General features: G+C 41.7%; 1 long non-coding RNA gene across 1 annotated transcript; it reads right to left on the bottom strand.

Annotated features, from left to right (window-relative positions):
- Positions 1–30,013: 30,013 nt before the first annotated feature.
- On the bottom strand, positions 30,014–43,434 carry LOC127536561 (uncharacterized). Its single transcript, XR_007945596.1, has 3 exons — positions 42,685–43,434; positions 30,994–31,031; positions 30,014–30,408 (listed from the first exon to the last, which is right to left on the bottom strand). It is a non-coding gene; the product is annotated as an uncharacterized LOC127536561 (long non-coding RNA).
- Positions 43,435–72,089: the final 28,655 nt, after the last annotated feature.

Genomic DNA, 72,089 nt, shown 5'->3' with positions numbered 1-72,089 from the left:
TGTTCTATCTGTGCATGTGCGTGAGTAATACACTCCTCCTAAGACACCATACACTCTCCCTCCTACTCTTCCACTTCCCCAGAGACAAAGTCCCAATTTCTCCATTGCCTGCAGTCAGTGAGAAAGATGTGTGTGTATTGAGGGGGGAGGAAAAGAGCGGGAGAGTAGCGAAAAGAAAACCCAGATGCTATCAGCCCACGGAGAGTCACCAGGGTCATTGTCATGTGTCAGTCAGTGTAACACAACTCTCCCTGATAAGCTGGCCGATTGCGGCGATTGGCCGCGATGGGTGACTGTGCGATACCGTTCTGTTCCGGCGCTCCTGACGAGACACGAAATTAACCCCCAGCGCTTTGCCGATAAACATCTAAAATGGTTTTGGGACCCCAGGGGCTAATGGGAAGCTATCAAAATATCAAATGTGCGTGACAAGCGGCACAAGGACCAGGTCTATCAAACACTCGCCTCTCCGAGTGTGATTTAACTGTGTCTTCCCACAAACCCTGGCAGCACAGCACTGAGAAATGAGCCACTCTCCTCCTTAGTCTCAACATGGTGAAGTGATATTTTAATAGACATTTATTTAACCAAACCATTGTGAGGTTCTAGGTTTTAATTAGGTAAACAGCTCGTTGGGAGGAATCAATGGCAATCTGTTAATGAGGGTCGACCCAGGCTAATAGCTCAGGTCATTTATGTCTCACACCGTTTAAATTCTCTTGAAAAGGAGTCAATGTAGTCATCGTTTCCTGTCTTGTACAGGCTCCGTAACAGATAGCTCTATCTTAGAGTAGAATATGTGCAGTGTGTACCTGTGTGTTTTTTGGGTCTGTATCCTTGGCGGGATATTTGAAGGACATGAGAGTCATAGCGGACAGAGAAGTCTGTGTATGTGTGTGTGTAGATGTGTCTCAGCTGGGTGACATGTGAAGGTGATGGGTGTCACTGGTGTCCCTGTCGTCCGAGGGCATGTCTCCGCCTGCTGGTGCTGACACCAGCCTGACTGACTTATGATCAGGATTTATCATCTTGATTTATGATGAGCCTGGTTTGTCCCCCTCACAGCCAGGAACATGGGGATGTCTGTGGTTGTGTGTGTGTTTCTATGTGTATGAAAGCCTATCTGGCTGCAGAAATGATCCCCTTAACTGCAAAAATGCACCTTTAACAAGTCACTGATATTACATTCACCAACAGTGAGTGTACAGTATACCACTGCTCTCCTTCAGCAACTAGGAGGCGCTGTTTTTTCTTCAGGTGTGAATATCTGTCATAATGAACGTGAAACAGGGTGTTGCAGGAAGTGAAAATGATGCTCTAGTGTTTCCCTAGATGAATAAAGGTTATCGAATGTATTTTAAGACCGAATGCTAATTGAAAAGACTTATTAAAATGTTTGAAAACTGTGAACACCAGGCCCAGACAGAGTGCACAATGAATGCTGTCTGTCACCACGGCAAGCTATGAGTCATTTTCCCTTCATATTTTGCTGTAACAGGCAAGCAGAGTCTTGACTACTAAATGCCAGGCACAGGGACATGGGGGCTATTTAGTAAACATCTTTCAATTCCATGCCAGCCGGCCGGCCAAGCAGCCAGCCAGCCTCTTAGCTTCTCCCTTCAATGTTGGGATGCAGGGAAACAGGCCGTCTACAGACCCAGGGGATGAAGGGATGAGAGGGAAAAGAAAAGGAGGAGGAGGAAGAGGAGGGGGGGAAAGAGACAGAGAAAGAGAGAAGGAGGGCACTGGAACACATCCACAGATTAACCCTCATGGAGGAGATGGAAAATAGAGCGGAACTGAGCATGTGTGTGTGCAGAAACAGAAAGAGAGAGAGAGACAGCGGAAGGATGAACAGCGACATTCAGATGTGTCTGGGCACCACAACACAGGGGTGTCCATTTTATGTCTCTGCCATGCAATGGACATCAACACAAAAAGAAACAAATACGCACCTTTAATTCTACAGCGAGACCCTCCACCCTTGCATCTCGCCCTCAATACACCCGTCGTCTCTTCCAGCAGCCGCCGCTAAGCCTCCCCCCAAATAAAAGCAGCAGAGAAGGGGAGGGCAGGGCAGGAAGGAGGGGTACAAAGTGGGGTTGATGTGTGTCAAACTTTCATCTATGGATATGGTGTAAAGTTCAGCATGTAGGGAAACAGTGATTGTCTGACAGGAAGACGTTTGTGTGTGAAGGGGTCACATTTAAAGTCAAGGCTTATGACCAGAGTAAGGTTAAGGTTTGGAACTAGTGACTATGATAAATGTAAATTGGTGTAATGTAAGTAAAAGAAGTCTGTATGTGTGTTTGTGTACCAAGATTCAGACGATAGACACATTCAAACAACTGTGCTGTGTTAAAAGGGAACTAAAAAGTGAGATTGACTTTTGCATTTAAAATTTCAGTTCACAAACCTAGATTATCTGTTTCGTTGTTGAATTTTAGTTGTGTTATTCCCCAACATGCATCCTTATTATCACTCACATGTATCAACACAGTGAACCACAACACAAACTCATTCAGCATAATTTGAAGCGTGTTTTGTAGACCATTGTTGATCTTTTAGCTTTACAATATTCTTAAATTTGACCTATTCTGTGCTATATCAAGGGAATTCTCATTATGAGTATTTGTATTAGTCACAGCAAGACCTCGCTATCATTTTGCAATAGAAGCAGATTTTTTTTTTATAGGAAAAAGAAACATGAAGAAGTCTGTCTGTGACCTTCAACATATTAATCTTCATGGGATAGCATGTGCTGATGTGCAATTTGGCAGGTTTTCGGACCATCGTTTTTTAGCTATGGATAAAATCTCTTGACAAATGAGTGTCATTATAACAAGGATAGTTTTAGAACCTTTACACCCAACAACAAACAAAACGCTGCTGCTGCTTTGCCTCGTTTAAGTGTGTAAGCTAAACATAACACTGAATGGAGCCTCAGGACGATACTAAGATCCATCTGTGATATGTGAAACGAGAATTGAGTATTTTTAAATATCATCTGGATTATTTGAAGCTGACTTGTTAAACTATTTGTGAAAAAAGTGACTAACTAGTGACTAGTGTGTTACATCCAGATTGCTAAAGTGCATGTTTTATCAGGATGTACACTGTGAACATATACGGTATGCTTTTTGTATCAAATGCTTAATGTAAATAGTTTTTAGGAATTCAGCTGAATTTCATATCATGTAAAAGGATGATAAAACAGTCCTTTATATGAGTGAACAATGTAATGAAACCAAATATTAATGTTTGAATAATAATTATGCCATTCTTTATAAAGCTTTTGATTGTCTCTATGCCATTAGAAGATCCTGCATCAGTTTTTACTTTGGCATTAATTTTAGTATCCCTTCACAGTATTACTACTTGTATTTTCACTTGGTATTAAATTAATGGGCAGTAATCAAATAGCGGATTAGGTCATTAAATTACATAAGGCCTTATTCATCTTCACACAGCCACTTTCTATGCATAATGAATGTTTACTTGCCTTTGATATAAAGCTTTTGCTCGTATTGCAGATAACATGTTCCCCCGCTGTGGTGAAAGCTGCCGTGTGTGTGTGTGTGTGTGTGTGTGTGTGTGTGTGTGTGTGTGTGTGTGTGTGTGTGTGTGTGTGTGTGTGTGTGTGTGTGTGTGTGTGTGTGTGTGTGTGTTGGTGTGTGTGTGCATGTTCGCTTGCTGTATCTGTAGTTGTGGAAACAGAGAGCACTGTACAGATCCAGATACGCAGTCAGATACACAGGGGAATAGCTGTGAGTGAGTACTGTTGGTTTGTTTGACAGGGACCTCTTACCCCTGTCTCTCACACCTCAGATAGAGAGAGACAAATACACCAGGATGGCAGATAGAGGCAGATAGCAGACGAGTGAAAGGGAGAGCAGAGAGAGAGAAAAAACATAAAGATAGACCACGAGGTGCTGAAGACGGGCCTGGGGAATAGGAGGCATAGCATAAAGGAGCAAGAGCAAAGCGCCAAAGGAGGGGCGACAATAAAAGGGTTGAGGAGAGAAGGAGAGAATTAAGGGAGGAGAGGGGTTAGGGAGAAAGGGAGGGGGAAAGCGAGAGATAAGGAGGGAGAGAAAGCTTGGCACTGCACCGGGTAGTGGAGGGTTTATTATTCTCTGTAGCACTCAATCAAACGCCGGCCCTCTGAACAGAGAGCAATGCTGGCGAATCATCCTGGGGGCTTTCTCTCTCTCTCTCTCTCTCTCTCTCTCTCTTTCTCTCCCTTCATCCCTCCCTCCTCGCACTCCCCCGCTCTCTCCCTGTCTTTTTTTTCCTGCGGTGTATGAGTGCTATCCATCTGTCAGCTGTCAGTGCCAGTGAGAGATATACAGAGCTGTCACTTCGCGTCAGCCCGGGTTTGGGAGGGCCCTTTTTTTGCAGCTGCCGCTCTACACATACTTTCCCTATGGCAGCACCGGAGCGCAGCTATTAAAGCACAAACACAGGCACACACATGCACACACAAACAGTGATGCTAGACCGATGTATTGTTGTACCGATACTGGTCTTTAATTAAAGACTTGATATGAAGCACGGCATTGTTATCAGTGCAGGATTGAGGATGATTAATATTATTATTACTGTGGTAATTTAAATATACTGTCTTCTTAATACTGGCTTAATCCCTCAATTATTAAGGATATTTTTTTTGTTTTTGCTTTTTATCTTTTTGCAGCAAATTGTTGAATCTAACATCAGTCGTGAATACAGATTTAAAAAGTCACTCTCCATGTTATAGAGAGCCAAAGTGAAATGGCGCTCTGTTTCAGAGGTATGAAAACCCCATTCAAAATCACACTGACCTTTAAGATAACTCAGATAATTAAAAATTCAGCCTTGAAATAGGTCCTTATTCTCAACAGTATGTCTCATGATTCTCTCCAATTCTGTTTCAACCACCTTCAAGAACACCATTTCCCATAAGTCCTGGGCCATCATGGTCTTTGGTAGAAAGGACAAGTCTACCGGCAGCTTTTATAGACAGCAGAGATTACAGCTGAAAAGTTGAAAAAAATCCAATAGACAAGAAGTTTGGTCAGCTTAGAATCAGATGAGTACCTGGTCTGTGATGTTAATAAAGTTTCATGTGCGCTGAGTAGCATTTTGTTTTGCTAAAAATGACTGGTATAGTAAGATTTTAGTTTCTAATCTCACTTGTTGTGAATATAGTGTATAATCTGCGTTATGCAAGCCCTTAAATGATGCTTTAACCCCTTGGATAACCCTAAAAATGACACATTGATCACTAAGCCATGACAAAAATACGTCTTTGTGCTTATTTCTGTGCTTTCATTACATGCTGGCACCTCATCAAAATCCTCAACAACAGCTGTTGGGTTTTGTGTATGTACACACGTGGACAAAATTGTTGGTACCCCTCAGTTAAAGAAGTAAAAACCCACAATTCTCACTGAAATCACTTGAAACTCACAAAAGTAACAATAAATAAAAATTTATTGAAAATTAAATAATCAAAAACAGCCATTACTTTTGAATTGTTGATGAACATAATTATTTAAAAAAACAAACTAATGAAACAGGCCTGGACAAAAATGATGGTACCTCTATAAAAGATTGAAAACTATTTGACCAGAGTGACATGATTAACTCAGGTGTGTCATTTAATTGACATCACAGGTGTTTCCAAACTCATAATCAGTCAGTCTGCCTATTTAAAGGGAGACAAGTAGTCACCCTGCTGTTTGGTGAAAAGGTGTGTACCACACTGAACATGGACAACAGAAAGCGAAGGAGAGAATTGTCCCAGGACATCCGAAAAAAAATGATAGACAAACATCTTAAAGGTAAAGGCTATAAGACCATCTCTAAACAGCTTGAAGTTCCTGTGACAACAGTGGCTCATATTATTCAGAAGTTCAAGACCCACGGGACAGTAGCCAACCTCCCTGGACGTGGCCGCAAGAGGAAAATTGATGACAAATTGAAGAGACGGATCGTTGGAATTGTATCCAAAGAGCCCAGAGCAACCTCCAAAGAAATTAAAGGTGAACTCCAAGGCCAAGGTACATCAGTGTCAGATCGCACCATTCGTCGTTGTTTGAGCCAAAGTGGACTTCATGGGAGACGACCAAGGAGGACACCACTGCTGAAAAAAACTCATAAAAAAGCCAGACTGGAATTTGCAAAAATGCATGTTGACAAGCCACAAAGCTTCTGGGAGAATGTCCTTTGGACAGATGAGACCAAACTGGAGCTTTTTGGTAAGGCACATCAACTCTATGTTCATAGACTCAAAAACCAAGCATACGAAGAAAAGAACACTGTCCCTACGGTGAAACATGGAGGAGGCTCAGTAATGTTTTGGGGCTGCTTTGCTGCATCTGGCACAGGGTGTCTTGAAAGTGTGCAAGGTACGATGAAATCTGAAGACTATCAAGGCATTCTGGAGAGAAATGTGCTGCCTAGTGTCAGAAAGCTTGCTCTCAGTCGCAGGTCATGGGTCTTCCAACAGGACAACAATCCAAAACACACAGCCAAAAACACCCAAGAATGGCTGAGAGAAAAGCGTTGGACTATTCTAAAGTGGCCTTCTATGAGCCCAGATCTGAATCCCATTGAACATATGTGGAAGGAGCTGAAACATGCCATTTGGAGAAGACACCCATCAAACCTGAGACAACTGGAGCTGTTTGCTCATGAGGAGTGGGTCAAAATACCTGTTGACAGCTGCAGAACGCTCATTGACAAATACAGAAATCGTTTAATTGCAGTGATTGCCTCAAAAGGTTGTGCAACAAAATATTAAGTTATGGGTACCATCATTTTTGTCCAGCCCTATTTCATTAGTTTGTTTTTTTAAATAATTATGTTAATCAACAATTCAAAAGTGATGGCTGATTTTGATTATTTAATTTTCAATAAATTTTTATTTATTGTTACTTTTGTGAGTTTCAAGTGATTTCAGTGAGAATTGTGGGTTTTTCCTTCTTTAACTGAGGGGTACCAACAATTTTGTCCACGTGTGTATGTGTCTGTAACTGGCATTAGTGGGGTTAAAACCAGAGGACTGCACTGCCAAACTCAAAGGAGGTTGAAAGGATGGGATGGAGTGGTAGGTGGGGTTGGGATGGATATGTGAGTGCATGTGTGCGTGCATGTGTGTGTGTATTTGTGCATATGGTGGGGAGCAATTACACAAATTAATTGCAGACCTCTGCTGACACGACTCAGGAAGAAGACATGAAGGCATGTGTATTCTGTGACAACAAGAGAAAAGGGGATGTGTGTAGCTTCCTTCCATGTCTTCCATTTGTATATGTTGACAAGATTGCTGGGTTTTTGTGCCTATTGTGCCACTCCTGCCATTCCAGCGCCAATTGTGTTGGGTTTTGGGGGCCTCGTTATTAGAGGGTGACAGTTTCTGGGCGGAAACAAACACGACTCCAACGATTAACACCGTGTCACCATGTCAGCTCATACTGTAATCCTGATATTCTGTCTATCGCACATGTGTGCAGCACAGGGGAGGGGGAGGTGAGAGGAAGGGACAGTGAGAATATCATAGGAATAGAGAGGGAGGAAGAAAGAGGCATAGCCGAGATCCCATGAGAGACAGATAAAGCCGTGTCGTTCATCGAGGACATTGTGTACGTGGCGCTGTACTGTAATGCAATGTTAACATTCCTCCCAATCCCAGGCTCTCCGCAGGGAAGAGCAAGGCCTGCTGGGGGATCTGTTTAGTTGATCAGACGTGCCAGTGCTCTCGCCAGGGTAGAGAACAGACTACAGTAGGATATAATAAGAGAGCAGGGCGTGACAAACCAGGATGAGATAAAGGGTACTGCTGAGTAGAATAGCATTGCAAGGCTAAGCATGAATAACACAACAGACAAAGGACAATACGGCAGAGTATAGTCTGATCCCTGGTATGGATTAGAGAGGAGATGTGCTGGAATAGGGTATCATGGGTTAACATAGCTGAGGCGAAGATGTCTAGTAGTCACTGCAGTGTAGTGGTGTCTTGGTAGGTGGGTATGAAACACCTCTAGCAAGACAATACAACACATGATCATGAGGCTAAAACTTTACACTTGTGTGATGCAGCAGTTTAGAGAGAAATATTACACCTTTTACTTATTTTGACAGCCTTATTTTACACATATTTTTAGATTTTACATCCAAAAATGTGATGAGTTGATAAAATTTGATGCACTCTATAGAGAATACTTTGCTTGAGACTGTGCGAAATTGTGAAAAATTGGTTCCATCACAACCGTACCGTTAATAAGCTGCCTAAGCATTACTTCACCAGTAGGTATAACTCAGGCCTGGATACTATACAGTGCAGCACCCACAGGGACAATTTTCTGAAATAGGAGATTCTTTAAAGACCCCAGGACATACCCAGATGTTTTTTTTTCATTTGTGTGTGTTTTTACATGTTAGAAGACATAAGCAAAATAGGCCCTCAATGCTATGGCTGAGCAAATCCATCTGAAAGCTGCAGCCAGATGATGACAAAAATGTGGATTCAGACAGCCGGGGTTCATATACAACTAAACTAACAACAACATGTGGTCAGTTTGGAGGATACAGTTTTTCTGTATCATTATTTTTCTTCAGAATTGGTTTTCAGTTCAAACATGTACAGTTAAATCCCTCTAATACAATATGTCATAGTATAGTAGGGGGGAGTGCCACATGGGCTGGTGTGCTCGGGCTGCAGCGAACAGCAAAGACATAATAGATGAGAGAGACGAGGACTTCATAGAACCACCCATTCTTGAAGAAGCCATTTGAAGGCATAAAGGGATTATTTTCATAGAAAAGGCTTGGGAAAATATGGGAAAAGGTGGGAAAATTAATAATTTTGATACACAAAGATGAGTTTTTAGGGATTTAATCAATGCCCAGGGAGAGAAGTGCATATTTGCTTTCATTTTCACTTGCAATTGAGCATTTTCATGCTGCAGTGAATCTGCAGTCAATCATCTGAATACTTCCCCACCACTTATCAACAGCCTCCCATGTCCACAGTTTTAATGTTGATATCTAATGTTACATTCAATATTTCGCCACCTTCAAGAGATTCTCCCTCGACTTCATTGTAATTAATGGTGAAAATGTTGGCAGGTGCTTTTCTTTTTTTATTGACAAAAATTGAACGTGCACTGATATGTTCATTTACACTCATGCATATATTTGTGTGAGCTATGAAGCTCCAGGTTATCGGATAAAATATGGTAGGATGTCACACAGGATAGGGAATATTAGGATGGAGTATAATCGATGGCGTATGGCAGGACAAGCTGGCTGCTTGATAGTCAGACTCTCTTTAATTGTTTCGTCCTTGGGCTTTGATTGGTGTGACAAAGACACAAGGACAGCAGAGTGCGATAGGATGGGGTTGGATTGGATGTAAAAGGTTATTATTGCATTGGACACAGTAGCTTTGCAAAGGAAGGTGAAGCTAGGCCAGTTTATCTACAGGCATTTTTCTATCAGATTGTAACTCAGCAGCACTCCAACTGCAACTCCAACGCCACTGCGGGCAGATTGGCTTCACCTTCACACTCTCAATCAGCTTTTCTATCATAGAGGTGTCACATTAACATACATGCATGCACACATGCCATACAAAATAGATGGCAACTTGCAGATGGGCATGTTTGTGTGCGAATAAACACACACACACACACACACACACACACACACACACACACACACACGCACACACACGCACACACACGCACACACACATGCACACACACGCACACACACGCTCTCTACCCCCTCCTCCAGCACCTCTCAAACCCATTATTGGCAGCAGTTCAGTGACGGCTGTGTGACTGCCAGTACTGCGGATCTGCTCCTGGAGCGAGCTCTCCCCATCAGCGCTGGCTTGATTACCCTGATGTATGCACACCCAGACACTTGACAATCTCTCAGCATTTACATATGCAGCCTCAGCACTCCACACTACTTCTGATGTGAGGTGTATGTGTGCGAAGGGTGTGTTTGTGAGATTTACTATGCATGTGTGTGGCGGAGTGCGAGCGTTCACGAGGCGAGTGGGAGAAGATGAGGAGAAAGGAGGAGAGAAATGGCAGCTCTCGCTCGCTAAACGTAAAACAAACAAACTTTAATCCGACGCCGAGCCCCTGCTCTTCAAAGCCGAGACGGAAGTAAGAAAGAGAGAGAGAGAGCCGCCTCACCTAAGGGCGTGCAACGTCGTAAACACACAAACAGAGCGTTTACCAGCCGGCCCGTTATTCACTCTCATGTCAAACACATAGCACTCAGAACTAACTAACACACACACTACCGGGGATAGAGCCGTGTTAAAGCCCTCACAAAAGCCTGCACTTGACTGATGTTTTTCTTTCTTTTCAAATGAAAAATCATCATACAAACAACCCTCCCTCACCCCCAAACCTGATTCAAAGGGCCCTGCCTCTTGTTCTTTCTTTATTTCCATCTCTGTCAATGTGAGGGAAGTGTCGATGAGAGGCAGAAACACAGACAGAGAGAGGAGGTCTGGGGAGTTGCACTGTGTCGATCCTTTTTGGCTGGCGCTTCACAGGGAAACCGGGCTCGGCTGATCATCATTAAAACGCACACAACTTGACATGTTTATTTAATGGCTGCTCCCGGCAAAGACGGCAAGCTGCTGCTATCTCTCACCGTCACATGTTGATCTACCACCGTGCCATGTGTGACTGCGAGTGTATGGGAGAGAGAGAGAGAGAAAGAGAGAGAAAGAGAGAGTTGGCATTATTCTTTATGTGCCTTTTACTGCCTGTATTCTGTTTCGCATTACTGTATGTACAACGGGACTCTGTTACTCGGCTCTGTGCAAATAGTCAGGTCAGGCCACCGTGGCTTTGGATTAAGTGGATTGGAGTGATTGTTCCTCATACCACTACAATATTTACACTAGATTTTACTGCGACTGAACATGCAATACAGATTTCCTGCCTTCCCAAAATCTCTAATCTAAACAGTCCGTGCTTTTAGTTAACATGCCAAAGCAGCACCACCCTGCTGCTCTCTTGATTTCTGTGGTTACTGACAGCTTCCATAAATACCTTTGATGGCTTCAGATCACATTGGCCAACAATCCAAGAGTGCCACACAATGCATGAGAGAAGCACACTGTGATCACAAAAGGAAAGATTTATTTATGTTCTGCAGTTAATGTAGTAGCAGGGTTAAAAGCTCACTGGATATGCCTCTGATTTTGTGCAGAAATCAATAGACTGCTGGATTTTATTAAAGACACACATTTGAACAACATGGAAATTATTTTATTTTTGTAATTTAAGCCAGTTGCTGTTTCTTGCAAGTCAAGTGTCTTGATAAAACTACACTGTAGACTACATGGAAATGGAGTTTAACAGCAACATCACCAACTGGCTTTTTTATTGTAGTTGATTCTATCAATGTGATGTCAATGAATGTACCACACATTCATTAAATTTTGAATTTGACTGTCGCTATCTTGCCTTTTTGAAACTGGACATAATGATGCAAGAGATAGATCTTGACCGAGAATTTGGGGAGTTGCTCAGGTAGCAACCTCTCAATCACAACATAGCCCTGCCCTAAAGAATACTTTGCTTTATTGTTGATTTTCTTCTTAATGGCACCATAATTCACTAAATCAACAACACGTTGTATTAAACTAAACTTGAAAGTAGCAGTTTAGACCATAAACTTGTTAGGAAGATGGTACTTGAGGTAGCAAATGAAATGAGAAGTTGGGTGATTTTCTCATAGATTTCTGTTCTTCTTACTACCAGAGGACTTACTGTCTGCTGGCTGTTTGAAAGAATGCATATGTAAGATTTGATGGCTACTTCCATCTTTTATATACAGCCTATGGGGGCATATATGTAGGAACACTAGGATTAATTTGAGCATTCCCATTGTTATTTCTGGCCTCCTGGTAAATTCAAGTCCAGTTTTTACTCGTCTCTTACCTCTTTTTCATGCTCCACCAGCTGCTAAATGTTCAACCATGTCCACCAAAAGACTAGTTTTGCATTCTGTAAGGGAATAGACAGTTCAATGAACAATGCAAAAATGTTTCATGGAAGTGAGAACTGCAGCATTAGTAATAATTTTTCACATTTCTGAACTATTTTTGTCAGAAAAATACTGAGTCAATTAAGGAAATTTTTACATACAAAATTAGAAAAAGAACACTGGCAAAATAATAAAGCAAAAGTCGCTGCTGATACAGTGAAGCCAAAACAAAATACAGAACATAGTCAGGCATGGACCTCCTGCCATGGAATTTAAAAATACACCAAATAACAGACTGTAACTAACTGTTAGTGATGTTATCCCCAAACATGGTTTAACCTATTTGTTACAGCATTCAGTGAAACAAAAGTAAGAGAACAAAATGTAATGTTGATCGAGGGCTTGTGGGTGAAGCAGTACAGAGAAAAGAGGAGCGAGTGAAGAGAGGATCAGAAGTATAGAACAGAGCATATGTGTGTGTGAGTGAGTGAGAGACTGCAGGGTGGATTAAGGCGACACACTTCCTTTTTTGTTTGTTTGTGTGTGTAAACGCAGTTTTGATGAAATATTAATGGTGCCTTCCAAAATGCCTTGTAAAGGATCCTCTGTCTTTGACTTCTCCATCTGTAGCACCTCAGGTAGGCATTTAGTATGCCTTTCTTTCTGTCATGAGGGAACCGGCAACCCTCCATGTGTCAGACTGTCAGCGCAAATCCGCCGCCACCCCGCCCCCTCCACTACCTCTGTGACACACCTTTAGTCCCACAGTCTGGGAGCCGGCAGCCCCACCCATCCACCTAATCGCCAGCCAACACTCCAGCAACCAAACTTTTTCACAAAGGAAACATTTGTTGTTGCACTTTTATGACAGGCACACATCAAATAAATGATACAATAGAGGACTCGTCTGAGTGACGGATACGTTTTGACATTTCGTTCACATTTCCTGATGGAAATCTTCTTTTCTTCTCGCCAAATAAACTAAGACGTGCTTTCTTCTGAGGTGGATCAGGTTGACGAGGAGCCTGATGATATTGATTGCACTTCAGAGAGTGGCTTGATTGGCAGCTGCCAAGGATCTAAGGCTCTTATCCCACCGGTGCACCCACCCAAGCATCGTCCCAGAGCCACTGCAGAGGAATCAGATACACCGACAGTCCCTCATCTCGCTGCACTTCAGCTAATGCTGCCTGACTGAGGAAGGGTAAATGATAGCACTTGTCGACAAACAAGAGCCTTGCTTGTGGTTTGGCCATGAGAATCTCATGTTGGGGGAAGGAATTGGATTTAGACGGCTAAAACCTCGAACATCCATTGGTGTTTAGTGTCTTGTGTTGATGGCAGACTCTGTGAGCCAGCTGTCAATCAGTCACCCGGTTGTAATTACAAAGGTGAGGCGTCCCACAGTGTCATCATGAGCGGTCAGTCAGACACCCAAAGGCTTCCTGTCACAGGGAATGGCTAATTATAGTTCTTACAATACATGTTGCTGTGGCACGCCGGGCTTCATAATAAGCCTCATTTATAACACAGACGAGCACGTTTCAATCTTGTGACTTGAGGCTGTGGGGCAGGAGCAAAGAAAGAGCACAACATGGAACAAGAACTCCCAAGTTTACAGATCTTTTTTTCTTTCTGTCTTCTTCCACATGTGAGCATGAACACTTGTTCTTGTAATTTATGTGTTTTCAAGAGAGATAGATGAAGTATTTCCCTGCCCCCAAGCCTTATTCAAAGATAGCATTAAAAGTATTTATATATACTTACAAAGAGAGAAAAAAGATGGTGACTGTTGCCCGAGGAGGTATGGTTGTCATAAAAAAAGCTGGGTTGGGATTTGTTGGTGTCACTCAATAAATCAGTGGGAGTTTAATTACCAGCCTGGTGTGGAGGAGCCGTGACAAGCAAAATGTGTGTGTGTGCAACTCTGTGTATGTGTGTTATTGCAGGTTGAGAGTGGAGAAGCTGTGACAGGCACTAGCTCTGTGAGTTAGCATTCCTCCTGGGCCAGACCCTACCAAAAGCCTGACAGGGCAGAGCTACAAACTCACACACCCATACAGGACTGTACCATTCTTCGCAAGAGGGGTGGGATAGGTCTCGGAGACTGAGGGGTCTGCTAACAGCTCAGACTAATCCCCCTCTGTGCCCCGCACACCATCTCCACCTCCTCCTCCTTTTATGAACCGAGCGGGGTAGGAACTTTGGAAGCTAATCTCTGCCCCATAGTCCAGTGCACACCAACTCTGACCCGCAGCCCTATAATCCTGTAACCAGAGAAAAGGGCGAGGGACGTGGGGAGAGGAGAGAGAAAACAAAACAGGGAGACATGAGGAGAGAGAGGGAGGCAGCAGGGGGTGACACATAAGAGAGGAGACATGAAGCGAACAGAGATGTAATGTTACATAAACACGGAACACAGACTCCAAATCATTGCTATACCTTCGCTGACATTTGAATCTTGCTCCTGTGTTGTTATAGATATTACTAACGCATGACTTCAAATTAAATTACCGAGCATTTCATTGAAATTTCTGTGTACAAACACGCTTGTCAGTTGAAGGAAAAGTGACATTTTTGCTTTGGCAATATTGTGAACGGATTCCAATAAAGCCTTGAATTGAACAAGAGGGTGCACCCATTCAGAAAAAGATAGAAAAAAAATAATCAGGAGAAAGTAGCAGGTGGAATAAAAGGGTGGCAGGGAGGCAAACCCAGGTTTGACAGAGGTAAGAGTGGTGACGATAAGCAATAGGTAATGTTTTTCTTCTCCAATTCCCTTTGAGGTAACATCCAACAATTTGAAGGTTCAATGGGCAAGATTACAGTTCTGCTGGAGATGAGTTAAAAATACAGGGTGACTTGTAACACTGTCTGCAGTGAGTGAATGACACACACACACACACACACACACACACACACACACACACACACACACACACACACACACACACACACAGACACCATCAGTGTGCTGCAGTGCTGTGCCTGCTGTTATTGGCTGTTTTCAACTGTAGCACGGATGAAAAGAGTCAGCATTACAGCTGTCAATTCAGATGGAGATCAGGTGGCGAGAATGAATGAGGAGACAGCAGATAGTGGGGCTCTGGTTTGTCTACACACACATGCACACACACAAACACACACAAGACATTAAAGTGTGCATGAATGAATGCATGCAAAGGCATTCGCAGATGCTAACCCTTAAAAATAAATCCTAATTTAAATCCTCTTTTTCAGCCAAAGCATTCTACTGTCACTCGCTGATATTTACTGATCACCATTTTTTGTTCTGATTTTTTTGGAGCGCAAAAACAATGGCAGCTGCAAGGAGAGATATTTGTCTCATCATTCAGCACTTAAAGAATTTTTTTTTGGCAAAGCGAATATCTGCCAATATTTCACACAAGCTTTTCATGTTTTGCAATTGATACAATTCAAAGTGTTCAACAGACACACAGACAGAGAAATTTCCCAAAGAGAGTAATTAATTTCCTGGCACCTCAGTTTGGGAGCTTGTAAGGCAAGTGAAACAATAAGCGTATGAAACAACACTCCACTGTGCTGTAGATTTCAATGCTAACAGACAGATGCCAATCTCTCTCCCTTCCTCTCCCTCTCTCTCCCCATGCTAGACATGTGTGCTAGTTGGCTGAGAGACATTAGCATTTGTTTTACCCCCCATCCCATGTGCTAGAGCCTCAGGCACAACAGTCAAAGAGACACCACCACCTCCCAATATCTCATCTCATCTCTCAGTATGCGCGAGTGTGAATGTGAGACAGAGAGTGTGCTCTACACTCGCACACATAAAAGGCACACACTGTGGATTTTTTTGTGTGCTGTGTGATTTGTACAACTCTGATTTTTCCAATTTGCACGACAATATTCATAAACACTGTGCATTTTACACGCTGCTTTGCTTTGGCAGCACTCTTCTGATAGATATCAGTGCCAGTTGAGACCTCACTTGTGTGTGTTTAAGCCGGTGCATGTCCACAATGTTGGGTGCATGTGTTAGTGCGCCCCCTAGCTCTCAGCTGAGGCCCAGCCCCCCTTTTTTTTCTTCCTCTCTTCCTCCTGCTGTTCCTCTCTTGCCCTACATATCAGTCCCGGAGAGAATAGACCCGTCTAACACCCGGCTTCACAGAGACGCTGTTTTGTCATGTTTTATATCATTCTACTAATGGCAAAAAAAAGCAGGTCCTCTGACTAAAGACTGCGGTATCCCTAAAGATCTCTGGTAACAAATGCTCTGCAAAAAAAAAAAAAAAAAAATGTGACGACTCGCCTTAACTGAGCTCTCTGTTCTAAGCAGCAAAAAGCTCTTGTTTTGTAAACAGTCTGAGAATGGCTGTGTTTTTTTGGTTGGTGTGCTTTTTTGATCCGCATTTGTAATAAAGCAGAAAAAACCGACAGACAAGAGAGAAGAGAGGGAGAAGAGATAGGAAGAAGAGGGAGAGAGAGAAAGAGAGATCCAACAGATGGTAGATTTGGCGAGGCCGCTGCCATGCAGTTTATGTAAAAGCCTGTCTGGAAAGAGCACAGACCCCGAAGCATCTCTCACATATTGAGGAGTCACAATCATGGCCAGGCTGCAAAGTGAGATGCCCCTAATGTTGGTCATTACCGAAATACTACTGTGTTTCTTTATTCCATCACCTGGGAGAGTTTAGCAAATGAGAATATTGTTTCATGGCGTTAAATTATTGGATAATATTAAATCACCATAAGACTCCAGAGTTCCAAAATGGAGTATAAGTGGGTTAAACAAGTTGTGTGTCTTGCATGTTCATTTAAAAAGCAAATTGTGCACACTAAAAAACCTAATATGACTCACACAAACTACAATTTGGGGATTTTTCTTCATTCGCACTATGCATAATAGCTTTCAAAACTAACTACAAGAAGTTATCATTTTCATCAGTTCATCTGCTGATTATTTTTCTGTGCAGCATTTTTAAAAGGCCGTTATCTTCAACCAGCGTTTGAGGGGTTGGATCGAGAGTATGTTTTTCAATCCTTTTGCTTCAAAACTGATTTAAATCAATTATTGTTTTATCAAAGCAGTTGGTAATAGTTTGGTTGGAATGCTCTTTTTTTCATTTGGTTTCAGGTTCAACAGAAACTCCAATAAACGTCCCCAAATGACCCATGTTATTGTTTTCAAATAATGATATAATTTGTTTGAATATTTGAGATGACAGTATTGTCGGCCAGTGACAAAATGTTTTGACACACATCCTCTCTCACACACCCACACCCACACACACACACACACACACACCCATAGCCCCAAAATGACCTATTTGTGAGCATGTGTGACCTGCGACTGTCGATCAGTGCAAATTTGTGAGGCAATGAAGCATGCAGGAAAGTCCCGTCAGAGCAGAGGCTAGACATCACCCTCATCTCCTCAGCCCACAGTAAGAGTGTGTGTGTGTGTGTGTGTGTGTGTGTGTGTGTGTGTGTGTGTGTGTGTGTGTGTGTGTGTGTGTGTGTGTGTGTGTGGGTGGGTGGGGGGGGGGTGTATGAGGGGGTGATGGGGCAGCGTGGAAAAAGGCACCATGAATGTAAAAAAGCAAAGGGGAAGTGAGGATGTAAGAAGGGCAAGTGAGGAAGAGGAGCGGTAGAACTCTGCCACAGCCAGTGAAGCTCATCAAACAGTGTGATTTAATGTCATCTGCCGGCTCGCTAAAACCCCCTCTATCCCTGAAACGCTGAAAAAAAAGGACTTCTATTCAAGCCGGCATATTTTTATTCCTCCTCTTCTCTCTCATTTCACATGGGCTGCAGATGCCTTAATTGTGCTCGCTCTTCAAGGCAGCCTTTTCACTTGCTCTTGATAAGTCTTTGATATTCTGTGCTTCACTAATTGTAGTCGCTGCAGTACATCTATCTTTTTTCAATTTCCTGATAATTAGCCTCTAACTCTTTCATCTGTCTTTTCAAGTGCACTAAATCTCCTTCTCTAATGAAAGTTACACTGAACCCAACAAGGTTGACGGCTGGTAAAGAAAGAAGAAAAAAAAAAAGAAAAAACACTGACATCTCTCTCCCTCTATCTCTCTCCCTCTCTCTCTCTCGCCGTGGGCAGGCCCTGTCCTTGGGTTTCTAACGTGAAAATATTCAACCAAAAGAACACAGGAGCCGTTTAATAAGAACATGCTTCAAAATGACTCCGGTTTAATGGATAGGAGATGTGAGGTGAGCGGAAGAGCTAACCTGGAGCGATCTGCTAAAAAGATCAAAAAACTCAGAAATCACTCAAAGCCACCGCTGCACTCCCAAAAGACTGCAGTCATATCGAGAGGCTCGGAGTAATGAGCTAGATTGAAATATTACTGAGAAGGAGAGGGGGGAGTGGAGGGGGGTATGTTATGTATATGATAACATATTAGCACAGCATCATCTGAGTGTGACAGCCGAGTTTGTACTCCAGAGCCCACCCTCAACTTCTAGCTTTGGCAAAAAAAAATTAAGACGTATTCTTCCTGCGTATTCAAAAGCAGAAATCAGAGCAGCAAGGATAAAAAAGCAAAGAGAGGTAGGCTGAGATAAAGGCTATTTGAAGTACAAGGAGTGTTGCTCTAATAGTTTTATGTCTTTTGATTCAGTGTTTCGATGGTGGAAATGTGTTATTGAGAGCTTTGCTAAGAGTAAAAGCAGACACGGACACGGCGCAAGAGGAGAGCAGAGAGGAGGAGAAGAAAAAACAGGCATCAAAATTGATTTTTCAATCATGCTTGCTGTTTCAAGAGGGCGTCACATGTTCTAATGACCTCATCCCTCTTGTAGTGATGTGAGTTATTTCACACCGGGCCATTTTAAACTAAGAGGAGTAAGGTGGGAGGGTGGGAGTTGTGTGGGTGGTGGTGGTGGTGGTGGGGTTAGTGCTGCCGCTAAGTAGGGCTCAAAGCGGTGAGGGGTAGTAAAGAGGAGAGGCGGGGTGGGCTAAGGGAATGGTTAACAGGGTCATTTAGATTGGATGGGAGATCGATACTGAGAGGTAGAGAGGAGGTGCATCTCTGTCACTGTGATGTGTGGCTTCTGTGTGATTGTTCTGCAGATTACGTACAAGGGAGGGGAAAAAGAAAAAGGAAGTGCTGTCTGTGTGTGTGTGTGTGTGTGTGTGTGTGTGTGTGTGTGTGTGCGCGCGTGCGTGCGCACGCTGGGAACAATCATGTCATCGTCCTCCAGTGATTTAAAACACATTTCATGTTTTTTTTTGTTTGATATTCTATCCCTGCAGAGGAGAAAATGAAATGCACTGTGCAGTGAATGTTAAGCTTATCAGTTTTCTTTAAAGATTATCCCTCTTTCTTTTTTAGTTGGGGGTGCGGAAAAGTCACTGACACTGAGATGATGTCCAGTGACCAGTCTATCCAGGTATCTAAAGGCAGATCTGATGACGAGATGTAAATTAAATCAGGTCCGCTGATAAAATACCTGTCGTCAAATGTGATACGACAGCTGACAAGTAGCTTTTTCAGGATGAGGGGTCACAGGTTGAAAGCCAGAATTAGACAATTTGGTAATACAGTATGCTCCTTCTCTGCTCCAATGACTGCAAAGATGCTTTTGAGCAAATCTCTAAACTAAGTTACATGAAAAAAATGGTAACTTGACCTCTGATTTTGTTGGTCACAGACTGAAACTGGCAATATGCGGGTATTGATAATGCATGACTGGAACGCTTAGAGGAGGAATATGTTAATGCATGTGAGGCAGATCAAAAGTCATTAAACTGTTGTGCTATGCCTGAGTTTTGAATATAGTGCTTATGTGTGTGTTTTTCTTCTCATGTTGCGGTGCGTTTGTTTGTGCATGTCTTCCTGTTGCATGCAGCAGTTTGTGCTCCAGTGCTGCCAGCAGCATTTCCTGCAGCATCCTTCGCAGTAAGCATGTAAGGACTGGAGTGTTCACACAGCATCAGCAGAAGGAAAAAAATAGAAGAGGATCATAGCAGGAAGCAGATTTCTTCATAATGTGATTTCCCACATTCAAGCTGGTATTTTTCTAACTTAGTTGACACAAGTGCAGCTGTTTACAGAATTTCACATGTATTTTAAAATCTTTAAATGTTTAAATGCTGTAAATATTGTCAATAACTTTAGTGATATGACATAAGATAAAACTAGCATGCAGTGTAACTAGTTTATCATGTGCAGAGTCAACAAAATATTAAAAATCTTTTTTCATCCCCCAAATGTTTGTTGGATAATGTCTGAGATTTTAGGTAAGCTGTTGATGAGCATTGTTCATGTTAGTTCTCTGAAATCCAAAGCATAAGTGATAATGAAACAAGCCATTCAAATTTAAGACTTTAAAGTTACTTTATGATATTTTTTAGAATCATAACAGTGTGTTGCCTGGGCCTGGGATCTTTCTGCATGGAGTTTACATGTTCTCTCTGTGCATGTGTGGGTTTTCTCCGGGTTCTCCAGCTTCCTCCCACAGTCCAAAAAATATGCTGAGGTTAACTGGTGATTCTAAATTGTCCGTAGGTATGAATGTGAGTGTGCTTGTTTGTCTCTATGGAGGTAGCTGGAGGATAACACACCGGAGAGAGTCATGTATAGCCCTGTGATAGACTAGTGACCTGTCCAGGTGTTCCCTCCTTTCTCCCTAAGTCAGCTTTGATAGACTTCAGCCCCACTGTGACCCTAATGAGGATAAAGAGTTATATAGATAAGGGATGGAATGGATAATAGTCCTCCAACCATGTGCAGTAACAATCATCACAACTTACATTGTCTAGATATGATCTCAGAATAATACAAAAAAATAAATTTCTATGTGAAAAGCTGCTTTGCATCACTTTATTTTTAATTAGAAATGTATTTCTCCCCTTTTCTGTGAGTAGCCATAGGCCAGCTATGAATCGCTGCTTGAAAATATGCACTTAATGAATCTAGAGCACTAGCATTTCAATGATAGAAAGACTGTCATGGAAAACAAACAAAATAAATCAAGCAGTACCTCAGTGTTCCCTGTAGGGACACTGTGTGCTCTTTGGGCTTCACAGAGGTCAGAGGTCAGGGTCAGCAGCAGAGCAGCTTGTAAGGACTCAGTGTGTTGATCAAAGGCCCGTCTGCAGGCAGGATGCCTGCTGACACAGCTGCTTAGATCCAACTGAAGGACATTCTCTGTAAACACATGAAGAAAAACACAACGCACTAACTGACTCTCTGTTTCTATGTTTCTCTGTTTGTTCCTACTTGTTCTGTGTGGCCTCGACTTTATGGTTGAAAAGCCTGAGAATGATGTGGAAGGAAAAGAAAGTAATTGTTTTAACAGCTAATACACAGTTTCTGTATTTACAGAGCAAGATGGAGACATGTCTGTAAAACCATGGAGCACTCATAAAGCTGTTTTTTTAAGTGTGCTGCCCACAGTTGTCAGTTGTCAGTCTCAGTTTTGGTAGTTATCAGCTACACTCCTGCAAATGGTCACTTTTTAATGCAGCCTGGAGTTCTGCTGAAAACTGGATTTTTTTGTATGCACAGTGGACATGGAAACATCTGCAAAGATTCAAAATTCATCTACTGATGAGCTAAAGGGCATCAGACTGAATGTGGTGAAGGAGGCATGGGGTTAATTTCTTGAGAAGCCACTGTTTAATGTAGAATTTTGTAGTTTGCCTTCCTGGTAAAATACGTTTTATAAAAAAATCCGAACATAACCAGTTAAATTCATTCACACTTAATATCATGCAAATGACACACAGTTACAGGATCATGTAAACCTTTGAAATGTGTTTTCTTAGATCATATAGTATCTTCTCCAATATCATGTTCCTAAAGGCTTAATCTGTTGGTAGGGCTTGTTATTTTTTCTCAGCCCCTCCCATATCTCTGCTAAAGTGGCTCAGCTCCTAAATCAAAATAGCAGGAGGAGGAGAATATCGAGGAGTGGGGGTAACAGGAAACACAGCTCTCATCTCTTAAACTCTCTCTCTCCTTGTTTTGAAGACTTGGATGTGACATATTTAGTTTTTTTTATGCTTGTCCTTCTGCTTGTGCTGGGATGTGGGAGGCGGATCAGATATCAGTGCCTTGGGTGTTCGCCAGCGCCGCTCGTTCATCACGGGCCGCCCTCCCTCCCTCCAGGGCTTCTGGGAAACGATGGACGGACGGAGGGATGGACGGCCAGGGATGACAGGTGTTCTTTTTCCAAAAAAAACTCCACCAAAAACAAGAAAAAACACAGCTATCAGATGCTCAAAACTCCAGCTCCCTCACGATCATAATTTGATACAGGTTCCTGCAGCTCATTAGTGAATCTGGATCAGAATGCTCTTTTATCATTCCCTTCGTTTTTTTTTTGTTTTTTTTTTGTATTTTACAATAAAAGTGTCCGACCACAGCAGGGATAAGTTCTGGCATTAGTTGACCATTTATTTTCATCATATTGCACAGTGTTTGTGGTTTTGGAAGTCCGGCGTGTTACTCAGTACACAAACTCAACCCGTGTCTACTGCTATAATGAGGCTTTTTTGGGGGACTTAACTTTGAGGGACTCTGCAGGGACTCTGGCAAAGTCTGTGACTGTGATGTCATTTGCAGCTGAAACTTTGTGACCTGCTCATATCAATGATATTTCTGGGGACTAAAGATGTTATTATCTGGTCAGTGTGATGAAGTCATGTCAGAAAGCATTTTCAGTTTGAAGGGAACACTGCTCCCTATGGTTCACTTGTTAAAACTTTGCCATTTTTTTTCCCTGCAGTGATGAAAAATGAACTAAATTATAGCTTAAAAATCCCCAAGATATCAAAGCAGCTGTTTTTAACTGTTAAAAGTGATTTTTAAAAAAACATGACACAGAGGACAAAAATCAAACGAGAGCTTATGACAGCTTTGATTGACAGTTTTCAACGGTGATTTTCCCACGTGTAGACAATCTGCGTTTGATGATACCAGATAAGTCGACATGCTGAAATGTCTGCCGGATTCTTTGGAACATCTTGGAGAAGCATGATGAAATATGACACATTCATTTCAAGTCTGACACGAGGTCAAACTGTGTTAAACACACAGAGCTGACAACACCTGGTTGACAACTTGCCTGCCAAATGTCTGCTTCCAAACTGACATATTGTATAAAGTCACCACTCGGGTGCATAATGTGCTGACAGTGTTCTGTAACCTTCAACCACGGGGTTTAAATGGAAAGCATGTGTGTACGCAAGCTGCAGGAGAAACTCATGCTAAAGGGCAGCAAACACTCATATCTACATCCTATTATCTGTTGATAAGGCACCACACAATCGTGCAGTAATTAACTTACCGTACGGACGGTTTCGTAAAAAGTGTGTTGTGAAAAGTACAGTGTGAAATGTTGTGATGCTTTGTCACCGGGTGAACATGACAGCTCAGGATGATGTGAACACTGAGCGGCTACAAGAAAGAAAAAAAAAAGCGAGCTGTGCATGTCACGGCTTGATGGATAATTTTGTTGCTCATTTTTGTGCTAACTTGGAATTTCTCAGGCCCCTCGAAAGACACAGTAATTCAGACTAGCGAATAACAACTCGAGTGTCAAACTGAACTTTTGAGGACAAATAGCTGCATTTACTGTACGCCTTTTTTTTTTCACCCACAGTTTTATTTGAGCTAATTTAATTTCTTTCTCAAGGGCGGGAAAACTAGCTGCCTCTTCGAACTTTCAGAGTATGTAATTTGGTGTAAAACAGTAGCACTTTAGGCGTTCTCCACCAGTGAAATTAAATGGGACCCTGCGGGGTTGTGTTGTGGGGTATTAAGTAATGTTTATTGATGTTTATTCTCCGAGGGAGCCGCATGAAAAAAAAATCACTCTTCAGCTTTGATTAATTTCCCCCCTTGCTCCACGTAAACGATGAAGCTGAAGCAAAATCGCTCTTTAGCCATGACTAAGAGAGACTACAAGTTGAGCATCTCTCTTTAAAAACCCCTCATGCTGTTTTATGTAAAAAATGGACTGTGACCATGAGGATTTTTTACTTTTTTGTTGAATGATGACTAGAAGCCCGCAGCACGATACATCACCTATGAATTTGAACAGCTGGTATGTCTTCTTTTTGCTTTTTGTTGATGGAATTCACATTCAACAAGACACTGGCCTGAGTTGGGGCAAATTCCATTTTGTTTTGTCATTACGGCGAAGGCAAAACATCAAATCAATGTTGCCAGATTGTTTGATGCCATCAAAACAGATTCATTTAGTGTTTTATGGGATTTGTTTGCAATGAAGCTCCTTTATTTGGCAGTTTTTGATGAGAAATTTTATTAGAAGCAGGAATTATAGTTAATTAGACGCCAGGGTAAAAGAGAAATGCAAACAAATGTGTGATTTTTTAATTGTTTTACGGGATAGGAAAGCTTCTTTAGCGCCTTTATTCACTTCCTTCAGGTTCACAGGAATATCTGAAGTGGAGCTACTGTTTGTTTCCTCTTTGAATCACCTTTTCCTAAGTGTTCCTGTGTGTTTCTGCTTGGCTGGCTGCAGGACTGACACCTCTCCCCAGATCCAAGCATGTTCAGTCGCCATCCTGCTTGCCCCCTGTGCCAGCCTGTCATCTTGCCTAACCCATCACTCTCTCACAGCACAACAAGTCCCTACTGTCACACACACACACACACACACACACACACACACACACACACACACACACACACACACACACACACACACACACACACACACACACACACACACACATACACTGGAGGTAACTTCTCCTCTTCACTCAATGATAATATAAAATGAAAGGCTTAAAGAAAACAATGACAGTGTTGCTATGACAACTTCAGGCTGATGCCATACATTTTGATCCGTTTTTTTCCCCTACTCTGCTCTTTAGCACAAATATGCATCGAGACAAACTTTTCAACTTGTGTATAATATAGAGATAATGCACAGATACATGTTGAGCACCACTTGTAAGGCAAATATTCTGTAACCTTGCTGTCTTTTATATACCGACCACTCAATGCTCCTCGTTCGTTATTTGTGGTAAAAGGTCTTATTTGATGTAAGGTATAAGCGATGAGAGGCTGCGCTTTACACTGAATTTAAAGAGCTAAGAGGTACTGTTAGGCATGATGCGAAGCAGAATCAAGCCCTGGAAGCTGTTTTAAAATCACTGTGAAGCACTGCATTGAGTGGCCTTTTGCTTTTATAAAATGACTATACTCTGGTGCTATTCTTCTCTGGTATATTTCATGACAGGATTCATTAGCATGACTGTGCTGGACGTTTATTAAAATGCAATCTAAGTCTCTGTTTAGCAAGATTTGACTGCAGTTTGATCACATATTTGTTGCTAAATGCTGTATTTGTATTGCTATTATTAAAACATTTGTGTTTATATTATCAAATTCAAACCTAATATTAATCAAATTACAAGTAACAAGTAATGGGAGCATACAATTTCTGATCATTGATTTTACATTGCCAAATAAAAAATGCATTATCAATCATAGACTATAACATTACTAAACGAGAAAAGCACTCAGAGAGCGCAGTACTCCACCAAGGCTGCTCAGTCAATGTATGATTTCCAGTGGATGAAATCTTTAAAAAAATTTGTGGTCCAGAACAGTTGATTTGCAGTAGAATCGCAATCATGTGATCGTCAGCAGGCAGCTGACATAGTATTCACTTGTTGTCATGGTTACAGTGGCTGTGCCACTGTCTCGCAGTGATACAGAAATCTTTCACAAATCCATGGATCCGGACTATAAGCCGCATCACTGCCAAAATCAAATCACTTGGTCCTTGTGTCATTTCTGACCTTCCCTGAAAATTTCATCCAAATCTGTTTGTCCATATTTGAGTAATGTTGCTAACAGACAGACGGACAGACAGACAGACAGACAAACGTACGCCGATCGTCACATAACTTGCTTCTTGGCAAAATAATAATGAGATTTGTGGGTAAAATATGCAATTTCTGATTATTGGCTGTCTATCGATCTATCGATCTACAGCCAATAGATCGATAGATCCTCGTCAGTGTATAAATCTTCTGAATCGAGAACTGATGATTGCAATGCAACAAATCCATTCTTATAACCACCTTTTTATGAATAAACATTTTGGGAGTGCTGGCTTTCTTCTTTTTCTTTTGCCTTATAATGTTTGTCTGCAAAAACATCTACTGTCTTTCTCTCCTGAATTTGTATTCCTTAACCTGCTGCTTCATTTGTATTAGAACATCATGTCATCCATCTGCAGGTGAAAAGGAACCCACATGGCTAGCACTGGCATATTTGGTAAATGTTGAGTAATGTGTGTTGTACGTGTCAATAAAGAAAATAAAGAAAAGAGTGACTGGTACGTTCTGCCACGATGCTGCTGAGCCTGCAGCAGATGCTCCCTCCTAAATCTCAAACATGCACACATGAACTGGAAGGCCAGACAATAGCAGACAGCTGTGGTTGTGAGAGGCCAAACCTGCTAATGACCCCCTGTCATATTCATTAGGGAGCCTCGTCAGTGTCCGCATGGCTGCAGTGATTGCCGGGCAGTTTACCTCCTGTCACTAACGTCTCATAGACACTTACACCAGTGTTGGTGCTTACAGGTGCTTTTCCTTCATCCTTATTTACCATTAAGAATTAACAAATGTTTTACCTTTGAACCCTACAACTGTTTCTGGGTGTTTGATTTGCTCTTGTCACATTTTTTTTCTGACTGTGGGTTAATGTAAAGTCCTGTCCCTTTAAGGAAACAATACAACCACGGCTACAGGTAGAGAGAACTCGGAAATGTGTTTTGCATTAAAGTTAGGATGCAATAAATCATTTTAAAAAGGGAGAAAAGAAAGTTTTGTTATTTGTTTATGTATGTCTTTGTTATTTATTTCGTAAAAAAATTTGAAAAAATATCTGGAATCAACATGTACAAGAGTCATTCCAGAACGGGAGGGCATCAGATTTCAAATAATCCATCTACAAAATACTTAAACATGCAGTTGTTGTGTAAATTTACTCGTACCGACACCAAATCTAAAAAAAATAAAAAATAAAAAAAATAGGAGAAAAGAATGTATGTTTGAAAACACTTAAAATACCAAATAAGTCTGGAGGTCCCCCTAAAATGTCAATTTTCTGTTGTCCCACCACTATGATGACCAAATTGAATCTCAAATAAAGCAATTCAAGTGAAATTTAAATCTTCTTTATTTTTGGTTGTTTTATTCATTGATGGCTCTTGAAATTTTGAGAACATTTTTGAGTCAACATAATATTTTAAATAATTATTAACCATGAACCCTTTGTAGCTGGTAGAAGAAGAGGAAAACAGTGAATCACATGAAATGTGAACAGCAAACCTCAGCAAACAGTTTTCCAAAAAAAAAATAGGTAGATTGAAGTTATGTCCTCTCTACTATTTTTCATATTTTCACAACATAGTCAACCTTCATTAAATGTCTGACTCTACCTCATGCACACTGATATGCATATTATCAGGAGAAGACAAATTGTTTTTGCCTTTTCCTTTACTTTTTCCACAAGTAAGTTTGTCCTCTTGGTCAGCAGCAACAACTAGCTAAATATCTATCTTCTACTCCTGAAAAAAAGCAAACATTAGCATGGATTAGCAACCCTGTTACTGTGATTAGAGTAGGGTTAACAAACAACAAATAAAACATGGAATAAAAATGGTACCACTGATGTGTAAGCTAAGCCAATCAAGCCTTTGATTTATTACCTATAACTGATGAATATGTAGCAGAATATTGTTAAAGAGACAGTTTATTTTTTCAGAAATTGTGAAGCTTAAATGTCCTCCAATTCTGGAATGATCCACAACATGTTTCCAAGAAACAATTGTGGTTTTTCTATTAATATTTCACTACTTACTTAGTTGTCTGCACATTCACTGTAGACTTGCTGAAAACTTATCTTATGTAGTATTTTTGAGTGATGCTGCATTTATTTTATTAATTAAGTATGTTTATTTTGCTCCCAGTGTCACACATTTGTTGCCATACTTCTCTAATATCTGTATTTCTGCAGTTTATCAGAAAAGGTCCCAGAATCTGCTGGTTGCAGCTGAGTCACTCACGGCTTCTCAGTTGTGCTGTGAGGCACAGAACTTTTTGTTTTTTAAAGGATCTGGTACAAATGGTTTATTTGTAGAGTGAAGTGATTTTAAAGAAATATTACAATTTAAGTTTAGATTTAGATCATTTTCTAGACGTAACAGCACGTCACAGAGGATTATTTCAAAGACTGCTGGGAGGTTGAAAATCTGGTAATTCTTTCTGTTTTTGCAGTTTCCTTCTCCGATAAGAGCTGTAATCTTGACATTCTTTTGAAGATAACAATCCTTTTAAATCCACTGGCAAAATTTGGTGTATAGAAGGTTAATATGAACTTTCTTTTCCTTAAAAAAGAAAAAAAAATCAGATGTATTTTTAGAGAGATTTGTTTGCCTTATAAGACCTCCTTGTCCTTGTACTTGCATAATGGTAAGTAACCTCTTCTACACCACAAAAGGAAACAGTGAAGACAGTGGCTCAGTAACTGCAGTACAAAGTCAGACTCCACAGCAAGTGAAACGGCACCACAACCCACTTGAAGAGATTTTCAAACTATTCATTTGATAGAGGAAGAGAAAAAGTGCTAGTTGATGCATTATTTCTTGCAGAAGAGAGTTGCATCAGTCCTTCCACTTCTGACTGAAGTCAATAAGAGCCATGTTGCCTCATACTGTCCCTTCTCCCTAACCCTCAGCACATTGCATTGTGGGATATCCTATTGGTTTGTCTTCCTCTGCTGCTTGTCTGTTGGTTGTCTGAGCGTCAGCCTTGTCCATGTTATGTTCTGCTGTTTCTCTCTCTGCCCCAAAAGAATGACGGGGCTGTGAAAGGCCCGGCTGTCAGGATCCTTCAATAGCAGCCGGCTAATTGCTGACCCTAACAGGCCCAATTAGCACTTACAAGCTCGGCGCAGGGGCCCATGGGAGCCGTCTGCACAGACATGGGGACGAGACGTGGCCATCGCTACAGCGTCTGAAGCACAAAGAGCGGCCACGCTGCTGCCGTGCGGCTCCTCTTCTTTCTATCTGCTTGTCTTGGCTTTATTACCCCTGCTGCCTCTCTCTCCATCTCTCTCCATCTCTTTCCATCTTTCACCCATCCTTTAGTCTCCGTCTACCCAGCCGGGCTCTTTGCTGAGGCCCCCAGAGCCCTCCTCAGAGAGATCCCTTGAAGTGCAGGGAATCAGAGGCAGAAGAGCGCTCTGGGAAAGCTGGCTGAGCGAGAAAAAGGGGCTCCAGCGCTGAAGCTGGTATCAAGACAGCAACAAGCGTGTAATCAGCCCTCTTTTAAAGTGGCTTCTCAAAGAGCATGAGGGCTAATGTGCACAACTTAGACTGATATTTTCGATAAAGCCCCACATTTAGTAACTGGCAAACATATCAAGCTGGCTGTTCCCTTTTGAGTGTGAAATGTGATAAAGACATACATCTCCCCACTGATAAGGAAAATGCGGGGAGGAGCTGGAGTGGTTGGCACACAAAAGAGGTTTGTCAAGACACTGGGAGTTTGGTGATTTTACAAGCCATAATTCTTCCACTAAAAGAGAAGAGGGGAAAAAAACGAAGAAAAAAAACTGCAGAGAGGAAGATGATTAACGTGAGCCGGACTGCTCGTCCCTCATCTATTCTGTTATCTTCATTATTTGGAAGGCATTAAAAGAGGCCAGGGATGGCAGCTCGGGGAGAGGGGCTCAGGAGGTGGGGGAAGTTCTATGTGCTGGGATACTAATTACAGTGTCCACTAATAGCGCCTCAAGTAAACCAGGCCAATGCATCTTGCTTGATGAGAACATGCATCAACCAGCTTAATTGAGAGTAAAATGAGGCAGGCGTGCCACAGGACCTATTAATCAACATTGATGAATGAAAGTGTAATTAGATGTGGAAATACAAAAAAAGGGGGGGAAAGGAAAAGCAATCGGTTAACTTAAAGTTAAGGCTACAGTTGTTAACTAACACGTTGCAATATTGTGCACATTAGGCTTTATCTTTCAGACACTGCCCAACTTTTTTCTACCGTGGAAAAATGTATAGGTAAGAATGTGTTTGCTGAGCCATCACTTTGATTACGTAGATATTGTACTTCCCGCACATTAATAGAGAGTATTGCTGCACCTGCAATACAGACTGCACCTGCTGCAAAATACACACTCCAGCCTAATTAGTTTATTCAAAGCAACTCCATCAACTACAGTACTTGATGCATTCTTCTCGCTTCTTCTTCTCCGCGCTGTGATGATCTTTGCTAATATGGTCCACTCCCCGTTGTACCACCGCTGCGACTTCGAGGACCGGATTAAGCAGGTGTGACACCTGAATTTGCTGAAGTATCCGTATGAATAAGGTCCCGTCTGTGGCAGTGCACTGGAGGCAAACAAGCATCATCGTTTTCTTAATTTAACATGATCATGTCAACACTTTCAAGGGTTACTTAATGTCATGAGACTTGGGATCTGCACGTGATGTAGCGTGACATATTCAGCCTTAATCTGTGTTTATTGTTCATCATATTTATCTTGTGTTGCAGCGTTTTCGCTCCCTGACATTGACATTCATTGCCGGTCCTGCGCAGCCCCATGAGCTATGTGAATAAACACAGCAAACACAACACCCTTGAAACGCCATAATCCCTTTTGTTTTGGTGGAGGCTCTTTTCGCTGTGTATGCAAGTGGGAAAGCCTCTCCATCTTTACACACACACACACACACACACACACACACACACACACACACACACACACACATACAAACACACACACGTGCATACACATGGAGACATACAAACAAACTGGCAGGCACAAATCAGCACACACACACACACACACACACACACACACACACACACACACACACACACACACACACACACTTTCCTCTTTCTGCTCACTTTCCCTTTCAAAAGCTCTTATCTATTTATAGACTTTGATATGTAAACCTATGAAATCTTACCTCAGGCGAGACAATCAGGCCTGTTCTTCTTCAATCCGCTGGAATCAAAAGACAGAAAGGGGAACAAAAAAACAGATGAGAAAAGCGAAACACAAAAGAGACACAATGTAAGAAGACTGAGGCAGAGGCCTGGTTATAGTATAGGGTTGATAATTACAGCCAAAGACAAGGCAGATTAGGACAACATTTTCACCAAATGTTTCCTGAAGAGGAGACTGACAGACGAAGCAATGTGTTTTATTTTTGAACCAAATGCTCGCATCTCTTTGCATTACAACAAGCAGGACGGCATTGCTCTGCTGGTGGAGGATCTGTCATGGGATGGTGCTCCCGATATCGGCGACGTGCCATAATGAAGTGGACACTGGGGAAAATAAATGCGGCAGATTTACCAAATTTGGTGAAGGGGAAGTCTAACGCAGCATAGCAGCGTGGGGCATGAGAGGTCAGCTCCATTTTCTTCTTCGCCCACTGACATCATCTAAAATGGCCTGGCTGAAATTAGCCTAACCCCCGGAATGACATATCTCTCCGCATAAGCCGTGTGGACGCAACGAGCGGCTGAACGTGAAATCCAAATCAACACATTGTTTTTACGATGTCAGAAGCAGCCAGGGAATGACCATCACTCTCTGGCTCGGGGATATTTGTTGTCAAAACCGTAGCTTGGCGAGCACTTTGAAATAATCTAATCCGGTGAATCTTGACTCGTTAGGGTCATTATGCAGGCTTGACCTCGTTCTGTAGGGATGGATCTGGGCACAGTGAAGGGGAAGCGCAGGCAGACAGGGCTGTCTGCAGAAACACGTGGAACTTCCTCCGTCAATAAGTGTGACGCATGTTGGCTTCAGAGACGGGTGGCTGCCTGGTGGAAGTAGCACGACACCCGTTGACTTTAAAGCCCTTTATGCCGCCGGCACCAAAGAAGACAACACAGATACAGTCAGTTCTAACAGGGTAGAAAAAAAACATTGCAGGGCTTAAGCGCACTGAACTGCGCTTCTGTCCAAAAAGAAGTCCTGCACTATAACACAGAACACTCCTTACTTCCTAATTACAGAAAACACAAGACAGTAGCTTCTGTATTGTATGTGTAAGTAGCATTATGTGATAATTAAGGTGGATTAGCTTGCATGACATGAACACAATACTGTTAAGCACTGAATAATGAAATACAAGATTGTGATTTTTTTTTTCCATTTGGGGACTGACAGAAGACATGGATTTAGAATAAATTTTACACATGATGCATAACATATGTAATATAAGTTAAAGGTGCATTTTTATAAGGTGGTAATCAGAATATTCCTAAAATCAATATATTGCCAAAAAGAAGAAGTTTTTTTTTTTGTCTGGTGGGATGCATTTAAAAACAATTTATTTAATTAATTAGAGCAATATTTGACACAATAGGCAAAGTTCTTCAATTCAAAATATATTTTGGTTGATGACTGAATCAATAAATAGACATATACATGAGCTTAAACAGCAAAAATGGTAGTATCATGTATATATCATGGTAGAGACTGTGATTTGGTAGAATTGGAGTTTCTACCAGTAGAGATTGTGATCGCAATCTCTACCAGTAGAAACTCCAATCCTACCAGTAGAGATTTGTCAGGGCTAAGGTTAGACTTTTAAGGTTAGGGTCAGGGGTCAGGGCAGGGGTCAGATTTAAAGTTCTATCTCTACTGGCAGAGATTACAATCGCAAACTCTACTGGTAGAGACTCCAATCGCAATCTCTACCGGTAGAGACTCCAATCGCAATCTCTACTGGTAGAAACTCCAATTCTACCAAATCGCAGTCTCTACCCTGACATATATTTATCTGTGCAGCGATTATCAGTGGCAGCTGGTGGTGAAATTTGTTGGGTGGGCTAACAAATGCATAATACCGATTAAATGGTTAACACAGCTGCAAAAGTAACATCACCTATGATACCCACAGTTACATCAATTACAGGTACACTATACTTTTTTAGTGCTCTACATCAACACTCTCTCTCACTCACACAAACACACACACACACCACTACAAAACGTGTTCCAACTGCAACGACTGCCCACAGATAGCTTGCTGCAACTGTCTTATTACAACTGTTTGGCGACATGTAGTGCAAAACACGCCTTCACTACAACGGATGACCTCAGCAAAAACAAGGTGTCACAGTCCTTTGATAGGTCAACATGGGCCTACCTTATTTGAAAAGAAGCTCACATCGACGGCCGATGTGATCCCAGTCTCTTAACTTCCAGCTTTTCCTCCAAAGACATTGAGGAAAATGGACATGAAAGCAAATAATCCACCTTGTTCATGCTAACGCCCGCCATAGCTTAACCTTTTCTTGCTGCGTCAAAGGCCTGTGGGCTGACCGAAGTTAGTCCAAATCCTCAGTAAATCACGGGGTGGGACATGACACCTGTCAATCACTTACAAGAACGAAATGAATGAAAGCGGACTGTATCTGCTGGGGCTGTAAAAAATAAGCCCATTTAGAGATATTCTATGTTTTTCTTTTGACTGATTGGTGCTGTTGCTACCTTTGTTTTCACCTAAACTTAAACCAATCTGTTGTAAGTTATTTGAAAAATAAATTTCTCATCTTTTTTGTGTTGGCCTGGGAGGGTTTAGCCCTGTTAGCCCATTTATACCAGCCATCGATTATATTCAACAGTTTAAGACTTTTTGCAAACTCAAGCACTTTCATGTCTTCTAAATTGGTCTATTATGGGATGGCCACGCCGCTTGCTGGTGCCAGGACTGTCGTAGCTAACATTAGCTCTGGTGCTAATGGCAACATGTTTTACATTGAAGTGATACAGTTGGCTTGAAGTGCTACTGTGAAAAGAAAACTTTTTGTTGCAAGACTTCCGGTAAAAACCACACTTTTATCCAAACTGCCATGTGGAAGATTTTTTTAAAGAAAACTTTTAGCTGAACAAGCTTATTGCAGTCTTGTCTTCCTTCACTGTTCATAGACATATATACGTAGACGCCTCATTGGCTGCGGCCGCCCACTCCAGCGGCATGTCTGCAGGGCGGCCATCTTGGATCGGGGCCACTCGCTCCTACAATGCATTACTTCCATAGAGGAATGATGTGCTTATACAATTAAAGTTGTCATAAATCACTCAATTCTCAAGCAATTTTGACGGGGTTTGCTTGTAACAAACGCCAGACATGCTAGATAGATAGATAGATAGATAGATAGATAGATAGATAGATAGATAGATAGATAGATAGATAGATAGATAGAAAAAACTAACAAAAAAACAAACAGAAAAAACAAATAGAAAATGTTCAGATGTGCTCAGGTTTTTATTGAATTTACATTTACAGCTTTACATTGCATTGGATTACAATTATTATATTTGTATTCTTGTACTACTACTGTATTACTGTTATTGCTATTCATATAATTATCATTATATTCCTATAATATTGTATGATTATTGTTTATTATTTTTTATATTACAGTTACTGGTATTATTATTATGATTATTATTATTACTATTACTTCTATTATTATTATGATTATGATTATGATTATTATTACTACTATTATATTACTCTTACTATTATTACTGCTATTATTACTACTACTACTATTACTATTATCATTATTATTATTATTATTATTACTATTATTACTGCTATTATTACTATTATTTTATAGGTATTATTATTATTACTGTTATTATTACTACTACTATTACTATTATATCATGTGTATAAATCACGTTCTTTGGGAAAGCTTAAACATGTGAGAAAAGTAGCCAGAGATAAAGAATTGTCTACAACAAAAATAATTCCATCATAAATCAGGGCTATTATTAGATCTATCAGATGCCGTATTCTAACCCACCAATTATTGTAGTAAGTCTGTTTTTTTGTCTTTGTAACAGGGTGTTGCTAGGAACGCTAGATTCATAACATCGAATTTTAAACAAAAAATTGTCTCAGATCAGTTATTTCACCGGTAATCAGCTGTGTAATACACAGGATGATGTAGAGATCTGGTTAGATCATGGGTAGAAGCCAGACATGGAGACAATATATTATTCCTTACATACATCTTAATTGTGAAAAGTAATCCCACGAGCTCATGTTTCCTTACAGCGCTCATTAGAGCATCCAGAGGCTGAACAGAAGTCTGGCATCTTTCGCGAAGCTCGTCTGCTGTTTGAATAACTATGCTGGAGTCAGAGGGAGATAGTGTGTAGCTTAAGTGTTGAGTGGCAAAACCAGCATTGTAAAAAATATCCGAGCACCTTGTATAGTAGCTACACGTGTGATGTTTCTAAAAAATCAAACAGTTTGGCAATCGGTTCAAAATTCAGCAAATAATTCCACTTTGAGATTCAGAAGTACCTCTTGCCTCCGTAGATGTCTATCCACCGCTGCCTCTGCTGGCCCCTTTTCAAGATGGCGGCGCTGTAGGCACGCCTCTCTACAGCCTATGAGGCGTCTACGTATATATACTGTTCATCAAGCTTTCTCCTGTGCGTCTTCTTCATGGTTGGTAAACAGACTTTAGGTTTATTAGTGCCACCTACCAGGCTGGAGTGTTCATCAGTGTTACCACTGTGCCAGAAATAAGGGAACTGAAGAATTAAATGCATTATTTTTTTTAACACGTTATTTTTTTCTGTCATTAATCGAAATAAACACTTTAAAGTCACAGCCCTAGTTTTTTTAATTCTTTAGAATATTGTATGAGTATGAGTTGTTTGATCTTAATATTTTTTGTGTAGAGTGTAACAGTAGTATATTTGTGCAGTGCAAACCTCCACTTGCTCTTTGTGCTCAAAAATTTCACTAAATCAGCATGTTTCCAGTGCAAGGACCTTAAGGTGGCCCAGAGGTTTAACATCTTCCAACTGCAAGAGCTGTCCTCGTAGAACCTCTTTCAGGGTTGGAACAAGTCTGAAAAACAATGTCACTGATTGGTTGAATTTAGAGAAGACCACTCATTTTTCTGTCCTATTGATGCACTTATCAAGTTGTGCACTCCCACATCTCCACCCTCACCTTAAAATTCACCGTATAGGCTAATATAATAAACCCTGCACTGCTCTATTTCCTGCTCAAAGAACTGGAGTTGGAGCTGGTAACTACAACAACTAGTTAACATCACAGCCACAACTAAACCAGAAAGGCTGAAGCACTGATGACAGGGCCACTCTTGAAAATATTTGCACCAGTTTGTATATTTAAAATTTGTCTGTCACTTTGAGAGCAACTCTAAATATACTAAAAAAAAGCATATATTCTACAATCTGTAGTGAAATGCATTTTAACAAGTAAAGTTTCCAACATTAAATACTGTATTTGGTGGTAAACAATTGAGTGAAATTCTTACATTAAAATAATACATTACTATTAAACAGTTTGGGGTCACTTAGAAATGTCCTTATTCTTGAAAGAAAAGCTTGTTTTTTTCAATGAACATAACATTAAATGAATAATAAATCCAGTCTAGACATTGTTAATGTGGTGAATGAGTATTCTAGCTGGAAACGACTGATTTTTAATGGAATATCTCCATAGAGGTACAGAGGAAAATTTCCAGCAACCATCACTCCTGTGTTCTAATGCTACATCATGTTAGCTAATGGTTTTCAAAGGCTAATTGATGATTAGAAACCCTTGTGCAATTATGCTAGCACATGACTAAAAGTGTGAGTTTTCACAGAAAACATTAAATTGTCTGGGTGACCCCAAACTTTTGAACGGTAGTGTATGTTCTGTGTATAAAATGTGATGCATGTTATACTTTAAAGTGTCCATTATGAAGAGGAGTTCAAACTAGCAACAGTTTTAATGCATCAAAAATGAGAAGTAATCCAGCAATAAAATATTCTTACTAAATGAGTTATTTTTTTGCACACTTGTATACTGTGGCTCCTGATCTTTGATGATTTAAACACTTCATTAAAGGAAAACTATTATATATGTCTCTTAATGTAAACTGAAAATTTGCAGATAATGCGTCTTTCACAATTGGAGGTAAATATTAATATTGTCCTACAATGATAACTTCCTTGTGTTACATTTGTATTGTCTGATAAATAATCTCTTCCATTTCCTTAGAATCCCTATGAGGACATAAGCAAGCATACTCAAGATTCAGTTTCACATATTTAATTTTTTATTTTAACGTCATTACTTAGCTCCGATAGAAATAAATTATCATGACACAAACAAAACATTCACAACGTCACAAACCAGCCAGACAAACAAGATAAACCATTGATCCGTCTGCTAACACACTGTTGATTTCAGCATCATCTCCATCACTGTACCCTTACATGGCCAAAGGAGGAGGCAATCCTCTCTGCTGTCTCCTTGTGTCTCAGAAATAATAAATACACTTTTTTTTAATGGCTGACTTTATGTTGCTTTTGCAGCAGAGCTGTCGCTTGGGTAGTAACACTAAAGATGCAATCATGGCGGTCGGCGGGTGGAAGATGGACGAGTGAGCGGGACAGGTGGACAGGTGAGATAAGGAGGTTTTGTGAGAGGCAGTCAGGCCTGGATTTGTGTGGCTGTCCGCTGCCGGACGCTTAATAGCTGATGGCAAGCTGCGATTGTGATGAACATTTTAAATCTCTGGTCCAGTTTACCTTGACCTTTTTCCTTCTTCTCTTCTGTTGTATCACATTGCTGGTAGCTCATCTGTTGTGGAGTTAATGTCTTTGTTTCACTGTCAGTGAAGTGGTTTTTACAGGAATCAAAATGATGACATGTTTTAGTGTCTGTATGGCTAGTTGTTCATTTTACAACAATTATTGCTTTTAGAAGGTATTAAAGGGTCAGACCAGCCAGGCTACAAACATATTTTCTCATCTACCTCTACTTGTGTAATTTTAGGTTGGATAAGTTTTGAAATATTCAATTTTTTCCTCCAGGGTGTATTTACAACGGCAGCATCTTTCAGTGGAAACTCACTGCTACTATTCTGGGCAAGCAGTTCCCAAAAATAAAGAATTTCCTCCACTTGTGGCCACTCATCACAGCCAGAGTTAATTTTACACCTGATTGTATTTCAGTTACAGCCATTTCACAAAAATGTATATCATTCCTATCTTATTTTCCTATTGTTACCTGTTATTTGTGGGAGTTGTAGTCAACAAAAGCTCCATCCATCCTTTATCTATGCACTGTTTAATCCTCATCAGGGTCACGGGGGGCTGGAGTCTATCCCAGCTGACTTAGGGAGAAGGCAGGACTGTATATACAGACAAACAATCACACTCACATTCACATCCACAGACAATTTAGAATTATCAATTAACCTCAGCATATATTAGACTGTGGGAAGAAGCTGGAGTGCCTGGAGAAAACCCACGCATGACCAGGGAGAACATGTACACTTCATACAGAAAGCTCCCGGAAAGGCTGTGACGTGAACCGGGGATCTTCTAGCTGCAAAGCAACAGTGCTAACCATCAAGCCAAAAACTAGAAAAACAAAAAATACACTTCTGTCCCAGTTCTTGTCCGTGAAGTTTCATTCTGTCACACATTTGTAATTTTCATGTGTTTGAAGCATTTTTAAGTAAAAATATTATTCCTGAAACATACTTATTTGTTCTGAAAGCAGTGCAAATGATCGCCAGCTGCATACATGAAAAGCACTTGTCAGTGTTACATTAGTGCACATTCCTGTCTCCCAGTTATAATGTTCCTATACAACTAAACTTCATTCTCAATACTGTTTTTAGGGAACTGTATTTTCTGCCAGATTACATGTGTTTGTGACATATCACAAACATGCATCAAATCAAGATAATTTGCATTTTATTTTATTGTTTCACCATCACACCTCCTCAACCAACCAGTCACATACTGGATGAGGCAGAACTTGTTACCATTTATTGTACTTCAACCCAAACTGTGCTATTTTCTCGAAACCTAACCAAATAGATGTGGTGCATAAACGTAACTAACCTTTTAGCAGGTAGTAATTAGAGTGAAAGCCTTTCCTACTACTTCATGCATGATATGAAATATAAAATTACAATTCTGGTAATCTGTGAATGAGATTTAGAGTGAAGTAATGTAGTTTTTTTAATGACCACCCTAATGTTGGTCTTATGACAAGTCAAACTGCTGAAAAAACAATATTTTGGGGTTTCAGAGGAAACTGCTTCATGAAACAGGAGCTCAGCTTGTATGTTTTATTTGTCAGATGATGCAGGCTGTTTGCACGAAAACAATAATTAGCTCATTGGTCCATCTTTCACACATAATCTACAAAACACACTGTCAACGCTCTGCATAAAGAGCAATTCTCTCAAAGAAACTGGTGCCAGTGAACCAGCTATGAACAGCAATCAGCTCCATTTTTAAAATAAATCAGCTGTACTACCAACAAATAATTAATTACCTCATGTTGAGTTCATAAAACCTTTCTCATTTCCCAGAATAAATGTTTGCTGTCACTTAAGCATTTCCTTTTATAAGTTTCCTGTAGACCACAGGTTGTGCTCTGGTTTACATTTATGACTGTATCAACAGCGGAAGTACATGATAATAAGCAGCTACAGCATCTGTGGCTGATCTGATAAAAGAAAGAGAGAAACAAACTTTATCTAAAAAAAAAAAAAAATCCAGAGAGAAGAAGATAACAGTATTGGACACAGGCCACACTATTTGATTGAAGTGTCTTTGAAATGCAGAGTAATTTATCCTAAGAATGAGGATGGAGAAACCAACCAAAAACAGCATGGGTTTAAGTGAAATTAGAATACTTCACGTCATGTGAAACTGCTGCTACAAGTGGGGCATAAAAAATGGTGTACAGGGAATCTAAAATGCATAGCAGGTCTGTACATTTCCATTCCATACCACTCAATCTCTCACTGTTTAGCCTCTCTGAGAGAGATCGATGCTCTCTGGCCCGTTCTTTCATGAAAGAGTCATCCCTTTGTTTTCTATTGCTGGCGGATTTGAGCGAAGTTTGATGGATGTGGGTGGACTTGTCACATGTGGGTGTGTTATCTCTTTGTTGTGTGAAATGGAGACAAAAGAAGAGGAGTGGATGAGAAGACTGTGATTTTTATCTCTGAAGTGCAAAAATGTTTCTCAGCGCAACACGGGAGGGAGTGGGAGAGAGATTAGAGCTGTTGAGGAACAAAAATAGATTGATCAGATAGCATGATAAGAATAACGAAGGGCTTTGTTTGTTAATTCTCATTGGAGTTTTTTTTCTCTTTCTGTTGTGTTTAACATTTCCCTGATCCTCCCTTTTGTTTTTCCGTAGCATTCTGTTATTTCAGTGGTAAATATGGAAACGTCTGTATTTACACCTTGTAGTAATTAGGCTCCTCGCCTCCATAGATTAAAAAATAACCTAATTAGGAATATTTTTGTTTTGCTTGGCTCCACACCTGTGCTGCAGCCGGTATGTGTGTCTGAGTGTGTGTGACGCTCATTGTGAGGTTGGGTGCTGCCCTCCAGGGTGGAGGTTCGCCCGCCTGGTGTGTGTTTGCAGCTCCAGGGCGTCCGTGACTCACTAAAGGGAGTCAGACATGGCCTCCCAGGCTGCCGGGACCAGGCCAGGAACACACCCCGGATTTACCTGCACTTAATCCCCACAGAGAGGTCAGGTCTGTGTGCCTGCTAAATCTCCTCTCTCATGTGGAAGAAAACACCTGCGATCCATTTACTTCTGAGAACCCATGTTCTTAAAGAGGCCCCGCGGGAACCCAAAAACATGTGTGTAAAGGAGGGGAATGTTTGTTTGTGTTTGTGCATGCTTATAATAAAAAGGCTAAGCTATATGTGGATGTGGATGTGGATGCGTGTTGTGTGAAGATATGACTGCGCATTTCAGTGGGAAAGAAAGCAAGACTTGATGTATCTCAGCAGACAGCTCAAATTACTTTTATGACTTTACTCTATCATCCTGAATTTGCCAGTGCGAGTCTTCTGTTTTCCTCTAACCATGTAACCTTTTACTCAAATCTGACAGATGTGGAAGTAATGATGCCTTCTACAAGCGAGGCCTCGTAGTCTACAGACCCACATCTCCAAAGGCGCTAACACTACCTGAGGGCTCTGATAGAGATGATTTCAATTCTCCTCAGCCGTTTAATGATGGATGAACCTGCAGCTGCAGGAACATTTGACAAGCCGCTGTCAGCTGTGACAACCGCGGCTGAGTGAATGAAGGAAGGAAGGAAGGTAGGAAGGAGCAGATACACACACAACGATGTGCAGACAGACCACAGATGATGGCAGATGGAGTGAAGGGGGGATTGTAAAAAGATCGCCGTTCAATCTGTGGCATTGACAATATGGTGTCAGCCCCTCGCTGGGGAGACGTGACAGGCTGGCAGGTGGGCTGCTGCTGTCTGTGTCACTGACTGGGAGATCAGGGCCGACATGCAGAGATTCCTGCAACCCAGACTCCAGGTTCTGAAGCTTATGATTGCAGCCGAGGCTACGGTGACACATGAACTCACAGTGGTATGCGCAGTCGTGCACACACACTGACACACTTGTGCACATACACTCTCCGCGGGTGTAAAGTTACATCGCCGATCGCTAATTACCACCGTAGTGCCAGCATTCGGAGCTGGGGCTCCAAATTACACGGCTCAACCACAACAAGGGCGATGTGCCCAGCAGTCATTTGTCAGACTAATTATTTGTCTTGGGCTTGTAATTGCAGTGAGAACAGGTACTCAGGTAATTGTGTGGTAAGCTGCAATGTTAAGTGATGCTTTCCCTCCATTTCCAGGTGAGATGAAAGGAGTAAAGATTGCAGTGCTGAAATACGCGGTTCAATCTGGCCTACCAGTCAGACAGTCTAAAAGTATATGCCATGAGTGAGTCTCAGCTTTTTCAGATGAGGAGAACAGCACCTTGATGTTAGGATCATCAGCACCGGTAATGGTTCTTTCCATTACACTGGCTACTTCCTAAATATATGTAAATAATCAAGTCCCTGGTGTACGCCGCATAATAAGTTCATTAATCACAATCCACGGTCAGTGAAGGTAAAATACTATGGATGTGCAAAGCAGAATAGTTAAAATCAGTCGAAGTCTCATATCTGTGAGCAATATTTGTGGTAATTCAAAGGAGCACATTTCCACTTTATGCAGTATTATGCTCAGCATACAAATAAAAACACACAGGCTGCTGTCATTTGCAATGATGTTTGGCTCAGTAACACTGTCACCTATCATCATAATTATGACTATGCTCTCTCATATTCTTATTTTTAAATGAGCGTCCCATGATTCCTCACAGAGGTTACACAGGGCCGACTGGACATGATGTCAGGTTGAATATTATAATGAGCAAAAAATAAATAACTCATCGAGAAGCATAAACAGAGGAATTTTTGTATTTGCCCTGAATCCAATAGTGGCCCTCCCGCTGTCTGCGAGACTTGTCTGATCTGGACAATGGTCACCGGATTCCTCTGTGTCGCTTCATGACGAGCAAATCAGTCTCACCACGTGACTGTCTCCGGCCATCTTGTAGCGCTGCTCCTGTGCACAATATCGCCCAGGGGCCTCCTCGTTCTTTTGTGTTAGGGAGCACACAAGCGTTTGAAAAGGATCCATAACTATCAGCGACAGCCGGGGCCGAGCATGGCCGGCCTCACGCAGAAAAGGCCACTTCTACATGAAAAGGTACAGACATAACAAAGTCTTCTACCTCCCCTTACCTTATTTTAATGGGGTGCGTGGCCTGGTCACGTCTTCTTCATGTGCGTTGGGGCAAAAAAAAATGTCAGCTGTGTCATTAATATCAACAGGCACGCTAACGGTCCCTTTTGATATTAAACAAAATGTTCTCTCTCATGAACAGAATGTGTTTGGGTGTCCGTCAGCATTCAGACACCACCTTTAGCTTCCACTCCAGGATTAAGTGTTTTGCAGCTCAACACAGTCACCGTCTGTGTAATGTGCGTGATCAGTGTGTCTGTGGAGGATGAGAATAAGGAGTAGGCGTGTTTTTTTTTCTCTTTCTTCCTCCTTTTTTCTCTCTCCCCTTCTCTCTTTCTTTCTCTCCTCACGGTGGAGACACCACGGTGCCATCTGCTTTGCATTTGTTTAACAAAGATTTATTGTGCAGCAAGACACTAATCCAAAACACACACACTCGCACACACATATCTCGCCTTCTTCTCGTCACAGGCCGCGAAGAAAAAAAAAGTGAGGGATGTGGGATTGGAAACGCTTGGCGCTCTCTTTGTCAACTCTCACTCTGACGAGAGGAGAGAGAGCCGGCTGGCACACAGAGGTAGGAATGCCAATTATGGCCTCCTCTGCCTCCATGTGGCACACACCAACACGCCGATTTGGAGCTACAATTATAAACTTGTCATACACGTGTTTATGGTGAGGTGGAAGCATAAAAGTGCGCGACTTTGAGCAAAAAAATATAAAAGATGAAATCAAAGCAGGGATGCGGTGACAGGATTCACTTGTAATGTGGCGCAGAAGGTGTTACACACTTCAGCATCAAACGTGTTTCAGTAGGCAAGGATTATCTTCTCCTCATAAAGAGAAAACAGGTCAAAGTGGCTCTCAAGAACAGCTCTTATCATGTCAGCTTGGGAAGCGGGGCGATGTAGCCTGGCGTGTTACTCCTCTCTGTCCTGTCCAGGTGAACTCTCGTATCCGCTGACTCCTCCTGCCCTCTTTGTCACCCTCATGCCAGGTAGAGAAGCGGGGTCCTGGGGGCAGCAACTGTACGCTCCTTCGACTGGAAAAGGCCACCGCACAGGCTCGGTAGGGCCCCTCAGAGACGACAGAGAGGTTAGAGGCCCCTAGGATGCGGCGGTGTAGAGCCTGTCGAGCCTCTTCTGAAACACTCGTCAGCATGTTACCCCACTCTAAGAGAGGGCCGGGGGTCCCCATCTGCCAACTGGTACTACCAGGGTGTTCATCATTTAGGGGCTAAACACCGAGAGACACAACCATACACACCGAGCAGGCACATATGAGCATGTGTTCTTATGTATATGCACTTGTACAAGCTGAATCAACACACTCGCTTGCAAAACACACACACGCATCCTCAGTCAGGATGTATCCCAGAACCCCTATCCAGTGCCAGTGTTCAGTGCTGAGCCCTCCAACCTCAGGGTGAAGCCCCTGCCAGTTCACCTGCCAGGGCTGGACAAGCAGAGCACTTAGCGCCCCGGAAAGGCCACCCTCACCCCCACCCGTCCACACCCACTGCGTTACTCAGGGTCAAGGAGGCTTCACCCACGCTCCCTATTCCCTCTCTGCCAAGCGTCGCCCCGTGTCACCCATGTGCAAGCCTCAACAACCCACATTCTTTAAGCCCCTCGCAGTGCAAACGCTACATTTGTAAGAGGTTACTCCCAGCAGCTTCTTGTCTCATTTGCAGTGACATGTTAAAGAGTACTTCTCTAGGACTGAATTGGTATGTTGCACAGTCAAATCTCAAGGAAAAATTCTGTTTTAAAAAAATGTCATCAGCACAATATTATAATCATTATTACGCTCTCTGAGAACTTGTCACTCATCGTAACATAAATTTGCATCATAAGACAACATGCTAATTTCATTAAAATTTTAAGGGATCAAAACATGCACAGCAGAATGTTAAATCAGCTGTCAAAAGCTTATGTTTTGACTAAATTAATGGTAATGTGTGTGTTTTACAGTTTAAAAAAAGGAGGATTACAATAATCAAAAGGCTCAATCCGCATGGTTTTTTGAGCCAGAATTCATTACTTTGATTGTGGTATTTATTGCCTTGAGAAAGAATGTCTCTGCTTCTCCCCTGTGCTAAATGAACCTGTTGTTGTTGTGTGCTGCATGCTGTGCAACGTTGCATCGCAGAGAAGAAAGCCTGTGACTGAAAAGAAGAGACATGAATGAAGAAAAGGACTGAGACAAAAAAAAAGACATCCACCCTGGGAATGCAAGCAAACAAGAGGATGCGGCCACTTTTTCTCATGACCCCTTCGTTCGAAAAAAAAAACACTCTTTTTCTTCTTCTTTTTGTGTTGTTATTGTCCAGAGCTTTGTAAATGTCAGTCACTTTGAGCGAGAAGTTTGTTTGCATGAAAATTTTGACCTGGTTAATTGGGGATGCACTGTACAGTTACACAAAAGTATGGCTGATGTATACAGTTACAATAAATAGTAAATTCATATTTATGCTTGTATGGATTTAGTTGAGACTTATCTTGAAGGTTACAGGTTAGTACTTTTGGTGATTTTCTACTTTTTTTCATAACTTCTTAATCCTCTGGACCTCAAAAACCAGCTGTTACTTGTTGTTGTTTTTAAATGTCATAATCACAAGATTTATCATGGCAGGAAATTGTAAAAAATAAAAAAAGAAAGGCTTATTATTTTTCTGCTTTGTGTGTATCATGTCTAACACAGTTCATTGGATTCAATGTAAAGTAGCCAAATATATGCTTAAAATTACAACATTTTACCAAAATCACTTTATTATAGAAGACATTTCTACAAAAGAAAACAGCAAAAATAATCTCCTTGCACCAGATCCTGCAAAAACTAAGAATTCTACACTTCTCAGTCCAACAGAGACTCAGCTGCAACCTATGATCATGTGAAAAAAAAACCCTGAGACTTACTGGCTGAGCTGCAAGTTGTGTGTGTGTGTGCTGAAAAAGAGAGGCGATAAAGGAAAATAAAGCTGATCAATGAAAAAATGCAGCATGATTCACAAGTGGTATACGGTGGAGTAGGTTGTTGGAAGATGCATTCAGCATAGAGAAATATCTTTCTTGAGTTGATGTACAGAGCGGTGTTGAAAAATAGTATGTAGAGGTCTGGGAAGCATGTAGAGCCCCCATTTGCACATATTAATTCCAGGTTCTCTCAGTTTCTGTAAAATTAATATTCAAAGAAATTCAGCTTTTGTTTTTGTGATTTATGGCATTATAATGTATCATACTGCACAGAGGACATTTCTGAGTTCTATATTCTTCTAGACATGGCTGTACTGAGGTGCACGACTTTATAATGCAGTGAAAAATGAGGTTACGGTAAGTAGAAATGTGACAGGAACAAAAATAAACCAGAAACTGTATGGATTCCAGAGGGTTGAAATAGACAAGCTTTTATTTAGAACTTATACAGATACAAATGTGAATAGGATGCATTCTGACAAAAAGTTGACAGCTTCTTTCTTTCTTTATTTTCTCTTTCCAAATTCTAGCTGTGCAATGTTTCTTCTAGTTGTATTGCGTCTCCTTTCTCCAAGTACGTGTACACTTCTTTCCTCTTAAATTCAGTACTTTGGAATAGTTTGAGCAATAGTTCACCATTCTGGGAAACACACTTAATCACTTTTTCTCCACAGAGACGAGAAGATTGATGCCACTCGGTAAATATGAGGCTACGGCCACCTGCTGAAAAGCCTTAGTTTAGCACAAAACTGGAAACAATGGGAGTCACTGTTGTTGTCACTGCGAGGTTGCCAGGCAACCAGCAGAGATGCCAGGAAGTTGTTGGTTGCTGGCAGGCAGATTTTCTTTTTTTTACCTTTGAACAGAGTTGGGCTAACCATGTCCTGGCTTTATGCTAAGCTACGCGAACTAGCTGGTGCTCTATTTTTATATCCAGTCATCTGACTCTGCATAAACCAAAAAGTTGCATTTCCCAAAATGTCTAAATGCACCTTTAGGTTTGTCAAGGTATGTGTGTAGCAGAGCTTGTGTGAGTGGGAGTGGGTTTATGTGTGTGACATGAGTAGGGGTCCGTAGATTCAGAGGGGCAGATTGAGGATGGTGATCGCCGTTGGGAATAAAGTGTTGCAGTGACAGGTGGTGCTGCACTGATGCACCAGGACTGTCTTCCAGGGGTAAGATGTCAAATAGGTGCTTGTCTGGCTAGAAAGAGCCAGTAGCCATCTTTTTCCTCTGCCCCTTTCTTTGATCCGTCGTCCTACAGGTGTTTGATGGTTTGTGGGCGGCAGCACACTAAGCTCTCCTCAAATGACGTCCTGCAGTGCTGAGAAAAGACAGAGGCATTCTGGTTGATGTAGTTAGACATTGCTCCGCAGTGACTCGTTGATATGGTGGCCAGCGTAGAGGAGCGTAGGAAGAACATCCTGTGTTGGGCCTCCTTAATTACATTGGAGATGTTTGCATCCTATTTAATGACGTTGCAGATGGTGATCCCCAGGAACCTGAATGACTCCCCTGTGTTCGCAGTAGTGCCATTTGTGCCTGTGGGTTCTCATGGACGTCAATCATCACCTCCACCATCTGGATGGTATTAAGCTAAAGATTGCTGATTGCACATGAAGACACTTTTCTGGCTTCCTCTTAGTGTGTTTGGGCTTTCTAATATGGAGTTAAACTTGAGGAAATTCACTGATGATAAAAGGAACAGCACTTAGGAATTTTGTACAAAATATACACTACCGTTCAAAAGTTTGGGGTCACCCAGGCAATTACATGAAAACTCACTTTTATTCAAGTGCTAATACAATTGTACTAGGGTTTTCTAATCATCAATCAGCCTTTCAACACCATTAGCTAATACAATGTAGCATTAGAACACGGGAGTGATGGTTGCTGGAAATGTTCCTCTGTACCCCTATGGAGATATTCCATTAAAAATCAGCTGTTTCCAGCTAGAAGAGTCATTTACCACATTAACAATGTCTACACTGAATTTTGATTTATTTATTGTTATTTTCATTGAAAAAAATGCTTTTCTTAAAAAAATAAGGACATTTCTAAGTGACCCTAGGCTTTTGAATGGTAGTGTACTTTTTCAAAAAAAAAAAAAAAAATCATAAATCCATGATTTTTGACACTTCATGTTTATGAAACTTCTCTTGGAAAATTTACATAGTATGGACCAAACTTCACTGCTTTGCTAAATCTCATTCTACCAGATTTGATGCACAAGTCAGAGAAACCCTCTTTAAATGTTTTGCTCCTCTCAGACAGAACAAACTGTAGCAGGAAATGAAGTTCAATAATGGGGTGTCCATCCATTGAAAACAATAAACTTCTCTTAGATGTTGGAATACTGAGGAAAAAAAGTGAATGTTTATTATTTATAATTCAATTAAACCCTACTTTAAAAGTATCTGAGCAAACAGTAACCTACAGTAAAAGATATGAAGACAAATGTAGACAGAAAGTGCTATTCTCTTTGCTCTGCTGTCACAATAGACTTGCTCCTAAACTGCTTCGAATTTTCCAGCAAAATATTATCATCGTCTTTCTTTTACGTGCAGTTTTTCTAACACAATCCAAGCCCTAGGGACAACTGAAATTGCACCAACCTCATTTACATGACATGTATTGGTAAATCCTAAGAACTGAAAAAAGAAAAACTACCTGTTTTATTCTTTCCTAAAGCAATTCCTCGCCTCTCAGTGAGATAATTCTTTATCTTTAACACTTAGATGACATAAAGCAAGCAAAGGGGTGAATCAAAATAGGATGTCAGGATGGCAGGCAACAGGCAGTTCTGAACATTATAGCTGGCTGTTAGAGACACACAGGGGAACTCTCATTACATCTCATTATATATCATCTCAGCTTAAAAAAGTATTTCATAAATACACATGTAGTCATATACGGTATATAGGCACCCAAACACTCCTCACACACCTAATTAAAACAGCGGCAAGGGTCCAAAGGGAGACACCCTGCAAAACATGCAGTTCCATCCATGTTGTTGTTTATCATATTCATATCCATTGTTCCCCCAGCGTTCCTTCCTCCGGTTGGTTCTCCATCTTCTGTTTGAGATTAACTCTCCAGTCCTTTCCGTCTCTTCCATTCGCTCTCCCCTCCAGTAATTTAGCCTCCAACCTGCTGCTTTTGCCATGTACAATTACAAAGGGGAGTGCTAGTTAATACGCACTAATAATGTTCAAGCTGAGAAGGTTTGTCAGTAATAATTACTTCCCGCAGAATGAGTTATAGCAGTCACAAGATGTGTATAAATACCTACTGTTGTTCTGCCTAATTTTCAATTTCCAATGCGATGTGATTGTCTCCTGGTGCTAAGTAAATCACTTTGCTTTGTGTGTGAAATTTGCCACAGGTGAAAATAAGGAGAGAAGAAAAGCAGAAACGGTAGTGCAGAGATGCGTCATCACAAATTCCTGCAATAATTAAAAGTACTAAATTAATCCTACTTTGTAATTATTTTCATTTCTATTCAATTTTTGAGTATTTACATTTAACAACAAATATTGAAGTTAGTGTCACCTCAGGTACACACAGAAAAAAAACTTTAAAAACCAGAGAAAGGGATGTGTGACGACATATCCCTTCAAAGTGGATCAAATTCCAATCTTAGATTGCCTCCTTGGATAATGTGGAAATATTAGAGAAGCCTTGATCTAAAATGGAGCATGGAAATGAAGTGGCAGAGGGAGCCCTGAGGACAGGCAGCAGACACAGCGCTGGGCCAGCCATACATACCTCTGGGAGGCTGCATGCACAGGCTGCCTCTCCTATGTAAATGTCCCATTCCACACATTAGTCATACTGCCTTCACCGTACACTAAAGTGTGCCTCGCCCATCAAACCCTGCCTGCCTCCATGAAGATCCCTCAAATGTTCCACAGATAAACCCCAGAGGCCCTTTCTACCTCTCCCACCCCCACCTGCTGGACCACAGAGCGACTGATTGGTTAGATAGCCCAGGTAAATGGTGGAAATTCTAATGGGATACTTGAATGCTGATGTCAGGGAATTTCTAATCTGGGGGGAAATTGATAACGCCTATGAAAAATATGTCCACATAAAGAGTTTTGTCTTTTCACTTTCATCTGATTCTAATTTATTTGTTTTTCATCAAAAATGTCATCAACACTGATTGCATGAAACGATGTCAAACACAGTGTCAAATACAGAAGAGCAGATTGAAAAATCCACATTTACCCCTGAGTCTCTGACTATTGACTGTCAGTAGCCCTGTGACAGACTGGCGATCTGTCCAGGGTGTCCCCTGCCTTTGCCCGAGTCAGCTGAGATAGGCTCCAGCACCCCCCACGAACTTAGTGAGGATAAAGTGGTGTATAGAGAATGGATGGATGGATGTACTGTCAGTCACTGTGCCTCAGAATACATGTTATGAACCAGCAGAGCCCGGGGCAGCACAACAGTCCCATTAGCCTCCTGAAGCCTTATGAGCTGCCACCTTATGGCCCTGCCTCCATGTAAAGCGCTGGCCTATCCCACACCATCAGTCCCCTCTTCTCTCTGCTCTGTTTCTATTGTTGAGCGACGAGGTCTGGGCCAAACCGGCTAATTTATTCTACGATTAATTGGTCTCGGGCTGTGTGGCTGATTAAAACCTGTAATCGCTTACAGGGGGGGAAAAGGAGACAGGGGGTTGGGACACCGCTGCTAACCAAATGACTGGATTAGACATCTGACTGTCCGGCCAGATTTACACTCTGAGACCACTCTTTCAATCTTTATTGTTTCATCTGTTGATTAAATTTGAATTTTGAAAAATTGGCTGCTTTTAATTACACAGTTTAATCATCAGTAAAAGTGGACATTATATGTTTAATTTCTTGCTTTATTTTAGATTTGATGAGTATTCAGTATAAGCAGTGTTAATTCATCTGTTATGTTGCTGTTAATAAGACACATCTCACCTTACATTTAGTGACCTTATGTGTCTGTCAGTGATGATCAGTTCTTGAAAGACTCAGGAACTCAACTGCGAACAATGAGAAGAAGTAGCAACAAAAATAGGTGAGGCAAACTGCAGCAGCAGACATTTTACAGAAAAGGTAAGTTAATCTAACAGTGGTAACATTAACATTATTTTCAGTTGAATATCTTTGCTGTCAGAACGGATGACTAAGTTCCAGCATTAATGGCGACACTCTATCTAAGTCATCGTCTGCTTAAAGAAATATCTCTGTATTAATATTATCTAACAATTTCACATCTCTTCTCCAGCGAAACCCAGATGGTATTCTAGCGAACAAGGGAATGAATCATCTCCTGGAAGAGGTTGCTGCTTTGTAGTGGAAAAAAACAGGTAGCTATTGTGATATTAAGGCTAATGCTAAGTGCGCAGGACCGACAAAGAAAAAGCAATTATTTTTTAAGTTATCACTTAAAACTTTGTCAGAGAAAATTCATTTTTTACATTATTTGCACACTTGATAACACATCATGAGCAAGAAAAGGCAGTCAACGTCAAAACAGCTGCATACCGACCACTCAAAACCAAAGACTGAGGCTTTCATATGTCACAAACCAAAAGAACCGGCTAAGAATGAACCAGAAGCTGCTATGAGAGGCTTTTTGCATCATTATTCTTCTTCAGAATTGGTTTCCGGTTCAAATATGTATGGCTGAAATATTCCAATATTACATTGTGGCATTGTGTAGTGTAGAATAGTTTTACAGTGTCTAAGCAGAGTCTTAGGTGAGCTTGTGTGCCCGAGGTTGGTGGAGATTACATCTGGGTTATGTTTAGAGATTATTTTTAATAAAAACTCGGACATGGACAGACTTTTAAAGGGTTTAATCAATCACCAGAGAAGCAGTTAAAAACGTAAAACTAATAAGAGGCTGTCACTGATGAAAACCTAAACTAAGACTAAAATTTGTCTAAGGCTTATACGTTTTGTTTAAAAGACAGCAAAGCTGAAACCATATATCAGGTGACAAAACCAGTTTAGCTCATTAGCAGCAGTAGTTCATCTGAAAGGATAACACAAACATATAAACTCCTTCTTAAAGCTGCACTCATATAAACTTTTCTGGCCACACTATGTACACTACTGGTGTACATAGGTACACAGGTTCTCATTTATTTGAATGAGAAAGTGTCTCAAAACTTTTGACCAGTATTGTAATATCAGATCATTGAGGTCACTCATATTAAGCAGTGCCAAACCCACAGAAAATCCAAATCTAAATTGAAGATTGTTTAATCTTCTTTCTTTGAAGTCTTTCTATTTTGGTTTCATCACATTGCTTTTATCGTCTCTCTTTCCAGTAGCAGCAGGCAGCTGTTTCTAGTGGAAAAACTCCAAACAGTGTGCTACCTGAATGTGCCAAACAGCAAGCACACACAGTTAGCAGCTAACAGGTGAACTAAGGCAAGAGCCAGAAAATATGAATGTTTAAAGAAGCAAGAGTCTGTTAACATGCATACTTTAAAACACTGCACCCTTAAATGTGTAATTTTCTATGATTTATATCAATGCATTTCCATGTCAAATCCTGTCGTTCTCGGATCACAAATAGTGGGATTGTCTTGCTTTGATAAATACAATTCAAACTTCAAACCTCAACAGCATGAGACTGGTCAACTTCTACAGGCTCCAGCTGCTCAGGATCACTGTCAGCACTTTGCTTTTCTTCCAGTATTTCCCTGAAGGCCAAATTGCCTGTTGTGCTGGTCGGACCGAGGTAAGGTGATGCAGCCTGATTTCTATTCTAATCAGGCTCTATATATGCTGGACTCTTCGCTCCAAACCTCCCGACCAAGTTAATGTCATTAAATAAATAATGAAAGATATGTATTATCTATCACTCCATCCAACATGGGATCAGCTATGTATTATGCATCACCTTTTCTTATTTATTCATTAAGACAAAACGAAAGTCTTGTTAGCCTCATTTCTAAGACATGAGCCCGAGACATGGCACACTCCACTCTGATACACTTCTATTTATACACAACCACAGAGGACCACGAAGTTGTTTGCAGCCTGAGCAAGAAGTCCGCCAGCAATTAATTATTTGACTGATGGAAAAAAAATCTGAACTCAGTAATTAATTTATTTGACAATGCTGTTTTCATTTAAAGCACAAGTGTGTGTTTTGTGGTCAGATAGACAAGAATGAGGGAAAATATGCAGAGAAAGCTGGTTCAGCACCAGTTAAAGATCTGAATAAAGTGATTTAGTTTCTATCAACACACAACACACATTCAAGTTTTGTATTGCGCTGTTTTTCTTATTTGTTTTGTCATTAGTTCAATATTTAAAAAATCACATAAATAACTGGACAAAGGTAAGGTTTTGATGTTCTTGAACTTTGCTTTAGTAACTTGATTTTATGCTAAATTACACTTATACCTGATTGCAGTTTTAAATGAAAAATTATGCTTTTCACTCCACTACATGTATAGTTACATAGTTACACATCACAATTTCAGATTAATATTGTACATGCTTTACAAAAAAAGTCTGCTTATTAAGAGAATTTTTAGAGTAGCAAAGTGTTTAAGAAATTTTGAGCAGCCATAATGGTAAAATGTTGTTAATAATAAAGTTATATAATACGTGTTATGACAGTGAGTTCGGGTTCATTCTACATGATAACCATTATTTTTTACTTTGTGTTTACTTGGAATCTGGAACAAAACATCTGGAATTCAAAACTTGTACATATTATGATTGTGATTGATATGCTTGTTTATTTTGTATTATAAAATTGTGGTACTGCTATGGTTACTATTCAGAAAACACTCACAGAAATAATGCAAAGTTGAATTTCTCCTCTAAATCCACTCGTAAAGCATTAGCAGTCAAAAAAAGGGCTTAAAATACTTTGTGTTTTTTTTATCGCAATTTCACCAGACTGAGAATCTAAACCCAAGAAATCACATCATAGTAAACATGACAATAAATAATCTTAAGAAACCTTTAAAAAAATAAAATAAAATACTTATTTCACATTAATGAAATTATGGGAAATATTAGTAAATGAAGTGATGCTTCCAAACAATCTGCGTCTGTATTTTGTATTATTGTAGCCAAATTTTTGTTTATTAGTGTGTGTGTGTGTGTGTGTGTGTGTGTGTGTGTGTGTGTGTGTGTGTGTGTGTGTGTGTGTGTGTGTGTGTGTGTGTGTGTGTACTTGTTTCTGCTATTCCGGTGGGGACTTTGACCTGACTATTTGCTATAAAGGTGGGGACTTGTCTTACGGTGGGGACCTAAACTGAGGTCCCCACGGGTGGCAACACCGTTTTCTTGGCCATATTGTTGGTAATAAAAAATGTAAAAGTGCAAAAACGTTTGTTTAGGGTTAGGCATTGATTTGGTGATGGTTAGGGTTAGGGTAAGGGTTAGGAGTTAGATATGAATGGGAGTCAATGGTAAGTCCCCACCGGTATAGAAAAACAAACATGCGTGTGTGTGTGTGTGTGTGTGTGTGCATGTGTGATGGTCCTATCAAAGCACTCAGTATAAATTAAAACTGCGTTTCCATATTTATTACCTTCCTTCCTTCCCGGTGACATACGTGGAACAAAAAAACATCCTAACTAAATGTATAAACCTCTCATTTTAACACCAATAATATATTTAAACAACATGATTATTAGATTACCGTGTACCTTACATTTCATCCTTGCCTCATGGTTGGTTGTGCTTGCTAAATAAGGGGGTGTGGCTTTGTTGTGGTCCGCTTTAGATGATTTGTAACGCTGTGTTTGGTTTACAGACATCCAGTCAAGTAAGTCTGGGAATTTGGGCAGAGTTAGATGTCACTAATCATATCACATCCCAGCAAAGTTAAAGGCATTATGGAGGATGTTTTTTTTTTTGTTTTGTTTAATTTGTCTGATTCACATAAAATGAATATACTGACCTTTAGTGGACTTGTATGTATGGTTTCTAAAAAAAAAAAAAAATAACTGTGGACATGGCAGGACCTGAAAAACATCAGCCAATCATTGCGCTTGGACCGAGGCATTTGGTTTGCTCCCTTTCCTGTCAATCAAAAATCTTCCGGCTCAGGCCTAGTTACGTAGATTACATACGCCTTGGACTTACGTGTTTTGTGTATGTGTTGCTTTGGTATAGCTTTGTAGTTAGCTGGCGATTTGTTTTGCGCATCTTTTTTTACATAATGGCAGATAAAGATCCAGGGGGACCCAGCCGTAAAAGAAAGGCATTTTTTGAGGTCAGAGAAAATAAAAGACAACTGGATCGCGAGAATGCAAAAACAAAAGTGATTATTGGCGAATCATTTGGGCGATGGCGTCAGCTCAAGCAACAAATGGACCTAAAGACAGATGCCTTGGTTGCTAAATTCCTTCTGGACAGGTAAAATGTTTTATTGTATTATACTGCGGCTGTAGGCAACTTCACGAGTGCTACGCAAGTTTCTGGAGGGGGGCGTTTCTTCGTAAATGTTAAGAGGGGGGAGGTTAGAGGGGGGTGAGGGAGAGGTTGTATGTGCGCATGCGCATGCTACGTTCAAAGTCGTAGGAAATTAAATCTCCTCTAATGCCTTTAAGAATCAGAGTTCTTTTTCTTGGAGAGATCGGGGTTGCTGGTAATTCTTGTTGTCTCTAGTTGTCTTTCTGTGATGTAAGTGGGACATGACTTTTTTTTCAATACTTCCATATTATTTGTGTGCAACCCCTCGTATCTCACACCCGTCAAGACACCCACACACACTCCTGTTCCCACACTCCTGCTCCACCGAGCTAAAATGTCAATAAAATCCATAGCAGGTTAATCTCCCACCAATGGAAACATGAACACTTTATCCAAAGCTGCATATGTTCCACACCCAGGGTCGATTTACTGTATGTCAGGGGCGATATTAGCATTCATATTAGCCGCTCTTCCCATGTATGATATTCGTCATTGCCAGCCCTTTAGCACACCAACACAGTTCAGGGATGCTTATCTCATGAGCCGTAAATTAGGGGATGAATTCCCTCCGAAACAGCGAAGGCGAAAGATGGAGGATGGAGTCATTGTGCTTGCATGGTGTTTTGACACTGTAATGACACATGTTTTACAATCACCCCCTTCCCCTTTTCATTCGGAGGAGTGGACCTGTCCGCTCCTGCTGGAGAGAAATGGGCCTCTCGGACATTACCACCTCCTCCCAGGGGAGACATAAATGAGCGAGTGGCAATAGGGGGGAGACTATAGGAGGAAAAAGAAGAAGGTAAGACTGGAGTGTGTCCAAACATTGGAGGAAGAGGAAGGGAGTGTGTGTGTGTGTGTGTGTGTGTGTGTGTGTATATGTGTGCATCTAAGTATGTATGCGGAGGGAGGGGGTTGATGGAATGAAGCAAAAAGGAAAAAGAGAGAAAGAGTGTTTGTTTTTAATTGCAACCGGTGCTGCTGCACAAGCACAAAGGTGCATCATTACTTACCTGACAGTGCTCCACAATCACAGGCCCTCCCTAATAAATACTCGTTACTAAAAACTCGAATATAAATAAAGTGAAGGTCACATCTGAGGGAGGCGTGATCTAGTCCAGAGGAAGGTGTCTTCGCCATCAACCCAGCCTCCCTCAACTCTCTTTTCTCTCTTCTTCTTCCTGCTCTTTCTCTCTCACGCTCATTACAGGAGAAGCCATGCAGCGCTGGTTAGGAGAACGTGTGATGAGCCTTGGGAGATATATCCACTGGGAGGGAGAGAGGTAGAGAGAGACTGAATGGGAAGGGGAATAGATAAAAAATGCTGACTTGTCTTCAAAGGAGGCAAAAATAATTGAAATGGTGTGTGTGTGTGTGTGTGTGTGTGTGTGTGTGTGTGTGTGTGTGTGTGTGTGTGTGTGTGTGTGTGTGTGTGTGTGTGTGTGTGTGTGTGTGTGTGTGTGTTTGAGAGCAGGAGGGGTGGGGTGAGGTGGCGTGGGGGAGATTGAGTGGCTCCATGTTCGAGTTGGTCATTAATTGAGGAGGAATGTGAAACACTGTGTGGTCCTCCGCCGACACCCTCGCTGACACACAAGAGAAGATTGATAGAGGAAATGGTGTGATAAAGATATGAAAGAAGGAAAGAGAGAGAGAGAGAGAGAGAGAGAGTGTGAGTGAGTGAGAGAGAGAGAGAGAAAGAGAGAGGAGAGAGAGGAAGTGAACAGCGAAAACATAATAAAGTGGAGGGAATATTGTTGGAGCAGCTGAAACAAGGAGGAGGGAGAAATAGAGAGAGTTCAAAGTGTGCCTAGACTGAGTCCTGTCCTCGCCGTGTCCTTCCTCGAGCCCCGAGTCACGCATCGCTCATCTTGTCACATTGAACTCCAGATGCTCCTACCCTGGAGAACGCTCTGGCCACGGCCATTTTTCTTCATTCTCGCTAACAATTTGGTAATGAAATATTGATTTTTAGTTAGATTCATATTGATGCCATTAGCTTTGCATTGATAAATCACGTTTGGCTGCTTGTCTAGCGTGGCAGAGCAAGAGCCAGGGCAGAGAGATTACAATCAAAGCCACTGATGTGTTAATTTGATAGATATTTCCCCTCCAACACCACCACCACCACACACACACACACACACACACACACACACACACACACACACACACACACACACACACACGGTCCTTTCTTTCTTTATGTTTCACTGCATTTCATAACATTGTGAGTTTTTCTTTTTTTTTATTACAAAGCACCCCGCAAGGATATTTATGTCCATGTCCATTTCTCCTGAAATAGCCTTTCAGCCGACCTGCCTGTGGCAACACTGCACAGTCTTAAAGTCATTTCATCTCTTATAGACAAGACAAGGATATGAGGGACTGTTTCACACCCGTTGAGTCAAATGAGGAAAACAGGAGAGGGCATGGCTATTTTCTACACTTTGACACTGACAAAAAAAAAGCAGAAATGGAGGCTCACAATTTATGAGAGGCCTTTTTTGCATGAGATAACCATAATCTCCAGCGGGGGAAAGGATATGAATTTTATTCAGTTTTTCAGTATTTATTGTACAAAATATTGGCAATATATGTGAAAGCAGGAAAAGCAGCTCTCAGGATACATTTTTTAAGGAGAGACTCGTTTAAATGCCTCAAAATCTTATAGCTCTGTTAAGCGTTTCACATGCTAGGTTGGGAAGATATAACATTTGAGAAACATTAGAATCATTTTCCAGATTAGGGCGGTTTTTAAATGAGTCTCCTGCCGCAGCTTCGCCTTCCAACTGCAATATGTGTCTGCACACAGTCATCTTAATGAAAGGAAATGATGGCGTTCACTTTAATGACGTGGAGTTCAAGGACTGCTTATTGTTCCAGAGAAAAGCCATCTTTTTTCACGGTAATATGAGTCTTTCTTTTCCTTTTTTTCTTTTTTCACAGTGCAATTTCATTTTGAGAAACAGACACCGAAGGTTAAATGTGCTATATAGGTTGTCAAAATATGAGAGAGAATCCAGGATGTGAAACAGATATATTGATAACGTCCCCCCGCGCAGTTATCATTGTTTTGATAATGCTTCATCTCAACTTTTTTATCTTTCTGGGCGATTATGCAAAACAGAATATAGTCCTAATTATCACAGACACATGAGCCACTCTGTTTCACTCTAGTTATAAAGCAATCTCACTGCAGATGATCAGCACAAGTTCTCCCTTCAACATCCAGCACACATTTCTCCGCAGCTTTTTAAAGAAATGAACCAATGACAATCCAATTTACAGCATGTTTACTGTGCGTGTCATAAAACGGCTCCCTGTTTACTTTTATTCTCTAATTTAGTGCTCTGCGTGAAGCGAATCTCCCACATGCTACTTCTCCAAATATTTTGGTTCAAATGCGATTTTGTTTGATAGAATGACAATAACTGGTATTAAAGGGAGGCAGATGATTCCCAGACGTCTGGGGTGCTCTGACATTTACTCGAAACACAATTAAACCCTAGAGTTATGGCTTCTTTAGGGTTCCATGCTTTCCCTTTGATCCCGTAGTGCCCCCATCTCCTGTCATGGATTATAGGGCCAAACGGGCTATTTGGGGAAAAGGCCAGTCAGGTCCAAATGGGGCTGGGTGGAAGAACACAGGCTCCACTGGCCTCGGGGAGAGCTCCGATATGACTGCAACAAATCTAACAGTTGAACTGGCTGCCCTCCAGTTTGGCTTCGACCCGGTTGACGCTTGGTGTCATTCGTTTGACATAATGTTGAATATAACACAATGAACTAGCCTCAATTGATCTCCTGATGACCTATGGGAGAGATGTTTCTGTTTTGGAACTCCACCCAAACTTGGAGCTGTGTTTTGGCCTCAGACAAGTGTCATCCCCTCCGTTATGATAGTTGCTATAATTTGGAGCCTGGCGGGATTCCCATCAGTCCAAACTTCCATCAAGTCCAAGACGCTCTCCTCATTGATTTGGCTTAGAGTCCCCACCTCTCAGGAGAAATATCTCCAGCTCAGGAGGATTTACTATTGATCCCCACTTCCTACGAGGTGATATACCTTCCTCCACACACACACACATTCAATCTTGATTTTACCGACAAGGTGTGCAGTGCAGATATACTGAGAATATTATGACAGAACAGATAGACTGTGGGAGAAAAGTTTTTCCATGAGATGCTACTCCGGGAGAGATGACCCCTCATTCAACTGAGAGTGAAACACCTCAATTTAGATTCTGTATGCACTGATTGATGAGTCTTTATGTTCTGCTGCCCTTTACTGTATTGTACTACCAAGCTCTTTATTACTTTAATGTCTTTCCAGTGATGTCATCCTGAGGTCATACTCAAACAACCGCTTGTCAGTGGCCGCTTTGATTGGCAGAGGCAGCGCTAAAGCTCGGCCAATGGCGGCGCGGTGTGGCAGCTGGTTGTCATGAGCATGGGCAGGCAGAGGAGGGGCTTCGTTAGCGCCTCAGCCATAGCGCTGGAATCGATATCTACCCCCCGAGGCATCGCTGTGTTCCTTCAGCCAAGCCGGTGGAGAGAGGACGGCAATGCTCACGCTCACTCCAGAGCTCCAATACTACAGCTCACACCCGCTAAATGAGAGGGAGAAAGGGGCGGAGGGGGAGGGAGGTGAGGTGGAGGGGGATCTGAGGGGAGAAGACAGAGCAGTCAAACATTTCAGGGCCCGCCATTCCAGAGTAATGAAGCATAGCAAGAGAATATACCTCTGCAACATTTGATAAAGATGGGCTGACACACCAGTCCAAATAGGTTCCTCTGTACGCCGGCACATGTCTATCCATCACCACTTGGCATTACAGACAGGAAGAAAAGAAGCCAGGAGGTGGGAGGAGGGCAGTAAAGGGGATGGAGGGGGGGCCCATAGACAGCAAAAGAAGAGAGTAAAAATTGACTGACAGCGAGAGAACAGGTGGGGAGGCAAGAGAGGATAGAGAGAGGTAGGGCGAGAGGGACGGGAGAGAGAGGGAGTCAGTGTATCCTTGGCAGCTGGTGTATCCTATCAAGGCCGATTGGTTGGTGAATGAGGCTCGGGAGGCCTGTGTCCTTGTACCCACCGGTTTGTTTTCCGCTCACTCCCTCACTCCTCTCCTGCAGTGAAAGACAATAAAGAAGCGAATGAGTAAACGTTGCACATTTTACGTCCTCATCATCCCTGCACTCTGTCTCTCCATCTGTTACTCCCTCACCAGCGCCGTAAAAAAGAAGAAGAAGAGTAGAATGAAGATAAAGGAGAGGAAGACCGTGGTTGTGTGTCTGGAGTCAGATTTTTGGTGAAAGTGTTGGTTAGGCTGAGCTGTTAACATGGACCCTTGACACCAGGATGTCAGGTGGAAAGCAGGGGATAAAACGTCTGCTTGAGCTCTATCGTATTTCTAACAAAGAGGAACAAAATGATCATCCCATGTAAGAGCCAAGACCATAATAGTGTCAATCTTTTGTGAAGATTTTATGAAGAACAGCAACAAAGAGTCACATGGTGAGGTTGCAGTAATGTCAGCATGCTCACAATGACAGTGTGAACATATAAACACTATTAGCAGGTAATGGTTGAGGGGAATAGTCAAAACTGATCATTTTGCAGGTATTTGGTCTTAAAATTCTACTTCATGATGGCACTAGATGGAAAATGAGAAACAAAAACTTATTACAATTTAATCTGAGGAAGGTTTGATCTTATTTCATGGCAATCCATCCAGTAGACATTAAGACATTTGAAAGAAAACCATGAATGACAGATACATAGTGGTGATAGAAGCACCCTCAAGGGAATCACTAAAGGTACTTGGATTCATCCTCTGGGGTTCATGAATGTGCTGAGAAAATCTTTTTTTGCAACTGATACAGGAGATGAGAGACATTTCAATCTGGGCCAAAGTGTGGACCAACCTGCAGTGATATTCCCCCCTTTCACACAGATGTTGCCACAGAGAGGACCTCCTCATTGTGCTGACGTTGCTCTTCTTTGCTTGTTCACACTGTATGAAACAAAGTCTCAGTGAAGCCCCTCCGGTATGTGCTGTTACACAGAATACACAACAGCATTGATGTCCACACAGACACTGATTCAACCCCATGACTACCTCCATGTCTGCAGCAACAAGAGGTGGTGACCTTTGACCTTTAGAAGATGGCAACCAGAAAGAGTTAAAAATTAGCCATAATACTGAACCATTCCACATCTCTCATCCCCTTATGCCTAAGTGGCCTATAAATTACCCAAATATGACCCCACATTGTCCTCAGTGGGACATAATCAAGCCAAGCTCCAACTAACCTATCTGGAGAAGAGGTAATGCATTCATTATTAAGGAATATTTGAGCCTTTTTATGCTATGATATGCGGCAGCTTCGGTTTCTTACTTGTAACTCTTCAATCATTACACGGGGGTAAATATAGAGTTTTGAAAGCCAGAAATTTCCTCACCTGGCCAACTATTAATTGAGTCAGTTCATATGGATCAGCAAACATAACAAGCCCCCGCTGACCCATCCTGGTTATTTTGTGCTGTTGGACAGCACAAACTTTTTTTGTTGTTTTTTTTTGCACCTTTCAGCAAATTCATTCCTTTTTTGAGAAACAGTGGAACCATGTAAACAGTAAGACAGAAAGAGAGAGGAGAGACAAATACAACAAATAAGCCTTGCCATAACATAGCACAACATGGCTGTGTGTCGTTCCCCAGGAGGTTGTATACGGAGGCCCGCTGCCTGCTGGCCGGCCAGGTACGCTGCTTTGCTCTCAAGTCTTGGGGTGATTAATGAAATCTTAACGACAGGCCAGACACAAATATTCATCACCTGGCTGCCCCTATTGTAATGCATGTGGAGAAGCAGGAGTGTGACAGAGGAGAGGGGAGACGAGAGCCGGCCCAGAGACAAAACACAACATGGGGCACAGGGATTATTACCAGGCCCACGGAAACAACGCTTTTTGTTCTCCTCAACAAAATGGAGGCATGTGATTTATGGACAGCCAGCATCTGTTTGGAGCAAGGGGAGACACAGATTCATGTCTGCTATTATGGGCTGTCCATGTTGCTGGGGTGAGAATCTGAAAGCGGGGGGGGCGATGTTGTAGTCGGTTGCATCGGTGGTGGCGGGAGGGTTTGGTTGCAGGCGTTAAGAGCAAGACCTTCTGGGAAAGTACGCTGTGTCAATTCCTTGTCGGACTGTGAATCTGTGACACTGTAGCATGTGGGTGAGGTGTTGCATTACATTGTATATCACAAACAGATGTAGGCCTTACACGAGCCACCCCGGGGGGGAGGGTTTTTTGGAATGAGTGTGAGCGTTTGGTGGGAGGAACTGCGAGCGAGAGACACACACACACACACACACAGAAAGTTTGATACACCAAATGATAATGTGTTACCGAGCAAAGCACGAGGGAGGATGAAATCTATTGTATCATCACTCCTCGCAATAAATACGGCTTTGTGCTCAAGACTGATATGATCATTTTGATTTATGACATACGTGTGAGACTTCCAGGAATTCCAGAGACGGCGTGTGTGAGTGTGAGGATTTCGGTGTCTTTGAGAAGAGCAGAAGCAGAGGGACAAAGAGACATACATAAATACAGAGAGAGGTAATGAAATAGCCAAGCAGCGGAAGTGAGACAGAGTGCAGTAGACAGTGAGGGAGATTGTGTGTCGGAGTGTGCAGTGTAGCATTGACTCCTGCATGCTCCCAGTGATAGATAGTGTCAGGTTAGGCTGCTCAGTGGCAGGTCTCACACTGTCAATGCTGTGGCTGTGGGGAGAGCAGCGGCCTGAAATGTTTTAACACCCATCGCTGATCCCTGTCAACATACACACTAACATGCATGACAATAGTCTTCGTCGGCTGATACCCGCTGTGCATATGCACACCTGAGTGTGTGTTTTCACGCATACAAGACCCTCGTATGCTACTGGCGTCTGTGTGAATTGGGTGTAACAGACACACACTTCACATTCTTTTGTGCACAGCATCATCCCGTCTCCTCCCCGAAGAAAATATAAAAATACTTAACATATCCGAATCACAGCCTTAGAAAACAATTATACCAGCCCCGTTTTTTGTTTTGTTAGGATCTTTTTTTTCTTTTCCTCCAGGCAGCAACAGAGAGAGAGAGAAAAAAAGGCCCTCATTGTTCCATTGTTCACATTGTGTCATTCTTTGCCTTGGAACAGCGATTGTTTGCTGCACAGTTAGGAACACAATGGTGTTCACATAAAAATGAGCCACTTAGCTCTCACACTAAATTAGCACTGCAGAGGAGAGTCAGGCTTTCCAAATTCGCTTATTCACATTTTCCGCTCCTTACCAGCCCTATAAAACCAGCCGCTTCTGCTGAGGTGGACAGAAACAGTGACAGCCAGAGCGTACACTGTATCTGTATCCTGTGTTATGATAGAGTAAAAAAGGAGATATTCAATTATATGGGGAGAATTGTGTTATCATTTGCTATAATCATTTGGAATCAAAATCAATAGCCTGTTGCAGATAATATCTAACAACAAAATCTCCGAAATCACAATTAAACGCAGACACGTGCAACAGCGTTCATGAAGTGTTCGAGGGGAAAAGTATGTTGAGGAGACATTTATGTCTCCAGTGGGAAATTGTCTCTGTTTCTGTGAGAGTCCTCGGCTCACTTTTACTGTAAATCTAACACAGCAAGTGTATGTCTCTCTCTCTCTACCCCCCTCTCACCTCACCTCCCCTCCCTCAGCCCCTCAGCACCGCCGCCCTGCATAGCAAAAGATGGCATGTTGCACCACTGTAGCTTTAAATCTGAAAAGTGGCCGTGAGGTGCTCCTGGTGACGAGTGACTGGAAAGTATTGTGTCATCTGTAAAGAAGAAAAAAATGGTGCACAGGAGTGGGTGATTTTTCCAGGCGCTGTTAAAAAATAGTTTTGCATGGGTGCCTTTGCTCTCCTGTTAGTAAAACACGTCTTGGAGCCCTCCCGCTGCCGTGACCAAGAATGAAGTACTCTCTTGGGCCAGACAAAATCAATTCCTCACTCGGGCAAATTTCCTCCTTCCCTGCTTTTTTTTCTGTCCAGCTATTTGTTTTTAATGCTGGCATAGACTTATGGCCTAGGGAAGGCAGTTATGCCAAACAGTATAAACTACACCTCCTGACAAACATTCAGAACGCCATTGAACTTTCATTCATTTCTGGAGGTGTCAGCCTCAACTTTCCAAGGCTTTGTTATAAAGAGGTAGTGTGAATTCCACCGTTCCTCAAATGTGGCGCACACCCTTTTTTTTTTTTTTTAAAAAAGAATGCACATCTGTCTTTGTCTTTCCAAAGCCTGCATTTATCACTGAGGTCTGTTTATTTGAATGATCTCCTGGATGAATTACCTAAGCCGGTACACGCACAGCATTTACAATAGATAGGTTTTTTCCTGTGGGAAATCAGAGTCACTGATTCAGTACCAACATTCCCATTAAATCAAGTATGATCCTACATTTACCACATAACACTCATCCTTAAGTACAACACTTGTGTCATTACTTGATGTTTTTTATTTAATCACAATGTGCACATAGACTTTACTGGCAAAAAAAGATTCATACAAATGATTTCTAAATATAAACTAATTCATGTGCTTTTTCACTTCCCTTTGCTATTCTGTTAGCCCAGTGACTGGCACATGATTAGGGAATGATTTAAATGTCCTTCCATCAACTTGTATGTAAGGCATTTCTATTCTAACCATTTCAGCTGCCGATTTATAAGCTATAGATTTGATTTAGGATTGAACATTGGCACAAGAGTGAGACCATTGTGCTAAGCACAATCCCCTTTTTGATAACATAAAAAATCCCCTCATGAGCAATCATCTTTGTGTATTTGGCCAGAGTTGGTTTCACATGGTTTTCAGCTCCTCCTCCTCTCTTTGTGCGTCGACCCAGGGTGATTTCCATGAGAATCAACTTGGCGATTAATCACAGTGTTCCTGCACTCCCAGATGTCATTCAGGGCCTTTTAAAGACATCAGTGCTCTGTGATGTTTATGGGAGGAGAGAGATATGAACTTGGCAGCCCAGCCCAGAGACCTTTGTGCGAGCTCCCTCTGGGACACTCATACAGTCAGTCAGCTACTACTGTCCTGGATCGTCCCAAACACAGTCGCACAACTTCCTCCTTCAGAGACGGAAGCAATCAAAGCCAGAGCTGACAGACAGCTGCGTTCAATCCCTGATTGAAGTGGTTTGCAAAAGGTTTTTGGGACTCCATTCAAAATAGTGACACTGATTATGGAATTTTACAGTTTTAAAAGATTCAGCTGTTTCCATTTATTTACAATGCACACAGTTTAAACTCTTTTGTCAGCAATATTTTTAATTCTTGGCTAATTATTTAGTTTTCGAAGAGAGAAAAATACATGTAGTGTACTTATGTTCATTTACAAAAAAAAACAATTCTCCAAAACTTTATTTGGCACATTTTTTGCTACACAAACATTGCCTTACAGTGAAGAAGCATAAATGATGAGATGATAATCTATAAATGCACGTGTGTATGCCTTTAAGTGAAGCTCATTTACAAACTTAATTAGGATAGAATCAAGAAACTGGGTTGGAAAAAACATACAGAAATCCACTAAAGAAGAAGACCTGATACTATAAAGACTAAATTGCTTCTTGTATACATAAGCTTAAGCATTGATTGTCCATGTTGCATATAAACATATGGCACAGTGGGACTGTGCATGAGGCAAAATAAAAGAATAAATGGCTGCCACCACAGGAAGTACTGTACAGCCAAAAAAGAGGGCAAGTGAAGGGAAATTCCCCTGCATGAACTGAGCTAAACAGTTAAGAATCCCGAGCTCTAACAGGTCCCTGATAATGAAAGGGAAAGAACAGGCTTCAAGTGACGTCTGAGTGACGGTGGTGGGTGGAGGGGTGAGCTCAGTTTAAAGAGTCTGCCGAAGTCCAAGACGTGTTAATAAACAGTTATGGAGAGCCCCAGGGGTGGGGGTGCCTGGGGGTCGTGAGGATGGAAGGAAGCGAGGAGGGCAAAGGGATCGGGGAGGGATGCTGAATGGAATGGGGGGTCAGGATCATGGTAGTCAAACTGCTGTTTCTTCCTGGGGAGAAGAAAGGAGTTAATGACACCCTAGAGCTTCTCACCCCCACCCGCCGCTCCTCCCTCTTCTTTATGGAGGGTGAGCGACACACACAGCCCCATCGGAGGTGAGGAGGCCACGGAGACAGCCATGCCGTCCCACCGCCCCAATAGCAAGAGGCTTTAACAAAAAGGAAGGAGGAGGAGGAGGCGCGATAACTGTGATTATTATTACTAAATATAATATAAAACAGTCAGCGCGGGGGCACTGTGAGCAGGATCCACCCATCCGCCCACATGCTCACTATTGAAAACTGTGTTGAAGATGCGGGGACAGGTTTAAAGACAGCGCCTTTTCAATGCCAGGGGAAAAGGGAGGGGTTAATGAGGGGCTTGGTGAAGGAGCTTATGGCAGGGTGAGGGGTGAGGGAGAGGGGAGAGGTGAGCGGGGTAGCGGGGAGGGACGCCTGGCTGCCATGGTGTCAGCAGAGGAGACGGCGGAAGCAGACCTGGAGACAAAGCTGAGACAGGCCGACAGTGAGCGTGTCTTCTCCCCACAAATGAGGGACAATCAGTAACAAATGTGTCACCGTGTTTTGAGCTGTAATTGTAGCATCCTGCTTTGGGCAGGAAGTGTGATTTTTTTAAAAGGTGAGCCACACCATTTCTCCGGGTTTTGTCAAAACAGGAGGCAAGGGTGTCGGAGAAATCACATGTGATGGAGAGAGTAACAAATAGCTTCTCCTATGCCATTTTGAAAATACCAGAATGCGCCCGGTGTGTGGTGATATTTTTACAGTTTTCTCACCTGTGACTGGATACATCATTTCCCCAAGTTTCGCGAAAAGTGGAACAGTGGTGACAAATCAGCAAACAAACAAATAAACTGACACAAAGCCCTTCTTTGATACATGGATAAAAGAATGAGTTACCTTGATTTTCTAGTCTGCTCATGATGAAATGACAGCTGCAGCTGCAACAGCAGCAACACTCTGGCAGCTATCAGAGACGTGTTGACCAGTGCAAAGTCAAGTTGAGACAACACTGGTGCAAGTCAAGGTCACAGGAAATCAGGTGAAGGACAGCAGCTAAGTGCTGATGTGCTGTGGCAGCAGCCGCGGACAAAGGGCCACTATACGTATGGGACGGTCCAGGCTGAAGTCCCAGGGCTATAAATCCCTCTTCTCCCTGTCCAAAATTCATTAATGGCCACACAAAGTGGCCAGTGAAACCAGATGGAGGGAAAAACGAGGGGGGAATAGCTGTGTTGGGTGCATGGGTGGGGGGTTCGCGTCTATTCTTGGGATACAGCGGGTCGAGGGATAACTGGTTCTACTCCAGTGTAGTGTGAAATTATAAAGCGTTACCTGCTTTAATTTTCCAAATACAAATTAAATCCTCAGTAAGCTGACTTTAAATCAATAGTTTCATTTAAGAGGCCACACGATTTAACAAAAATGAAAACTAGCTGGTCTGGTCAATGGAGCCGGGTCATAAATCACAGGGCTTTGGGAGGCAAAAAGCCGATTTGACTTGTATATGGAGCGGCTGGTGGCCAGGGGGGAGCTCGGCAGGGAAATGAACTCACGCTTTATTAGGACTCATATTGACCTGCCTCTCTTCCACCAGCACCACCTCCACTCTCCGGCATTATAGCGTCATGCAGTATACACCCCCTATTAAAAAGCATGAGGTGTTCAAGCGGAAAACAGTTATTCCTAAATTCATATGCACCCCTGAGTGAATTTTCTGTTTTTGCTCCTCCATTTCTGGTGACTTTCTGGTTCAAGAAAGGGAGAAAAAAAGAGGGAGAGATAAAACAATCCAAACTTTTAAAAAGGGGGAAAAGGTAAAACTTGAATGGAATCTGGAAACAACAGAAACAACAAATGTATTGTCAAATTGCAAGAAGAAGAAGAAGAAAAATCATGTCTCACCGGTGAGATTTTTATTTGTACATCAGTTGTGCATGCCAACATCAAACATTTAATGTCAGCATTCTTCAGAGACACAGACGAAAGGAAGAGAGATGCAAGGCTCACATTGTCATCAAACAATCAAACAGTCATCCGCTTCTCCAAACAGCTTGCAGCTCAGCTCAGCTGGCACCAGACACTCACATTACAATAAACATCTCTCCTAATGTTGTGCTTACACCATGCCATGCTTACACAGACACAATGCACACAGACATAAAAAAATAATACTCTGTTTAATAGGTCGGCCTGACAGCTGGAAAATGGAAGTTAGAAGAAGAAACACGCATAAACAGACACACACACCGATATGTTTGAGATGGGCTGAAGTCGCTCTCGTCGTCCAGACTTTGTTATGGAAGAAGGAGGCCGTGAACATTATGCTTGATTGTGAATGAATGGTTCAGAGCGCCACAATAAATCCATTATCAAGTTGTTATGTCATACTTAAATTCTCCCCCAAAGTGTTCCCATATATCTTGTCAGTGGTTCATTAGCCATTTGGACAGGTAAAGCTTTCTTAGTTCGGCCCACAGCTGACCCCACATTCTGCCTCTGTGTTCCACTTAAAAATAATGGACATCCCCTGTCCCGCATCCATCAATCACACGGCCGAGAATCCCAGGGAAAATAGTTTAGAGGGGTTAGGAATTACAGTTACAGCGGCTTTCTGACTGGGGATAGATTAGCCAGGCATTAGCAGTGTTTCATTAACCTTGCGTTAAGTGACATCCTCCCATGATTAATGGACATTATTAACAAAAGGGAGATTGTATTTCCGAAAATGAACCTTTTGTGAAATGTCTGCTGCATTGTTAATAGGTTTGTTTATTAATCATTCATAGGAGAGGGCCTTCATTTCTGAGCTAGTGATACATAGAATGGCTATGAAGGAGACTGACAGCAGCACTGAGCACGCTCCGTGCTGAATGCAGGCGTCTGTCTTCACATGCACACTCTCTGCATTTGAAAGTGCTCAACAGCTTTGTGCAGTTGAGAAAAGTGCATTTACTTATATTACTGCATTTGACCATTTGAGTTTTTCCAATTTATGCTATTTTATACTCCTATTCCATTACATTTCAGAAGGGAAAAAGTGCAACATTAAAAGAAATAATGCTACATTTATTTCTTAGCTAGATTATGATTTTACATTTTAAGTTAATTCATATAAATAAACCAATTGTTCTGTACAGTTATTTTCTTTTTTGTCTATGAGATGTTGGCATTTCCACCATTAAGATATTTTCCTTCGAAACTTGTCATTTTTTAGGCCAAAAGTTAGAAAAATAAAGACAAAAGACAGAAAATTAGAAAAAAAATCTGAGAAACATCTGAGAAAGAAATAGATTTTTCTATCAATTTCCATCTTATGATCTTCTTTCTTTTCTAGTTCTTCTCCTAGGATATGAACCACTACATTCATTTTACAAAAATGTATTTAAAATACTTAAATGTAGCTACACCTCAACCCACTACAGCAGAAAAACTATCAAACTATTCATCAGTCACAAGCTAATAATGTCAAATACTAATTATTCTTTTATCTTTGATACTTTTTAACAGTCCTGAGCTTTATGTCAGTCAGATGTTTGAAGTAATGGAGAACTATTAATACTTTTATTGTCCATTTTTCAACATTTTTATACTAATAAGACAAGTGTGCAGGACGAAAGCGATAAATAAAGCAAACCGTGTAAGCGTGAGCACATGGAGACAAGGAGAAGAGCACCACCTATAGAAAGTCAAAGTCACACAGAGGAAAACGACTCTCTGATTGACACGTGAAACCACAAAGCAAAGACATCACAGTAATGTACAGAGACCAAACAAAGCATTTTGAGGGTTACCGCTTTAACTCTGCTTCCCTCTCTCTGTTGCTGTATGTCACTGTGAGCTGTCTGTCCATGATGCCGGCCGGAGAGGGCGAGAGTTCACACCAGAGACAGCCTGTCCATCACCTCTCATCCTGCCAGGCTCTTCTGAGGGTTGCTGTCCTGCACGGCGAGAAGGAGTGGGTGAGACTGGAGGTGAGGAAGGAGGTGAGGCTGGAGGAAAGGGTGGGGTGGGAGCAGGAGGAGGGGGCGGCTGTCCAGGCCTCCTGTCCTGCTGTCTGGAAACTCTCTCTGGCCACATGGGAGCTCACGGCGCTGTCAGATGACCTGACAAACCGGGCTGCCGTCACATCTTCACATACAGGCGGGTTTGTTGCAGTGTACACCTGTGTTTGTTTGCGTGTGTGTGTCCTTGACTGTCATGTATGAGTGTTTGAAGCTGGCTTTTATCTGCGCTCCTTCTGGCCTGACATTCTGCACCCTCCCGGAGCTTAGGCTAAAGGAAAAAAAATGTATAAAGCAGCATAAAATGAAATAAAAATGCAAGTCTAGCCGACAGGTCTGACAGGATAAGCAGCTCAATCATCAACTTGCTGGCTGTCAAATCCCCAAACCAGACGGAAACACACTTACACAGGAATAATGCAGGAGGTTAGAGAGCCACTAGAGGGTGGCTTCAAATCTGTGGATCAGTTCAAAACTGAATAGCCTGACCTTTTTTAGCAACTTTAAGTGCAAAAGCTGAGAAAAAGAAAAAAAACATGATCAAACACTATAAGCACAATGTGGTGGGAGGTTCTTGTGCAAAATCAGACATCCCTATTTCATTTTCTTGTAACTCTACTCTCTCAGCCGGTGGTGATGAAGGTCCACCCCCCATCCTCTCCCTCCTCCTCCACCTCTTCCTCCTCTCTGTCCCACAGCCTGCTGCTGCTGCTGCTGGGCTGGAGGATGACTGACGCTGTCATAACGTCTGGCAGTCAAACACAACCCGCTCCTGACGGGTGGCGGCAAACGCAATGTGACACAGCCAGCAGTATCTGGTTTCTCCTGTACCGACTACATTTCATATGGCTCAGAGGGGCTTAGAGCAGCCATGGGGAGGGCGTGTGTGTGTGTGTGTGTGTGTGTATGTGCGTATGTGTGTGTGTGTGTGTGTATGTGTGTGTGTGTGTGTGTGTGTGTCTGTAGGAGGTAATCGAGCAGATGTCAGGAGAGAGTCTGAGAGAGGATGTGTACACTGAGGGACGACTGAAACCTGTCACATTGATTTTCAGTGATCTCGTAGCCTGGGTGTGCTGGTGTGTGTGTGTGTGTGTGTGTGTGTGTGTGTGTGTGTGTGTGTGTGTGTGTGTGTGTGTGTGTGTGTGTTTACGCGTATGCGAGGAGTGTGTAGTGTGCAGTCGCATGTCCACGTTCAAAGCAGGGACGTTAAGTGTTTGTGAGTTAACAGAGCGGATGTAATCGCAGTGTAGGATCTCACTGTTGTATTCACTTATAGTGTTAAAACCCAGTCGTATGCAGAAAGTAGATGATAATGTATAACAATTAAAAAAGAGATAAAATGAAATGATATTTTTAAAACATTCATATCAGCTTGTGCTCATTACATGTGTGAGCAGAAACTGTAATATTGGCACATCATGAATCATAATCTATTCTAGGAGAGCCGATCCCACATTTTCACATGTTGTATTTTTGTGATAATGATAATGTAATGATTCCCAATTAACCCATCCAAAAAAGAGGGACATTCCAATCATTCATGCCTGACAAAAAAAGAAGAAGAAATAGTTTAGTGCAGACATAAAACTGCAGCACGGGCATGAGGAAGGAATGATTAAATGAAATCAGCAACATCCATAAAAAGACAATTTTGGTGAGATTAATGAGGATGCTTCGTGACAAATTTGTTTAAAGATGATGTATGAAATGATCTTTTTCATTCCTCTCTTGTTTTTTCTTTGTATATGGAGAACAAAAATATTAACACGTACAATACAACATGTCCTACCTTCTTAGTTAGTGCATTTGTTTTCTTTGCATTAAAAACACAACTCATCAGGATAACCTTCT

The sequence above is a fragment of the Acanthochromis polyacanthus genome, chromosome 12 (assembly GCF_021347895.1).
Source record: "Acanthochromis polyacanthus isolate Apoly-LR-REF ecotype Palm Island chromosome 12, KAUST_Apoly_ChrSc, whole genome shotgun sequence".
NCBI classification, from domain to species: Eukaryota; Metazoa; Chordata; class Actinopteri; family Pomacentridae; genus Acanthochromis; species Acanthochromis polyacanthus.
This window is presented reverse-complemented; position numbering and strand designations above follow the sequence as displayed.